Source organism: Bos grunniens, chromosome 1 (assembly GCF_055505025.1).
Source record: "Bos grunniens cultivar Pamir isolate PY7600 chromosome 1, Bosgru_T2T1.0, whole genome shotgun sequence".
NCBI lineage: Eukaryota > Metazoa > Chordata > Mammalia > Artiodactyla > Bovidae > Bos > Bos grunniens.
Genome location: NC_141165.1, coordinates 41,260,548 through 41,332,636, shown reverse-complemented (window position 1 = coordinate 41,332,636; position 72,089 = coordinate 41,260,548). Strand labels below are relative to the sequence as shown.

The following is a 72,089-nucleotide window of genomic DNA, read 5'->3' as shown; positions in this document are numbered from 1 at the left end:
CTAGAATCCAGGTCAACCTCAAATGCTGCCCTGTAACAGCAGATCATATAAGATTTCTGGAGATTTTGTCACATGTCTCTTCCTCAAAAGAGCCCCCTCAATTGCTTTCTGATCTCACTCCCTTGTGCTTTTAATTTTCAGCTCATTCCCTTCTGTGTTGTTTTTTGTGATCCCTAACACATGGAGTTGATCAATTTCCCTTTCTTTACACCATCCAATCCCAAAGAAAGGCAGTGCCAAAGAATGCTTAAGGTACCGCACAATTGCACTTATCTCACACGCTAGTAAAGTAATGCTCAAAATTCTCCAGGCCAGGCTTCAGCAATACGTGAACTGTGAACTTCCTGATGTTCAAGCTGGTTTTAGAAAAGGCAGAGGAACCAAAGATCAAATTGCCAACATCTGCTGGATGATTGAAAAAGCAAGAGAGTTCCAGAAAAACATCTATTTCTGTTTTATTGACTATGCCAAAGCCTTTGACTGTGTGTATCACAATAAACTGTGGAAAATTCTGAAAGAGATGGGAATACCAGATCACCTGACCTTCCTCTTGAGAAACCTATATGCAGTCAGGAAGCAACAGTTAGAACTGGACATGGAACAACAGACTGGTTCCAAATAGGAGAAGGAGTACGTCACAGCTGTATATTGTCACCCTGCTTATTTAACTTCTATGCAGAGTACATCATGAGAAACCCTGGGCTGGAAGAAGCACAAGCTGGAATCAAGATTGCTGGAAGAAATATCAATAACCTCAGATATGCAGATGACACCACCCTTATGGTAGAAAGTGAAGAGGAACTCAAAAGCCTCTTGATGAAAGTGAAAGAGGAGAGTGAAAAAGTTGTCTTAAAGCTCAACATTCAGAAAATGAAGACCATGGCATCTGGTTCCATCACTTCATGAGAAATAGATGGGGAAACAGTGGAAACAGTGTTAGACTTTATTTTTTGGGGCTTCCAAATCACTGCAGATGGTGATTGCAGCCATGAAATTAAAAGACGCTTACTCCTTGGAAGGAAAGTTATGTCCAACCTAGATAGCATATTGAAAAGCAGAGACATTACTTTGTCCACAAAGGTGCATCTAGTCAAGGCTATGGTTTTTCCTGTGGTCATGTATGGATGTGAGAGTTGAACTGTGAAGAAAGCTGAGCACTGAAGAATTGATGCTTTTGAACTGTGGTGTTGGAGAAGACTCTTGAGAGTCTCTTGGACTGCAAGGAGATCCAACCATTCCATTCTAAAGGAGATCAGTCCTGGGTGTTCATTGGAAGGACTGATGCTAAGGCTGAAACTCCAATACTTTGGCCACTTCACATGAAGAGTTGACTCATTGGAAAAGACTCTGATGCTGGGAGGGATTGGGGGCAGGAGAAGAAGAGGATGACAGAGGATGAGATGGCTGGATGGCATCACCGACTCAATGGACATGAGTTTGTGTGAACTCCAGGAGATGGTGATGGACAGGGAGGCCTGGCGTGCTGCGATTCATTGGGTCGCAAAGAGTCAGACACGACTGAGCAACTGAATTGAACTGAACTGAACTGAAAGAAGTATAAACTTTTGCCTTCTTCCCAATAACACCAAATAGAATTTACATAGTGAGCATGTATCTCAACCTCTTACTAATATGCACAAACAAATATTTCTACAAACACTGCTACCCACTGAATTTTTGTGTTCCCCCAAAATACATATGTTGAGCACCTAATGACCAAGGTATTTCTGTTAGAAAGATGGTTAGGTCATGAGGGCAGAGCTCTCATCAATGGAATAGTACCCTTATCAAACAGACCTCAGACAACTCCTTCCCTTCTGCCTTGAAGGGACACATCAGGAAGATGACTGACTGTCTATAAACCAAGAAACAGTCCTTCTCCAGACAGAAAATCTGTTTATGCCTTGATCTTCCCTGCCTCCACATATGTGAGAAATAAGTATTTGTTGTTTAAGCTACTTGGTTTATTGTATTCTGTTACAGCAACCACGATGGATTAAGACAAACCCAAAATGACATTAAAGCATTATGCAAATTAAACATTATAGATAAAACATAACTATTGTTTACATGCACAATAAAAATTGCATTTTATAATATTGCTTATATACAATATAAATATATTTTTACAAATATATTTATATTTAAAATATAAATATATTTGTATTTATATACAATATAAATATATTTTCTCTGTCTATATATCTGTGCATTCACCTGAGACTGACTTCTGCCTAGAGAACATTTCCTTTAATATCTTTTTTTTTTGTCTATATAACATTTTTTTTTAAACTTTACAATATTGTATTGGTTTTGCCAAATATTGAATGAATCCACCACAGGTATACATGTGTTCCCCATCCTGAACCCTCCTCCATCCTCCCTCCCCATTCCATCCCTCTGGGTCGTCCCAGTGCACCAGCCCCAAGCATCCAGTATCGTGCATTGAACCTGGACTGGTGACTCGATTCATACATGATATTATACATGTTTCAATGTCGTTCTCCCAGATCTTCCCATCCTCTCCCTCTCCCACAGAGTCCATAAGACTGTTCTATACATCAGTGTCTCTTTTGCTGTCTCGTATACAGGGTTAACGTTACCATCTTTCTAAATTCCATATATATGCCTTAGTATACTCTATTGGTGTTTTTCTTTCCGGCTTACTTCACTCTGTATAGTAGGCTCCAGTTTCATCCACCTTATTAGAACTGATTCAAATGTATTCTTTTTAATGGCTGAGTAATACTCCATTGTGTATATGTACCACTGCTTTCTTATCCATTCATCTGCTGATGGACATCTAGGTTGCTTCCATGTCCTGGCTATTATAAACAGTGCTGTGATGAACATTGGGGTACACGAGTCTCTTTCCCTTCTGGTTTCCTCAGTGTGTATGCCCAGCAGTGGGATTGCTGGATCATAAGGCAGTTCTATTTCCAGTTTTTTAAGGAATCTCCACACTGTTCTCCATAGTGGCTGTACTAGTTTGCATTCCCACCAACAGTGTAAGAGGGTTCCCTTTTCTCCACACCCTGTCCAGCATTTATTGCTTGTAGACTTTTGGATCGCAGCCATTCTGACTGGTGTGAAATGATACCTCATTGTGGTTTTGATTTGCATTTCTTTGATAATGAGTGATGTTGAGCATCTTTTCATGTGTTTGTTAGCCATCTGTATGTCTTCTTTGAAGAAATGTCTATTTAGTTCTTTGGCCCATTTTTTGATTGGGTCATTTATTTTTCTGGAATTGAGCTGTAGGAGTTGCTTGTATATTTTTGAGATTAGTTGTTTGTCAGTTGCTTCATTTGCTACTATTTTCTCCCATTCTGAAGGCTGTCTTTTCACCTTGCTTATAGTTTCCTTTGTTGTGCAGAAGCTTTTAAGTTTAATTAGGTCCCATTTGTTTATTTTTGCTTTTATTTCCAATATTCTGGGAGGTGGGTCATAGAGGATCCTGCTGTGATGTATGTCGGAGAGTGTTTTGCCTATGTTTTCCTCTAGGAGTTTTATAGTTTCTGGTCTTATGTTTAGATCTTTGATCCATTTTGAGTTTATTTTTGTGTATGGTGTTAGAAAGTGTTCCAGTTTCATTCTTTTACAAGTGGTTGACCAGTTTTCCCAGAACCACTTGTTAAAGAGATTATCTTTTCTCCATTGTATATTCTTGCCTCCTTTGTCAAAGATAAGGTGTCCATATGTGTGTGGATTTATCTCTGGGCTTTCTATTTTGTTCCATTGATCTCTATTTCTGTCTTTGTGCCAATACCATACTGTCTTGATGACTGTGGCTTTGTAGTAGAGCCTGAAGTCAGGTAGGTTGATTCCTCCAGTTCTATTCTTCTTTCTCAAGATAGCTTTGGCTATTCGAGGTTTTTTGTATTTCCATACAAATTGTGAAATTATTTGTTCTAGCTCTGTGAAGAATACCGTTGGTAGCTTGATAGAGATTGCATTGAATCTATAAATTGCTTTGGGTAGTATACTCATTTTCACTATATTGATTCTTCCAATCCATGAACATGGTATATTTCTCCATCTATTAGTGTCCTCTTTGATTTCTTTCACCAGTGTTTTATAGTTTTCTATATATAGGTCTTTAGTTTCTTTAGGTAGATATATTCCTAAGTATTTTATTCTTTCCGTTGCAATGGTGAATGGAATTGTTTCCTTAATTTCTCTTTCTGTTTTCTCATTATTAGTGTATAGGAATGCAAGGGATTTCTGTGTATTGATTTTATATCCTGCAACTTTACTATAATCATTGATTAGTTCTAGTAATTTTCTGGTGGAGTCTCTAGGGTTTTCTATGTAGAGGATCATGTCATCTGCAAACCGTGAGAGTTTTACTTCTTCTTTTCCAATTTGGATTCCTTTTATTTCTTTTTCTGCTCTGATTGCTGTGGCCAGAACTTCCAAAACTATGTTGAATAGTAATGGTGAAAGTGGGCACCCTTGTCTTGTTCCTGGTTTTAGAGGAAATGCTTTCAATTTTTCACCATTGAGGATAATGTTTGCTGTGGGTTTGTCATATATAGCTTTTATTATGTTGAGGTATGTTTCTTCTATTCCTGCTTTCTGGAGAGTTTTTATCATAAATGGATGCTGAATTTTGTAAAAGGCTTTCTCTGCATCTACTGAGATAATCATATGGTTTTTATTTTTCAATTTGTTAATGTGGTGTATTACATTGATTGATTTGTGGATATTGAAGAATCCTTGCATCCCTGGGATAAAGCCCACTTGGTCATGGTGTATGATCTTTTTAATGTGTTCTTGAATTCTGATTGCTAGAACTTTGTTAAGGATTTTTGCATCTATGTTCATCAGTGATATTGGCCTGTAGTCTTCTTTTTTTGTGGCATCTTTGTCAGGTTTTGGTATTAGGGTGATGGTAGCCTCATAGAATGAGTTTGGAAGTTTACCTTCCTCTGCAATTTTCTGGAAGAGTTTGAGTAGGATAGGTGTTAGCTCTTCTCTAAATGTTTAATAGAATTTGCCTGTGAAGCCATCTAGTCCTGGACATTTATTTGTTGGATGATTTTTAATCACGGTTTCAATTTCATTACTTGTGATTGCTCTATTCATATTTTTTATTTCTTCCTATTTCAGTCTTGAAAGGTTGTACCTTTCTAAGAATTTTTCTGTTTCTTCCAGGCTGTCCATTGTTTTGGTATTGTAGTAGTCCTTTATGATCATTTGTATTTCTGTGATGTCTATTGTAACTCCTCCTTTTTTATTTCTAATTTTTTTTATCTGAGTCCTCTCTTCTTTTCTTGATGGGCCTGGCTAAAGATTTATCAATTTTATTTATCTTCTCAAAGAACCAGCTTTCCATTTCATTGATTTTTGCTATTATTTTCTCTGTCTCCATTTCATTTGTTTCTGCTCTGATCTTTGTGATTTATTTCTTTCCACTAACTTTGGGTTTTGTTTGTTTCTCTCTAATTGCTTTAGGTGTAAGATTATGTTGTTTATTTGGGATTTTTTGCTTCTTGAGGTAAGATTGATCGCTATAAACTTCCTTATTAGAACTGCTTTTACTGCATCACATAGATGTTGGATCATCATGCTTTTGTTGGCATTTATCTCTAGATATGTTTTTAATGTCCTCTTAGACTTGTTCAGTGATTCATTGGTTACTTATAAACATATTGTTTAGCATCCACGTGTTTGTGTTTTTTATAGTTTTTTTCCCTGTAATTGATTTCTAATCTCCTAGGAATGCAGTCAGAAATGATGCTTGAAATGATTTCAGCTTTCTTAAATTTACTAAGGCTTTATTTTTGGCCCAAGATGTGATCTATCCTACAGAATGTTCTGCCCGCACTTGAGAAGAAAGTGTATTCTGCTGCTTTTGAATGGAATGGTCTACAAATATGAATTAAGTATATGGTCAATGTGTCATTTAAGTTTTGTGGTTTCCTTATTTTCTGTTTGGATGACATGTTCATTTATATAAGTGAGGTGTTCAAGTCTCCAATATTATTATGTTATTGTACATTTTTCTTTAATGACTGTTAGCATTTTCCCTACATATTGAGATGTTCCCATGTTAGACGTATGTATATTTACAATTGTTACGTCTTCTGCTTGGATTGATCTCTTGATCATTATGTAGTATACTTCCTTGTCTCTTGTAATAGTCTTTATCTAAAAGTCTATTTTGTCTGAAATGAGTATTGCTACTCCAGCTTTCTTTTGATTTCCAAAGGCATGAAATATGTTTTACCATGTCTCCTCACTTTTAGTCTATATGTGTCCCTAGGTGTGAAGTGGGTCGCCTATATGTATAAATATCTTGTTTTTATATCCATTCAGGCAGTCTATCCATTTTCTTGGAGCATTTAATCCTCTTACATTTGACATAATTATTGATATGTATGTTCCTCTGTTCAATTCAGTTCAGTCGCTCAGTTATATCTGACTCTTTGTGACCCCAGGGACTGCAGCATGCCAGGCCTCCATATCCATCAACAACTCCCGGAGTTTACTCAAACTCATGTCCATTGAGTCAATGATGCCATCCAACCATCTCATCCTCTGTCGTCCCCTTCTCCTCCTACCTTCAATCTTTCCCAGCATCAGGGTCTTTTCAAATGAGTCAGCTGTTCGCATCAGGTGGCCAGAGTATTGGAGTTTCAGCTTCAGCATCAGTCCTTCCAAAGAACAACCAGGACTGATCTCCTTTAGGATGGACTGGTTTTATCTCCTTGCAGTCAAGAGTCTTCTCCAACATCAGAGCTCAAAAACATCAATTCTTTGGCACTCAGCTTTCTTTACAGTGCAAATCTCGCATCCATACATGACTACTGGGAAAATCATAGCTTTGAATACATGGACCTTTCTTGGTAAAGTAATGTTTCTGCTTTTCAATATGCTGTCTAGGTTGGTCATAACTTTCCTTCCAAGGAGTAAGTGTCTTTTAATTTGATGGCTGCAGACACAATCTACAGTGATTTTGGAGCCCCCAAAATTAGTCTGTCATTCTTCCCTTTGTTTCCCCATCTATTTGCCATAAAGTGATGGGACCGGATGCCATGATCTTAGTTTTCTGAATGTTGAGCTTTAAGCCAACTTTTTCACTCTCCTCTTTTACTTTCATCAAGAGGCTCTTTAGTTCTTCTTCACTTTCTGCCATAAGAATGGTGTCATCTGCATATCTGGGAGAAGGCAATGGCACCCCACTCCAGTACTCTTGCCTGGAAAATCCCATGGACAGAGGAGCCTGGTAGGATGCAGTCCATGGGGTTGCTAGGAGTCGGACATGACAGAACAACTTCACTTTCACTTTCAGGCATTGGAGAAGGAAATGGCAACACGCTCCAGTGTTCTTGCCTGGAGAATCCCAGGGACAGGGGAGCCTGGTGGGCTGCCTTCTATGGGGTTGCACAGAGTTGGACACAACTGAAGCAACTTAGCAGCAGCATCTCCATATCTGAGGTTATCTATAGTTCTCCCAGCAATCTTGATTCCAGCTTGTGCTTCTTCCAGCCCAGGATTTCTCATGATGTAATCTGCATATAAATTAAATTAACAGGGTGACAATATACAGCCTTGACGTACTCCTTTTCCTATTTGGAACCAGTCTGTTTTCCATGTCCAGTTCTAACTATTGCTTCCTGACCTGCATATAGATTTCTCCAGAGGCAGGTCAGGTGGTCTGGTATTCCCATCTCTTGCAGAATTTTCTACAGTTTATTGTGATCCACACAGTCAAAGGCTTTGGCATAGTCAATAAAGCAGAAATATATGTTTTTCTGGAACTCTTGTTTTTTTGATGATCCAGCGGATATTGGCAAATTGATCTCTGGTTCCTCTGCCTTTTGTAAAACAAGCTTGAACACCTGGAAGTTCACGGTTCACATATTGTTGAAGCCTGGTTTGGAGAATTTTGAGCATTACTTTACTAGAATCTGAGTTAAGTGCAATTGTGTGGTAATCTGAACATTCTTTGGCATTGCCTGTCTTAGGGATTGGAATGAAAACTGACCTTTTCCAGTCCTATGACCACTGATGAGTTTTCCAAATTTGCTGGCATATTGAGTGGAGCACTTTCACAGCATCATCTTTCAGGATTTGAAATAGCTCAACTGTAATCCGTCACCTCCACTAGCCTTATTTGTAGTGATGCTTCCTAAGGCCCACTTGATTTCACATTCAAAAATGTCTGGCTCCTGGTGAGTGATCACACCATCATGATTATCTTGTTTGTGAAGATGTTTTTTGTGTAGTTTTCCTGTATATTCTTGCCACCTCTTCTTAATATCATCTGCTTCTGTTGGGTCCATACCATTTCTGTCCTTTATTGAGCCCATCTTGGCTGAAATATTCCCTTGGTATCTCTAATGCTCTTGAAGAGATCTCTAGTCTTTCCCATTCTGTTGTTTTCCTCTATTTCTTTGCACTGATCACTGAGGAAGGCTTTCTTATCTCTCCTTGCTATTCTTTGAAACTCTGCATTCAGATGCTTATTTCGTTCCTTTTCTCCTTTGCTTTTCACTTCTCTTCTTCTCACAGCTATTTGTAAGGCCTCTTCAGATAGCCATTTTACTTTTCTGCATTTCTTTTTCTTGGGGATGGTCTTGATCACTGTCTCCTGTACAATGTCATCAACCTCTGTCCTAGTTCATCAGGTGGTCTATCAGATTTAGGCCCTTAAATCTATTTCTCACTTCCACTGTATCATCGTAAAGGGTTTGATTTAGGTCATACCTGAATGGTCTAGTGGTTTTCCCTACTTTCTTCAATTTAAGTCTGAATTTGACAATAAAGAGTTCATGATCTGAGCCACAGTCAATTCCCGGTCTTGTTTTTGCTGACTGTATAGAGCTTCTCCGTCTTCGGCTGCAAAGAGTATAATCAATCTGATTTTGGTGTTGGCCATTTGTTGATGTCCATGTGTAGAGTCTTCTCTTGTGTTGCTGGAAGAGGGTGTTTGCTATGACCAGTGCATTCTTTTGCAAAACTCTATCAGTCTTTGCCCTGCTTCATTCCGTATTCCAAGGCCAAATTTGCCTGTTACTCCAGGTGTTTCTTGACTTCCTACTTTTGTGTTCCAGTCGCCTATAATGAAAAGGACATCTTTTTGGGGTGTTAATTCTAGAAGGTCTTGTAGGTCTTCATAGAACCGTTCAGCTTCTTCAGCATTACTGGTCAGGGCATAGACTTGGGTTACTGTGATATTGAATGGTTTATCTTGGAAATGAACAGAGATCATTCTGTCATTTTTGAGATTGTATTCAAGTACTGAATTTTGGACTCTTTTGTTAACTATGATGGCTACTCCATTTCTTCTAAAGGATTCTTGCTCACAGTAGTAGATATAATAAATACCTACTATTATAGTAGATATAATATATTTAATCTGTGTTAAATTTACCCATTCCAGTCCATTTTAGTTCACTTATTCCTAAAATGTTGATGTTCACTCTTGCCTTGTCCTGTTTGATCACTTCTAATTTGCCTTGTTTCGTGGATCTAACATTCCAGGTTCCTATGCAATATTCCTCTTATAGCATTGGACCTTGCTTCTATCACCAGTCATACCCAGAACTGGGTGTTGTTTTTGCTTTGGCTCCATCTCTTCATTCTTTCTGGCATTATTTCTCCACTGATCTCCAGTAGCATATTGGGCACCAAAGACCTGGGGAGTTCATCTTTCCATGTCCTATCTTTTTGTCTTTTCATACTGTTCATGGGGTTCTCAAGGCAACAATACTGAAGTGATCAGTATTGCCATTCCCTTCTCCAGTGGACCACATTTTGTCAGTACTGTCCACCACGACCCATCCATCTTGGGTGGCCCTACATGTCATGGCTTAGTTTCATTGAGTTAGACAAGGCTTGTACATGGAATATCTCTTCATGGCTGCTCCAGCAAAGCGCAGCTGCTACTCCTTACCTTGGACATGTGGTAACTCCTCATGGCCTCCACTACTGATCTTGGACTGGGGCATCTCCTCTCGACCACTTCCCACCCCAGTGCTATGTAGCCATGTATGTTCCTATTGTCACTTTATTAATTGTTTTGAGTTTGTTTTTTAGGTCTTTTTTATTCCCTTCCTCTTTTGTTCTCTAGTATTTTCTGCCTACAGAAGTTCATTTAGCAATTGTTGTAGAGCTGACTTGGTGATATTGGATTCTCTTAGCTCTTGCTTGTCTGTAAAGCATTTGATTTCTACATGGAATCTGAATGAGACACTTGCTGGGTAGAGTATTCTCAGTTGTAGGTTTTTCCCTCTCATCACTTTAAATGTATCATGCCTCTCTCTTCTGCCCTGAAGAGTCTCTGCTAAAAAAATCAGCTGATAACCTTATGGGAGAGTTCTGACAAAACATGATCTACTAGAAGAGGGAATGTCAAATCACCCCAGAATACTTGCCTTGAGAACCTCATGAACTGTATAAAAAGACAAAAAGATATGACACTGAAAGATGGGTCCCCCAGGGCTGAAGGTATCCAATATGCTACTGGGGAAGAGTAGAAGAGAACTACTAGTAGCCACAGAAAATTAAAGCAACTGGGCCAAGGCGGAAACAATATTCAGTTGTAGATGTGTCTGGTGATGAAAGAAAAACCCAATGCTTCAAAAAACAGTATTACATAGGAACCTGGAATTTTAGGTCCATGAATCAAGGTAACTCTGGCGTGGTTCAAGCAGGAGATGATAAGAATAAACATCAAGATTTTAGAAATCAGTGAACTAAAATGGACAGGAACGGACAAATTTAATTAAGATGACCATTATAACTACTATGGGCAAGAATCCCATTGAAGAAATGTAGTAGCCCTCATAATCAACAAAAGAGTCCAAAAGGTAGTACCTGGGTGCAACCTCAAAAATGACAAAATGATCCCACTTTGTTTCCAAGGCAAGCCATTCAACATTACAGTAATTCAAGTCTATTCCCCTACCACCAATGCTGAAGAAGCTGAAGTTGATCCATTCTATGAAGACTTAGAAGACCTCCTAGAACTAACACCAAAAACAAAGATGTTCTATTCATCACTGGGGATTGGAATGCAGAAGTAGGAAGTCAAGAGGTACCTGGAGTAACAGGCAAGTTTGACCTTGGAGAACAAAATGAAGCAGGGCAAAGGCTAACTGAATTCTGCCAAGAGAATGCACTGGTCATAGCAAATACCTTTTTCAACAACATGAGATGACTTTACACATAGACATCACCTATAATTTGGGTCAATACCTAAATCAAATTGATTGCGTTCTTTGTAGCCAAAGATGGAGAAGCTGTATACAGTCAGAAAAAATATGACCTGGAGCTGACTGTGGCTCAATCAGCTCCTCATAGGAAAATTCAGGCTTAAACTAAAGAAAGTGGGGGAAACCACTAGGCCAACCAAATACAACTTAAATATAATCTCCTATGAACATGCAGTGGAAGTAATGAATACATTCAAGGGATTAGATCTGAATAACTATGGATGGAGGTCTGTAATATTGTACAGTAAGCAGCAAACAAAACCATCCCAAAGAAAAATAAAAGCAAGAAGGTAAAGTGGTTATCTGAGGCAGCTTTGTGAATAGCTGGATAAAGAAGAGAAATGAAAAGCAATGGAGAAAGGGAAAAGTACATCCAACTAAACAAAGAGTTCCAAAGAATAGCACAGAGAGACAAGAAGGCCTTCTTCAATGAACAGTGCATAAAACTAAAAGAAAACAACAGAAGGGGAAAGACTAGAGATCTCTTTTGGAAAATTGGACATATCAAGGGAACATTTCACCCAAAGATGGGCAAAATAAAGGACAGAAACAGTAGAGAGAACTCGTTGACACTGAAGAGATGAAGAAGAGATAGAAAGAATACATGGAAGAACTGTACAAAAAAGATCTAAATGAACTGGATGGTGTGGTCCGTTACCCAGAGCCAGACGTTCTGGAGTGCAAAGTCAAGCAGGCCTTAGGGAGCACTGCTGTTAATAAAACTAACGGATGCGATGGAATTCCAATAAAACTATTTAAAACCCTAAAGGATGATGCCATCAAGGTGTTGCATTCAACATGTCAGCAAATCTGGAAGACCAAGCCACAGGACTGGAAAAGGTCAATCCTCATCCCAATTCCCAAGAAGGGTAGTACTAAAGAATGTGTTAACCATCAGACAATTGCACTCATATCCAGTACTAGTAAGATCATGCTTAAAATCTTGTATGCTAGGCTTCAGTTTAGTTCACTTCAGTTCAGTGGCTCAGTTGTGTCTGACTCTTTGTGATCCCATGAATCGCAGCACGCCAGGCCTCCTTGTCCATCGACAACTCCTAGAGTTCACCCAAACCCATGTCCATCGAGTCAGTGATGCCATCCAGCCATCTCATCCTCTATTGCCCCCTTCTCTTCCTGCCTCCAATCCCTCTCAGCATCAGAATCTTTTCCAATGAGTCAACTCTTCACATGAGGTGGCCAAAGTATTGGAGTTTCAGCTTCAGCATCAGTCCTTCCAATGAACACCCAGGACTGATCACCTTTAGGATGGGCTGGTTGGATCTCCTTGCAGTCCAAGGGACTCTCAAGAGTCTTCTCCAACACCACAGTTCAAAAACATCGATTCTTCAGTGCTCAGCTTTCTTCACAGTCCAACTCTCACATCCATACATGACCACTGGAAAAACAATAGCCTTGACTAGACTGACCTTTGTTGGCAAAGTAATGTCTCTGCTTTTCAATATGCTGTCTAGGTTGGTCCTAACTCCTTCCAATGAATAAATGTCTTTTAATTTCATAACTTCAATCATCATCTGAAGTAATTTTGGAGCCCCCCAAAAATAAAGTCTGACACTGTTTCCACTTTTTCCCCCTTCTATTTCCCATGAAGTGATGGGACCAGATGCCATGATATTAGTTTTCTGAATGTTGAGCTTTAAGCCAACGTTTTCACTCTCCTCTTTCACTTTCATCAAGAGGCTTTTTAGTTCCTCTTCACTTTCTTCCATAAGGGTGGTATCATCTGCATATCTGAGGTTATTGATATTTCTTCCAGCAATCATGATTCCAGCTTGTGCTTCCTCCAGCCAGCATTTCTTATGAGGTACTTTGCATATAAGTTAAACAAGCAGGGTGACAATATACAGCCTTGATGTACTCCTTTTCCTATTTGGAACCAGTCTGTTGTTCCATGTCCAGTTCTAACTGTTGCTTCCTGACCTGCATTTGGTTTCTCAAAAGGCAGGTCAGGTGGTCTGGTATTCCCATCTCTTTCAGAATTTTCCACAAGGTTTTAGCATTATGCAAACCAAAAACTTCCAGAAGTTCAAGCTGGGTTTGGAAAAGGAAGAGCAACCAGATATCACATTGCCAACATTCTCTGGATCATAGAGAAAGCAAGGGAATTCCAGAAAAACATCTACCTCTGTTTCATTGACTACACTAAAGCCTTTGACTGTGTGGATCATAACAAACTGTGGAAAGTTCTTAAAGAGGTGGGCATACCAAATCATCCAAACTGTCTCCTGAGAAAACTGTATGCAGGTCAAGAAGCAATATTTTGAGCCCTGTATGGAACAATTTTTTGGCTCAAGATTGAGAAAGGAGTATAACAGCTGTCTGATGTCACCCTGTTTGTTTAAACTATATGCTGAGCACATCATGAGAAATGCTGGGCTGGATGAGTTATGAGCTGGAATCAAGATAGGTGGGAGAAACATCAACAACCTCAGATATGCAGATAACACCCACCCTAATGGCAGAAAGTGAAGAAGAACTAAAGACCCTGGTGATGAGGGTGAAGGAGGAGAGGGAAAGAGTTGGCTTAAAGCTAAATATTTTTGTTTTTAAACTAAGATCATGGCATCTGGCCCCATTATTTTATGGCAAATAGAGGGAGAAAATGTGGAAGTAGTGACAGATTTCCATTTCTTGAGTTCTAAGATCACTGTGGATGGTGACTGCAGCCATGAAACCAGAAAACAATTGTTTCTTGGCAGGAAGCTATGACAAGCCTAGATAGTGTGTTGAAAAGCGGAGACATTACTAGGCCAACAAAGGTCCATATAGTCGAGGCTATAGTCTTCCCAGTGGTCACGTATGGTTGTGAGAGCTGGACTGTAAAGAAGCCAGAACTCTAAAGAATTGATGCCATCAAACTCTGATGCTGGAGAAGACTCCTGGAAGTCCCTTGTACAGCAAGGAGATCAAACTAGTCAATCTTTAGGGAAATTAACACTGAATAGTCATTGGAAGGACTAATGCTGAAGCTGAAACTCCAGTATTTTGGTCATCTGATGCCAACCGCCAACTCATTGGGAAAGCCCTAATGCTGGGAAAGATTGAGGGCAGAAGAAGGGGGCATCAGAGGATGAGATGGATGGATGGCATCACCAGTGCAATGGACATGAACTTGGGCAAACTTCAGGAGATGGTTAGGGACAGGGAAGCCTGGCGTGCTGCAGCCCACGGGTTTGCAAAGAGTCAGACACGACTGGGCAACTGAAAAATAATAACCTTATGGGGGTTCCCTTGTATATTTTTTGCTGCTTTTATCTTGTTGCTTTTAATATTTTTTCCTTCTTATTTAATTTTTGATAGTTTGGTTAATATGTGTTTGTGTTTTCATCCTTGGCTTTATCCTGTATGAGACGCTGTGTACTTCCTGGATTTGGATGACTATTTCTTTTCCTATGTTAGGGAAGTTTTTTATTATAGTCTCTTCAAATTTTTTCTCAGGACCTTTCTCTCTTTCTTCTTCTGAGGAAAAAAAAAAAATGTGTGTTTAATGTTGTCCTAGAGATCTCCTGAGACTGTCCTCATTTCTTTTCATCCTTTTTTATTTATTCTGTTCCTTAGCAGAGATTTCCACCATCCTGTCTTCCAGGTCATTTATCCATTCTTCCATCTCAGTTATTCTGCTACTGATTCCTTCTAGAGTATTTTTCATTTCAGTTATTGTATTGTTCATCTCTGTTTGTTTGTTCTTTAGTTCTTCTAAGTCTTTGCTAAACTTTTCTTGTATCTTCTTGACCTGTGCCTCCATTCTTTTGCTGAGATCTTGGATCATATTTACTCTTGAGTCTTTCTCAGGTAGATTGCCTATCTCCTCTTCATTTAGTTGTTTTTGTCAGTTTTTATTTTGCTCCTTTGTCTGAAACGTATTTCTTTGTCACCTCATTTTGTTAAACTTACTGAATTTGTGGTCTCCTTTCTGCAGGCTGCACTATTGTAGTTCCTCTTGCTTCTGGTGTCTGATCCCTGGTGTGTGAGGTTGATCCAGACATTTGTGGCACTATCCTCTTAATAGGGGGTTTGATTGGTGTTGTAGTGATGAGGGCCTGCCCTGGATATTGAGCATGGCCTCCCATTTGCTTTTTGCTTGTCACTGCCCTATCAGGAGTGAGGTCTGCTCCCTAGTTGTTGTAGCAGAGGCCCCCTGATCTGTTTCTTAGCTGTCATTTTAATCTGTGGCACAAGGTATGTTGTATTACAGCACTTCCACTGGGAGAAAAGCCACTGAATATTCCTCCTCTGGAGCCATTCATTTGTGAATATACTCTGCAGTGTTCCCTTTTCGTCTTGTGTAAGCTCACAAAGTATACTGTTGTTGGCATTGCTCTCAGTCTCATCTTACCTGTGGGTATGCCTGAATTTGGCCCCGGTGACTCTCAGGTGTTGTTTTCACCAGGACACTGGCACAGATCCACTGAGATAAGGACCCAGGACTTCAGTAGTCATGAACCTGGACCAGCTATGGAAGCAGCTCAGGTTCTGGCCTGACCTAATCTCTATGTGTACATGCCCACAAAGTCCACAGCTGGTAAAGTCAGACCTATTCCAGCTTCTAGGATATTTATTCTTTCAGATATTTTGTAACCACTGAATTTAGGAAGCCATCAAAGGAGTTTTATGGAGCTACAAGGAGAGATTTCAACTCTTCTTCCTTAGTCACAGAGCCAGTGGGGCTCAGCTATGGTTTCAGTGCCTCCTAGTTGGAGGAGCTATCCATGCCTTCCTGGGACAGCAGGGTGCATCCCAGTATCCACTGACAGATTTCCTAATAGTGAGAGCTTTCCTCATAAACCTGGGGAAATGGGGCAGGTCCCAGCTCTCACTGATGGACTTAGTAGGGGAAATATCCCAGGACTGGAGGGCAAGTCCCAGCACCCACGGGTAGTCAGAAGTTTCCTTGCCATTTGAGGACAGTGTAGGCAAATCCTGGGACCCACTGGTGGAATTCCTAGAGGTCAGAGCTGTCAGCTCCTTTCTGGGTCAGTGTAGGCAGGTCCTGTGACCTGTTGGTGGAATTGCTAGTTTGGGAAGCTCTCTGTGCCCGTTTGGGTCAGTGGAGGAGGTGGTCCTAGGGCTCAGTGGCAAAATTTGAAATTTGTAGTGGTGGGAACTGCCCATACCCTTCTGGGTCCACAGATGTGGAGCCTGGCATCTGCTTCTGTTCTGGAGGAGGTGGCCAGTGTCCATCTTTGGAGCCCAAGGTGGCAGTGGCGACTTGTGCCCATCCCCAAAGCTCCTGTAGGAGGTGTTCTGCACCTGAGAGCTCTCACAGGGAAAGACGCTTTTACAATGGTCCCACCCCTCTCCTTGTGCACCTCCAAATAATGGTGCCTCACCTCTCTGGCAGGCCCAGGCTTCTTCCTAGTACACCCTCAGTTGCTACAGCCTGAACTCTTCAGCTGTTTCCACATACAACCCTGGTCCTTTCCCTGGGACTGAGCTCTTGAATCTGAGCATCAGCATGTGCTTCTCACCCTTACCAACACAGGACTGTCTAGGTTGTGGGGAGCCGGGTGGTGGTGTTGACCCTCTGGGCAAGTTACTCACTGTTACGCCTTCCACAGATTGATTGTTGCTCTCTCCTTTAAGGCTCTGAAATTCCCCATCTGTCCAGGCTGATCTCCTTGCTGATAAGAAGACTTCCAGAGCAGTGGGAACCTTTCCTCCTTCACAGCTGCCTCCCTGGGGCACAGTACTGATTACTTCTTTTCTTTCTTCCTTTGGTTCTTTCCTGATTACATGGAAGTTTTCCTGTCTTTTCAGAGATCTGAGGTCTTCTGTCAATGTTCAGTAGCTGTTCTGTGTGAATCTTTCCATTTGTATTTTCAATGTTTCTGTGGAAGGAGGTGATTTTACTTTCTACTCCTCTGCCATCTTGATTCTCCCCCTCTCCTCAGTTCAGTTCAGTTCAGTTGCTCATACTGTCCGACTCTTTGCGACCCCATGAATTGCAGCACGCCAGGCCTCCCTGTCCATCACCAACTCCCGGAGTTCACTCAAACTCATGTCCATCGATTCGGTGATGCCATCCAGCCATCTCATCCTCTGTCATCCTCTTCTTCTCCTGCCCCCAATCCCTCCCAGCATCAGAGTCTTTTCCAATGAGTCAACTCTTTGCATGAGGTGGCCAAAGTATTGGAGTTTCATCTTTAGCATCATTCCTTCCAAAGAACACCCAGGACTGATCTCCTTTAGAATGAACTGGTTGGATCTCCTTGCAGTCCAAGGGACTCTCAAGAGTCTTCTCCAACACCACACTTCAAAAGAATCAATTCTTCGGTGCTCAGCTTTCTTCACAGTCCAACTCTCACATCCATACATGACTACTGGAGAAACCATAGTCTTGACTAGATGGACCTTTGTTAGCAAAGTAATGTCTCTGCTTTTGAATATGTTTTCTGCTGCTGCTGCTGCTGCTGCTAAGTTGCTTCAGTCCTGTCTGACTCTGTGCAACCCCAGAGATGGCAGCCCACCAGGCTCTCCCGTCCCTGGGATTCTCCAGGCAAGAACAATGGAGTGGGTTGGTCATAACTTTCCTTCCAAGGAGTAAGCATCTCTTAATTTTGTGGCTTCAGTCACCATCTGCAGTGATTTTGGAGCCCAAAAAATGTCTAACCCCCTCTCCTAAAGCTCTTTAATTGGCTCATTGATATAGCTCTATAACTACAGATATAATTCACATAGCAAATTGTTCTGATGCTTTAAAGTGTTGAGAAATTTACTCTCATCTTGTCCTTCTTTCCACTAAAGAAAAAATAAATGTACTTCAATAAAAAACTGATCTTCTGTGTTGCCTAGAAGAAAGAGATCTTCTTTCTTCTGTGTCATCTTTGTGTTTCTGTACGTTATCTGGGTCTAGTATATTATGGTCTTTGAAATACTTTACAACTATGCATTGTCTACGTTAAGCACACCCTCTATTGCTCATTGTCTTTGACGTCTTTTTGTTATATCGGTCCTCTGAATTATCTTTTGTATGAGTTATAACAGTGGCTTGGTTTGCTTACTGATTGAATTGAATTAAAATATAGTCTTTAACATATCTGGATTTTTATATCTGCATGGGTCATAAATTTTTCTTAGTTTAAAAATTGTCTTCAATTCCACAGACCTTCCTTTCCTCAATAATCACATGTTAGTCACTGTAGTATTTACATATTAACTTAATGGTTTGTAATACTGACAGCTATAAGCTTTATGTTAAGTTTTATAATTAATGTAAATAATGATGTTTACAAAATAAATCTTGAACCACAAAGATTCACATGATTCCAATGATTAATTCAGGCAAGCAATTTTTTTTTTCATCTGAGAAGGAAAGTTATGACCAACGTAGATAGCATATTCAAAAGCAGAGACATTACTTTGCCAACAAAGGTTCATCTAGTCAAGGCTATGGTTTTTCCTGTGGTCATGTATGGATGTGAGAGTTGGACTGTGAAGAAGGCTGAGCGCTGAAGAATTGATGCTTTTGAACTGTGGTGTTGGAGAAGACTCTTGAGAGTCCCTTGGACTGCAAGGAGATCCAACCAGTCCATCCTAAAGGAGACCAGTCCTGGGTGTTCATTGGAGGGACTGATGCTGTGCTGAAACTCCAATACTTTGGCCACCTCATGCAAAGACTCTGATGCTGGGAGGGATTGGGGGCAAGACGAGAAGGGGACGACAGAGGATGAGATGGCTGGATGGCATCACCGACTCGATGGACGTGAGTTTGGGTGAACTCCAGGAGTTGGTGATGGACAGGGAGGCCTGGCGTGCTGCGATTCATGGTCTCGCAAAGAGTCAGACAGGACTGAGTGACTGATCTGATCTGATCTGAAGACAGTATCTTCGAACAGTGTCTCTTTTATAAAAAACACAACTAGATGATTGTTGAGTAAGATGTTATTTCATGCATGTGATGAGACAACAAATACCAATGAAAACATAATAGTCTATACTCATGGGTCCTGATGTAATAGTTTAGTGTTTGGATTTCAGGGAAGAGCTTAATATGGTGGAATATGTTAGGAGATTGGAGAACAGATTAGGTGCTGAGATGACCAAAAAGCAAATAATGCAGCTGTAGACTCAAGCAATGTGTTTGGGGATTAGATTCTCAAACAAATGAACAAACACAATTACACTTATACAGCACCAAATTTACTCAGTTTAATAAAAAGACACAGAACTAACAATAGCATGCAAAGAGTAGCATCACAGGGACTTCAGAAAAGGAGACACTGTTTATGAAGTGTCCTAATGGGAATTATGGAGAAGGCAATGGCATCCCACTCCAGTACTCTTGCCTGGAAAATCCATGGACAATGGAGCCTGGTAGGCTGCAGTCCATGGGGTCGCTAAGAGTCAGACATGACTGAGCAACTTCACTTTCTCTTTTGACTTTCATGCATTGGAGAAGGAAATGGCAACCCACTCCAGTGTTCTTGCCTGGAGAATCCCAGGGATGGGGGAGGCTGGTGGGCTTCCGTCTATGGGGTCGCACAGAGTCAGACACGACTGAAGCGACTTAGCAGCAACAGCAATGGGAATGAATTTTAGTCATGAGGTTCATCTAGATTAACATGAGTGTGGACCCCATTATCACTGGAGAGTCCATAGGTCCAGATATCATCAGTTAAATATTTTTGTAGTTATATAGCTTTCTGTGAAGATAAATGTATGACCCCAGAAGTTCAAAATAATAGAATACCCAATACTTACAGCAATGTACAATTGGTGAGGGAACATCTTGGATAATCAGTACATAGAAATCAGTGTAGTAACTCATCTATCTTCTGGGTTGATGTTTCTAAACATTTGAGTAAGGGCTAAAAATTTAGGCTTTTAAAGGATTTACAGTTTAGATGTTGGCCTTTTCCCTCTATCAGCAAAGAAGGCTAGCAATATGTCTGAAAGCAGATTTTGTGTGAGTAAAAGAAAACTAATGATTTACACAGAGAGGATAAAATTAATGTACAGACCACTAAATAATAAAAATAAAAAAGCTTGAAAGGTATTACTTCCCAACCCCATCTAAAAGCCATTGCAATTTTTCTTTCTTAAAATTACTTCTCACTCACCATTACCATTCCTGTCGGAAACTATGATGTGTATGTTGCTTATAATCATACTTATTTTTATACTTCATTATGAAATTGGTGAATATTTAACATGTATCACACTGAATAAATGACATTTATTAGGATAAATATGTCTTCCTTTTAGCAAGATCTAAGATTAGGGAAATTAATTTTTTTCAAAGATACACAATAATTATGCTTTGATTTAAACCTTGATTGATCAAAACTAACATCATATTGTCACTTAAATTCACAAATCTCAAAACATAGCCTTTGCACTATAACACTGATTAGCTAGTTAGTTATATGTACTACTTACAGATTTTCTTCTAGCCAATTAATATACTTATCTTTTATTCTAATGCCTAATTTTAAGTAAACTGGTGCAGCCATGAATGATAAAGCTCCATGGATTCCATCCTCCATATGGTCATGAGAAACTTTAACTCCAACATTTTGAAGTCGTAAGACATACATAAGTCCATCATCTCTTAGAATATCATGTTCACAGGTGAGGATGTAAGTTAAGGGCAGATTTCGCAACTGGGAATCATTGGCTGCCAAGGGTGATAACCTACTATCCAAAAGTATTGAATATGAAGGGTTAAGTTTTCCAATAATTGGTTCAGTATATACATGGTTTTTCTTGTACTTCTCAGGAAGGAAGGTGCTCCAGTTTACCAACTTGAACAGATGCATTGATCCATAAGGCATGTGTTGATTTTTCATCATTGCCTGGGGGAGTGCTTTATCCTGGGTTAAATATAGGCATGCAAGTTTGATTGCCAGTTTCCGTGACAGAAGTGGACCATGCTCATTTTCTCGGTGAGATGGCATAGAGACATCAACTAGCTGTAAGCCAGGGTAAATTAAAGCTTGTGCTTTCAGTTTATTTTTGAATTCTGGATCATTCTGTATCTGAAAAAAGACACAATAAAATGTGAATGAGTCCAAGCCTTCCAAGCTATAGGAGTAGGAAGCTTTCCTCCCATCATATCAGCTCTTATGTAAATAATTATAAGAATAATATAGTACCTCATAGTTAGAAATATTGGAGAAGGCAATGGCACCCCACTCCAGTACTTTTGCATGGAAAATCCCATGGATGGAGAAGTCTGGAGGGCTGCAGTCCATGGGGTTGCTAAGAGTCGGACATGACTAAGCGACTTCCCTTTCACTTTTCACTTTCATGCATTGGAGAAGGAAATGGCAACCCACTCCAGTGTTCTTGCCTGGAGAATCCCAGGGACGGCAGAGCCTGGTGGTCTGCTGTCTCTGGGTTCACACAGAGTCAGACACGACTGAAGCGACTTCGCAGCAGTTAGAAATATCAATAACCTCAGATATGCAGATGACACCACCCTTATGGCAGAAAGTGAAGAGGAACTGAAGAGCCTCTTGATGAAAGTGAAAGAGGAGAGTGAAAATGTTGGCTTAAAGCTCAACTTTCAGAAAACTAAGATCATGGCATCCGGTCCCATCACTTCATGGGAAATAGATGGGGAAACAGTGGAAACAGTGTCAGACTTTATATTTTTGGGCTCCAAAGTCACTGCAGATGGTGACTGCAGCCATGAAATTAAAAGATGCTTACTCCTTGAAAGAAAAGTTATGACCAACCTAGATAGCATATTGAAGAGCACAGACATTACTTTTCCAACAAAGTTCTGTCTAGTCAAGGCTGTGGTTTTTCCAGTGGTCATGTACGGATGTGAGAGTTTGACTGTGAAGAAAGCTGAGCACCAAAGAATTGATGCTTTTGAACTGTGGTGTTGGAGAAGACTCTTGAGAGTCCCTTGAACTGCAAGGAGATCCAACCAGCCCATTCTGAAGGAGATCAGCCCTGGGATTTCTTTGGAAGGAATGATGCTAAAGCTGAAACTCCAGTACTTCGGCCACCTCATGCAAAGAGTTGACTCATTGGAAAAGACTGTGATGCTGGGAGGGATTGGGGGCAAGACGAGAAGGGGACGACAGAGGATGAGATGGCTGGATGGCATCACTGACTCGATGGACGTGAGTCTGAGTGAACTCCAGGAGTTGGTGATGGACAGGGAGGCCTGGCGTGCTGCGATTCATAGGGTTGCAAAGAGTCGGACACGACTGAGCAACTGAACTGAAGTAAGTTATACTTTGAGTGCTTTAAAAAGTGTCATGCCACTTTCATCAATAATGATTCACACACAAGTTTACTCACATATGACAACCAAATAAAAAAATAATTATGTAATTCCTATGGACAAGTAGTCTATACTGAAAAATCTGACCCTCAGTAACCTGAGAAGAAATAATGAATGTAATAATAGAATATCATTGCCCAAACTCACATATTAACTAAATTCAAATGGAGTTCGATCAAGTTAAAAAAAATATTCCTAACATACAACTTGTCTTTTGGAAAAAACAGGACAGTGGCACTAGTGATAAAGAATTTGCCTTCATTGCAGGAGACACAAGAGACATGGGTTTGATCTCTGGGTCAGGAAGATCCCCTGGAGTAGGAAATGGCAACCCACCTCAGTATTCTTGCAGGAAACTTCCATGGACAGTGGAACCTAGTGTGTTAGAGCCCATAGGGCCACAAAGAATCATATATGACTGAAGTGACTAAGCACACACATGCACAATAAACAGCTTATCTTTTGGAGAAAACAGTGTAGTGTGGTAGGAAATAAGCATAGTGCTATGTGTGCTAAGTTGCTTCAGTTGTGTCCGACTCTTTGCAACCCCAGAGATGGCAGCCCACCAGGCTCCCCCGTCCCTGGGATTCTCCAGGCAAGAACACTGGAGGGGGTTGCCATTTCCTTCTCCAATGCATGAAAGTGAAAGTGAAGTTGCTCAGTCGCGACCCCATGGACTGCAGCCCACCAGGCTCCTCTGTCCATGGGGTTTTCCAGGCAAGAGTACTGGAGTGGGGTGCCTTTGCTTTCTCCAATAAGCATAGTAATTAATGAAAATTTGAAGGGCAAAAAAAGACATAGAGCATTGTATTTGAAGTTTTTCTTTCTTACAGAAATAAGAAGCATCCTAATATCTCAATCATGGGGTGAGATGAGCCACTGTATATTTTCCTTTCTTTTGATTTTACTCCTACACTCTAAAGAAGAAAACTTACAAGTAATGTGAGGTGCCTAACCCCAGACCAACAGCCTCAATAGTGACATCTGTAGAAATGAATATACCAGTTGCCACTCCACATGAAAGGCTCAGTTTCTGGAGGGTGTTTCTTAATCTTAACCCCTCCCAGAAGTAACTGACATACAAAATAAGAATTAATTGAAATTAACCCCAGTAGAACCTCAGAAGGGAACGTGATATCCAACCAACTGCAAACTATACACTCAAGGTATAATGGGGGCATGGTTTCAAAAAGACAATGAAGAAAAACAAATTTGTCTAACAATCTCTCTTATGCCCTTGATCCCTTCCCAGTGTCCTCCATACTGATTATTTTCTAAATCAACCGGCTTATGTCATAAGCAGAGTGGAAGAAACAACAGCAACCCAAAAACAAAAATGACAGAAGCTCAACCAATACTTTCTCAGGCTAGTAGCAAAGTCATACAAGAGGAGTTAGAAGAGCCTGCTGGTTTTACTGGTAGGTATCCTTCTTCTTATGTTAGTTTTGCTCCATAAAATTTACTTTTGGGGTTAAAAATTATCTATTGTACTGAATTCATTTTTCAACTGTAATAGTTATTGGGGACAACTATTATTTAACTGCACACAGCAATGGTTTTAACATAGACCATTTTCTTTATTACAGTAGTGATTCTTCCAAGCAAGCATGTCTTGTGGCCCAAATGTTGTCTGCTAGCATTCCACTGAAATACATGAACTACAATACCTAAGGAGAACAAAAAATCCCTTGTCATATTAAACAGTAGTTCCTAGACATTGTTCTGTTTCCTTCAAAATTTCCTTCAAAATTAAAAGCCTTATTTAGTATTATATGTCACTTTTCCTCAATGCTGCTAAAGCCACATTGTCTAATGGTAAAACTATGTAAAAGGACAGGAGGGTTTTTTTCTGTTTATTCCACTTAACAGCTTGAAATATAAAACCATTAAAAATATCCTACCAAAGAAAGTGATTTTGTGTTAGAGTTATAGCATGTGTGTATGTGTTATAAATATGTATAACATATAACACATACAGCTTACCAGTTGAGCCACTCCTGCTGCAAGTGTACCCCCAGAACTATCACCTGAAATACAAATTCGATTGGGGTCCACTCCATATTTTGCAAGGATTTTATCATGTAGAAAGTATTTGACCACAGAAACAACATCCTCATAGGGAACTGGAAATGGATATTCAGGAGCTAGTCTAGGGCTTCAGAAAAAAAAGAAAAGAAACAAAGCATATAGGATTAAACTTCAGTTGCATATATCCACGTATCTCTCAATTTAATCAGCAGGTCCAGAGAACAAAATTGGCCCTACTTTGAATCTTTAGTTTCACCAGTCATACCTGGACTTCCTACTAACTTCTGTTTTTAAAATAAAATGTAGATTCTTGTAGAACGTTTTTAAAATATTGGGTTCTATGGGAGATGAAAGAGATCAGGATTCAGTCTTTATACTCATAAAATTGTATGTAAATTTTTCAGCAAAAGTGCAATCAAAGAGACATGCTCTGTAAGATTTATCAGATTCTCTATGGAGTTGGTGACTAACATTTTTACAATCATTCTTGGGAGTGCACACTAGATTTTAAAAGCACCAAATCTGAGAGAAAATGATTTATAGGTGTCATATTAGAAATTTATCTAGGTAAAAATTCTACAGAATAGAATTCTGTTATCAGAATTTGTATCATAAGCTGAGTACATGAGTATGAGCTTGCATATGACCTGAAAACACAATTCAAAATAAATATTTAAGTATAGTAAGTGATCTTGCGTGACAGCTGTAAATGTCATTCTAAGGCAAATTATTAGAGCATCTGTTAATGCACCCAACTGTACACTGTATATATATATATATATATATATGTATATATATATATATATATAATTTTTTCTTCTAATAGTGAAGTAAACTCTATTCGGTAATCTTACTTACTTACTTAGTAAGATTGGGTAATCTTACTCTGCACTAGTAATCTTACTTTGCAAAAGAATTGGTGAATTAATAATGTCAATGCTGCTGCTAAGTCGTTTCAGTCGTGTCTGACTCTGTGAGACCCCAGAGACAGCAGCCCACCAGGCTCCCCCGTCCCTGGGATTCTCCAGGCAAGAACACTGGAGTGGGTTGCCATTGCCTTCTCCAACGTATGAAAGTGAAAAGTGAAAGTGAAGTCACCCAGTCTTGTCCAACTCTTAGCGACCCCATGGACTGCAGCCTACCAGGCTCCTCCATCCATGGGATTTTCCAGGCAAGAGTACTGGAGTGGGGTGCCATTGCCTTGCTGCTGCTGCTGCTGCCAAGTCGCTTCAGTCGTGTCCGACTCTGTGCGACCCCATAGACAGCAGCCCACCAGGTTCCTCTGTTCATGGGATTCTCCAGGCAAGAACACTGGAGTGGGTTGCCATTTCCTCCTCCAACGCATGAAAGTGAAAAATCAAAGTGAAGTCGCTCAGTCGTGTCCTACTCCTAGGGACCCCATGGACTGCAGCCCACCAGGCTCCTCTGTCCATGGGATTCTCCGGGCAAGAACACTGGAGTGGGTTGCCATATGCTGACTGGATAACCCCTGCAATCTTGTCATATTGTAACTATATCTAAAATATCTGAAATGTAGTATAAATTAAGGAAAATAACATATCAAAAATGTATTGTTACTTTAAATGTTCTTCAGGGTACAAAAAAAAGAACAAATATCAGAAGTAACTGATTGAATTCTTAAACTCAGTACAATACACATCACAATTTTAAAAGTATCTTAAAATAATAAAGTGGTATATTAGGTTCAATTATAGAGAGAAAGGGAGAGCATCCTAATTATTATAAATTAGACATATCTCTGAAAACATCCAGTTCTTCTGGTTGCCCTATGGCAGCATTAATGAGTAGAACAGCAGTGGTTCCACTTGTATTTTCTATTTAATACCCTTAAGTTTTCAATTAACAAAAATACTACTATGTTCTCTGTTCGCCATTGGGCTAGGAGTCTCTAAGTATGTTTCTGCACTACTTAACTGATTGGAAAATGGGGGGAAAAAACTTCATTATGAAGATGAAATACAGAGAACCCCTGAATAGATCATATAGTACTGGACATTTGCTAGTCTTTCTTGTGTATTGTTGGAAATTTGGGCAAAAATCATTAGCACTTAAGTTCTCTCATTTTGGAATGATTTTAAATTTTCAGATGGTCCCAACATTTTCATCTGATGTTTCTCCAATTAAGAGTATCTATGCCGCCAATATCTTCTAATAAATTATAATGAAAATGAATCTAAAAAAGAATATATATGAGTGTAGCTATATCACTTTGCTGTATACTTGAAACTAACACAATATGATAAATCAATGGCACTTCAGTGAAAAAAAGAATGTCCATAAAATTAATCTTTTGTCACCAACTCAAAAAAAAAAAAAAAAAAAAAACTTCACAAAACTCAACATCCCAAATGTGTAACGGGTAGCTAACCACTTAGACATTTCTAGAAGTACCACAGTTGGGTTGCCAAAGATGTTCAGCCTGTGGTGCCTCTCAGAAGTCTGTCCAGTGACAGAGGTTGAAGGGAAACTGGGTACCTTTCAGGAAGATAAGATAAGGTAACATTAGTAAAAGTTACTAACATAAATATAAGATCCCTAGGTTCCAAGTCCTTTGGGAGGCTTGGGTGCCTTCTTTGGAAATCAAAACTATGTCACAAGGGCAAGAATTATAATACTAAAAAAAAATCACTGTCTTACTCCACTCCAACAACAACAGCATCAACTTTGTTTGCCGTCCATCTATTCAGGAGGTCCAAAGGTGTATGCTCTGAAATGAAGAAATTAATATGAAAGTCTACCCTGTAAATAAATGGCAATGGAAAACCAACAACACTGTGAAACATGACAGAAATATGATTAATTGGTGGAATCCTCATATTTTCACTTTTCCTGCTGCCACATGTTAGGATCCAGAGATGAAAGATTTGATGGCTGCCATCAAATGGGGAAGGTCATTGCAGAAGAAAATACATTCAAAGAATCATGAGAATACATTTAAAGCTCAGGGAATTAACTGTTAAGTACAATTGAAACAAGTATTGAGAGAGAAGTAGGCTATAAAGTGAAACCACTTTGGAAAATAAGAATACCTGTACCAGTACTTGGATGCTACACTAAAGATTTCTTTGTCAACAAGGTGATAGATATTACCAAAGAATTTAGTTATAAAATTTATGACCAGATTTGCATATAACAGAAGCAAATTAGAAAAAGGGTGACATAAACAAGGAAATGGTGGTGAGCAAAAAAAAAAAAAAGGAGAAGCAACAGAAGGAAATAAAAATGATAATTTTTTTAAGCATGGAGAGAGAAAAAGCTATTTAGGAAGATAGGTGGACAGAATTGGTTATTAAATGTAGATGCTAAGGAACAATAAATAATTGATTGTAATTCTCACATTGATAAAATGACAGCTGAGGAGGAGTTCCTCTGCTTGTTTTCTTGAAGTTGTTTTTACTTTTGTTGTTTATTTGGGTTTATTTTTTTCCTAGACTATGGGGGTGGGGACTAGATATGATTCAGGTTGTTTAATCATGCTAACCTTATATTATCTGCTGCTGCTGCTGCTAAGTCACTTCAGTCGTGTCCGACTCTGTGTGACCCCATAGATGGAAGCCCACCAGGCTCCCCCATCCCTGGGATTCTCCAGGCAAGAACACTGGAGTGGGTTGCCATTTCCTTCTCCAATGCAGGAAAGTGAAAAGTGAAAGGGAAATCACTCAGTCGTGTCTGACTCTTCGTGACCCCATGGACTGCAGCCTACCAGGCTCCTCCATCCATGGGATTTTCCAGGCAAGAGGACTGGAGTGGGGTGCCATCGCCTGTGGTTCCTCCAAATATACTGGCAAGCTCTGAAATTCTATATATATTGATCTTAAACTTAAGACCGTGGTTACAGCTGGAGGTACAGCTTTGGAAATCAACAGCATAGGTGTGAGGGGTAGTGCTGAAAAGTGGAAAGGTCTAAATAAAAGAGCATGAGGAGTCAAAAACTAATGAAAGGACTACTGGAGAACACAAATACTTATAAAACGTAAAAACAGGCCCATTTTGTGCATTTGTTTATGTTTGCTTTATTTTAAAGAAGGAGAAGCATGTGAAGTTAAGGTGGAGAGGCAAAAGTCAAAAGAAATTGGTTTCATAGAAACCAAGGGAGCAAAGAATTTCAGTGAAGCAAAGATGAGGGATCATTGTCAAATTACACAATTTAAGAAGTCTTAAAGGAGAAATTGGATTCCACAGTGTATAAAAATGAGCCTGAGAAAGATAAGAGTGATAAGTGACTACCTAGAGAGAGATATTTGGAAACAAAGAAGATCAAGGCAGAAGATGTTGTAACATGTTTAAGTGCCAATAGAGAGGACACATTTATAGATAGAAGAAAAATACTGATTAAAATTTTAACAATAGTAGGAAATATGACCACAGACAAAAAAGAGATTAAATCTTAGCAAAGATAAAAATGCATTTTTCTACAGTATAAGTAGAAAGAAGTAAAGTTAAGAATTAATACAGTCCATAATTTTTGAGGACACATATGGTTGGCAAGGAGTAAAGAATAGATGGGTGCTGAATTTGCACAGACATCCTTGATAGATGAGGGAGGATAAGCTGAGAGACTTGAAAGAGCATGAGGTTTTGAAAGTGGCATTGATATGAAGGACAGTAACTAAATACACACAAGAGACAACATCTTGAAACCACCTTGAGGGTTTGTAGGATGAAACTGCTCACCAGTGGTATGAGGGTTAAACCTGTTGATCCTGCTGACAGGCCTTGGTTTGGGTTTTGGTTCCTCCACTTGCTAATAGGACTTGGAACAAATTACTGAACCATTCTGTAGCTACCTTACCTCTAAAAGCATGATAATAATACCTATCTTAATATTGTGCTGCTGCTGCTGTCACTTCAGTCGTGTCCGACTCTGTGCGACCCCATAGATGGCAGCTCCCCCGTCCCTGGGATTCTCCAGGCAAGAACACTGGAGTGGGTTGCCATTTCCTTCTCCAAAGCATGAAAGTGAAAAGTGAAATTGAAGTTGTTCAGTCATGTCCGACTCTTCATGACCCCATGAACTGCAGTCTACCAGGCTCCTCCATCCATGGGAATTTCCAGGCAAGAGTACTGGAGTGGGGTGCCATCGCCTTCTCTGATCTTAATATTGTGAGTATCTATCAAATAAGAGTGGACCACTCACCAAACTACCATAGCATTTGTGATTATTTTGAAATGTTAACAGATCACAAAGTCAAAATTCTGGGTATAATCACTCAGGCTGTGTCTCTTTGGTGAAAGGAGTCTTTTCATTTGTTTCTTACATTTTGAAATTCCTTCAATACAATATCAATTATATTCTGTGCTGTATGGTGAATCAATAATATCAATAGTCTAAAAGCAACTGTGTACATATGTGTGTTTGTGAGTGTGTGTGTATATGTTTGAGCATGTTTGAGTTTGTGTCTGTTTGGGAATGTGTATGAGTGTGTAACTGTCTTAGATATTCCATCATACCTCTTGGAATCATCTCCAAATATTAGACAGGAATATACTTGAGGAGAGGAACTTGATTACTCAGGTGTATTTTATTTTTCAAGTTCAAAAATATGCATTGGAGTCTAAGCCTCAAAGTGATAAGTATTGATGCATCACTGTCTACAATATGAATATGTATTTGCTACTTGGAAGTTGCAGATATTATCACTTCTGAACAAACATTTAAATCATCTTATTCACTTCTGTTTTTCTGAACCTAAAATCAGGCCATTAGGTAATTTCAAACCCAAGCTTTAAGTTTACCACTTGAATCTCCCATTATACATTGTCAGTGTAACTTTATTTGATAATAACTTTTTTAAAGCAAAAATCTCACCTGATATTTTTATGATTTATTTACAAAAAAGTATATGAAGATATATATATGAACCTTGACTGACACAGTTTATCTCTCTGCTAAGTACACTTACTTACAAACATAAATTATATCAGCAAAAGTTCTGCCAAATATAATATACAAAGATTATTTTAATATAAATACTTATAATGTGCAACACATACAAACACATATACTCACACACATTTGCTTATATAAAAAGTACTTACTGTAACTTCCTAAGACAAAGGCACCACCATGAATAAAAATTACAGCTGGTCTCTGGCTTTCTCTCTTCCTCTTTGGCAAGTACAAACGTACTGGAATATCACTAAATGTTGTATCCATCACTGTAACATTTTCGTCTGAAATTGATTGTGTATAGTCCAGTTTTACTAGTATGGCCAAAAAATCTTCAAGTCTTTTAAGGCCTATTTTTTCCAATATCGTAGCCTGTCAAAACAAACAAAAAATTTAGAACTTTAACTATTTCAGTTTTTAGTAATATGTAATCAAAGAGGAAAAATAAAAAATGAATACTGTAAAACTACTAGAATTCATCAATGAATTTGGTAAAGTTTCAGGTTGCAAAATTAATACACAGAAATCTCTTTCATTTCTATACACTAACAACAAAAGATCAGAAAGAGAAATTTAAGAAGCAATTCCATTTACTGTTGCATCAAAAAGAATAAAATACCTAAGTATAAGCCTACCTAAGAGACAAAAGACGTGTACTCTGAAAGGTATAAGATGCTGATGAAAGAAATCAAGGAAGAAACAAACAGATGGAAAGATATGCCATGTTTATGGATTGAAAAAAAATCAATATTGTCAAAATGACTATACTACTAAAGACAAACTACAGATTCAATGCAATCCCTATCAAATTAACATTGGCATTTTTCAGAGAACTAGAACAAAACAAACAAAAAAAATCTCAGAATTTGTAAGGAGACACAAAAGACCCTGAATAGCCAAAGCAATCATGAAAAAGAAAAACAGAGCTGGAGGAATCAGGCTCCCTAACTAATACTACAGAGCAACAGTCACCAAAGAGTATGGTATTGGCACAAAAATAGAAATATAGATCAATGGAACAGGATAGAAAACCCAGAAATAAACTCATGAACCTATAGTCAATTAATCTATGACAAAGGAGGCAAGACTACACAATGTAGGAAAGACAGTCTCTCAACAAATGGTGCTGGGAAAACTGGACAGCCACATGTAAAGAAATGAAATTAGATCATTCTTTAACTTCAGACTGGAGAAGGGAATGGCAATCTACTCCAGTATTCTTGCCTGGAGAATCCCATGGACAGAGGAGGAGCCTGGCGGACCACAGTCCATGGGGTCGCAAAGAGTCGGACATGACTGAGTGACTAACACACTAACTCCATACACAAAAAATAAGCTCAAAATGGATTAAAGACCTAAATATTAGACCAGACACTATAAAACTCTTAGAGGAAAACATAGGCAGAACACTCTCTGACATAAATCACAGCAATATCTTTTCAATCCATCTCCCAGAATAATAAAAATGAAACCAAAAATAAACAAATGGTACCTACTCAAAAGCTTTTGCACAGCAAAGGAAACAATAAACAAAAAGACAACCCACAGATTGGGAGAAAATATTTGCAAATGATGTGACTGATAAGGGGTTAGTCTCCAGAATTTACCAACAGCTTATGACACTTAATAGCATCAAAACAACCCATTCAAAAAATGGTCATAAGACTTGAATAGACATTTCTCTAAAGAGGACACACAGATAGCCATCAGGCACATGAAAAGATATTCAACACCACTAGCTATTAGAGAAATGCAAATCAAAACTACAATGAGATATCACCTCACATCAGTCAAAATGACTCTCATCAAAAAATCCACAAACAACAAATGCTGGAGAGGATGTGAAGAGAAGGGTACCCTCCTGCACTGTCGGTGGGAATGTAAATAGGTACAGCCACTATTGGAACAATATGGTAGTTCCTTAAAAAACTAAAAGTAGAGCTACCATATGACCCTGCAATCCCACTCCTGGGCATATATCCAGGAAAGAATATGGCCTGAAAAGATACATGCACCTCAATGTTAATTGCAGCACTGTTTACAATAGCCAAGACATGAAAACGACCGAAATGTCCATTGACAGGGGAATGGATAAAGAAGATGTGGTACATATATACAATAGAATATAACTCAGTCGTTAAAAAGAATGAAATAAGGCTATTTGAAGCAACATGAATGGACCTAGAGAGTGTCATACTGAGTGAAGTAAGTCAGAGAGAGAAAGAGAAATATTATATGACACCCCTTATATGTGGAATCTAAAAAGAAACGATACACATGAACTTACTTACAAAGTAGAAAGAGATTCACAGACAAAAAACTAACTCACATCTGCCCAAGGGAAGGGATAGTCAAGGATTTGGGGAAGATCATGCCAAACTGCTATATTTAAAATGGATAACCAACAAAAACCTATTTTATATCGCATGAAACTCTGTTCAATATTATGTGCCAGGCTGGATGGGAGGGGTGTCTGGGGGAGAATGGATACATGTATATGTATGACTGAGTCCCTTCATTGTTCACCTGGAACTATCACAGGATTGTTAATTGGCTATACCCCAAACAAAATGTTTTTAATATTAAAAAATTGAATAAATATAATAATACTGTAGAGGTCTCAATGTACATCCTAACACATACGCTATCAGTCAGCTCAGTTGCTCAGTTGTGTCCAACTCTTTGTGACCCCATGAATTGCAGCACACCAGGCCTCCCTGTCCATCACCAACCCCTGGAGTTCACTCAGACTCACGTCCATCGAGTCAGTGATGCCATCCAGCCATCTCATCCTCTGTCGTTCCCTTCTCCTCCTGCCCCCAATCCCTCCCAGCATCAGAGTCTTTTCCAATGAGTCAACTCTTCTCATGAGGTGGCCAAAGTACTGGAGTTTCAGCTTTAGCATCATTCCTTCCAAAGAAATCCCAGGGCTGATCTCCTTCAGAATGGACTGGTTGGATCTCCTTGCAGTCCAAGGGACTCTCAAGAGTCTTCCACAACACCACACTTCAAAAGCATCAATTCTTCGGCGCTCAGCTTTCTTCACAGTCCACCTCTCACATCCATACATGACCACTGGAAAGACCATAGCCTTGACTAGACGGACCTTTGTTGGCAAAGTAATGTCTCTGCTTTTGAATATGCTACCTAGGTTGGTCATAACATTTCTTCCAAGGATTAAGCATATTTTAATTTCATGGCTGCAGTCACCATCTGCAGTGATTTTGGAGCCCCAAAAAATAAAGTCCGACACTGTTTCCACTGTTTCCCCATCTATTTCCCATGAAGTGATGGGACCAGATGCCATGATCTTCATTTTCTGAATGTTGAGTATTAAGCCAACGTTTTCACTCTCCTCTTTCACCTTCATCAAGAGGCTTTTTAGTTCCTCTTCACTTTGCCATAAGGGTGGTGTCATCTGCATATCTGAGGTTATTGATGTTTCTACCAGCAATCTTGATTCCAGCTTGTGCTTCTTCCAGCCCAGCGTTTCTCATGATGTACTCTGCATAGAAGTTAAATAAGCTGGGTGACAGTATACAGCCTTGATGTACTCCTTTTCCTATTTGGAACTGGTCTGCTTTTCCATGTCCAGTTTTAACTGTTGTTTCCTGACCAGCCTACAAATTTCTCAAGGGGCAGGTCAGGTGGTATTCCCATCTCTTTCAGAATTTTCAACAGTTTATTGTGATCCACACAGTCAAAGGCTTTGGCATAGTCAATAAAGAAGAAATAGATGTTTTTCTGGAACTCTCTCACTTTTTCCATATAGTTTCTTCTCAATAAATCCACATATATAGTGTTTTTTAAATGAGTAATCTGATCAATTTACTTGCAGCTTATCTTATATTGGTCTACTTATTTCTTAATTATAAATTTTATCTGAAAAATTATCTGGGAAAAGATTTGCAACTTCTTTGTATGGGTATTCAAAATATTTTCATTTAATTCATTGTAATTTAATTTATATAAAATTTCAGAAAGTGTATACTTAACACTTTATTAATAAAGCTATGCCCATTGTTTGAACTGCAAACACATTCCTGTTTTTAATAAAGACTTGGAGAAAAAAAAAAAACATTATTTGTAAATTCTATGCCATTGGAATAAAGATCTCTTTACTGTTTTTGGTAGGCTTCTAATATCTTTGTAGTATCTTCCACTGAATAGTCACAAAAAAAGAATTGTGAAATACTGTGGGGGAAAAGAACATTACACAGCATTTATTATTATAGCTACCTGAGGTTGTTATAATTTTATGAGGTTTTAAAAAAATCATATAAGCTGTCTGCTTTAATGATGAGGATACTGAGACCTAGAAAGTCCCAGATTCTGACCCAAGTTAGATGCCTAGTAATTGACAAGATGTAAATACATTTTTCTAGACCACTGTGATATATACTACTGGTACTCCTCTTTCAGTTCAGTTCAGTCGCTGAGTCGTGTCTGAATCTTTGTGACCCCATGAACCGGAGAACACCAGGCCTCCTTGTCCATTACGAACTCCCGGAGTTCACCCAAACTCATGTCCATTGAGTCGGTGATGCCATCCAACCATCTCATCCTCTGTCGTCCCATTCTCCTCCTGCCCTCAATCTTTCCCAGCATCAGGGTCTTTTCAAATAAGTCAGTTCTTTGCATCAGGTCGCCAAAGTATTGGAGTTTCAGATTCAGCATCAGTCCTTCCAATGTATATTCAGGACTGATTTCCTTTAGGATGGACTGGTTGGATCTCCTTGCAGTCCAAGGAACTCTCGAGTCTTCTCCAACAACAGAGTTCAGAAGCATCAATTCTGTGCTCAATATTCGTTATAGTCCAACTCTCACATCCATACATGACCACTGAAAAACCATAGACTTGACTAGATGGACCTTTGTTGACAAAATAATGTCTCTGCTTTTCAATATGCTATCTAGGTTGGTCATAACTTTTCTTCCAAGGAGCAAGAGTCTTTTAATTTCATGGCTGCAATCACCATCTGCAGTGATTTGGAAACATAGAAAAATAAAATCTGACACTGTTTCCACTGTTTCCCCATCTATTTCCCATGAAGTGATGGGACCAGATGCCATGATATTAGTTTTTTGAATGTTGAGCTTTAAGCCAACTTTTTCACTCTCCTCTTTCACTTTCATCAAGAGGCTTTTTAGTTCTTCTTCACTTTCTGCCATAAAGGTGGTGTCACCTGCATATCTGAGGTTATTGATGTTTATCTGGGCAATCTTGATTCCAGCTTGTGCTTCCTCCAGCCCAGTGTTTCTCATGATGTACTCTGCATAGAAGTTAAATAAGCAGGGTGAAAATATACAGCCTTGACATACTCATCTTTCCTATTTGGAACTAGTCTGTTGTTCCATGTCCAGTTCTAACTGTTGCTTCATGACCTCCATATAGGTTTCTCAAGAGGCAGGTCAGGTGGTCTGGTGTTCCCATGTCTTTCAGAATTTTCCACAGTTTATTGTGATCCACACAGTCAAAGGCTTTGGCATAGTCAATAAAGCAGAAATAGATGTTTTTCTGGAACTCTCTTGCTTTTTCCATGATCCAGCGGATGTGGGCAATTTGATCTCTGGTTCCTCTGCCTTTTCTAAAACCAGCTTGAACATCTGGAAATACACAGTTCCCGTATTGCTGAAGCCTGGCTTGGAGAATGTTGAGCATTACTTTACTAGCATGTGAGATGAGTGCAATTGTGCAGTAGTTTGAGCATTCTTTTGCATTGCCTTTCTTTGGGATTGGAATGAAAACTGACCTTTTCCAGTCCTGTGGCCACTGCTGAGTTTTCCAAATTTCTGGTATATTTAGTGCAGCACCTTCACAGCATCATCTTTCAGGATTTGAAATAGCTGCACTGGAATTCCATCACTTCCACTAGCTTTGTTCATAATGATGTTTCCTAAGGCCCACTTGACTTCCCATTCCAGGATGTCTGGCTCTAGGTGAGTGATCACACCATTGTGATTATCTTGGTCTTGAAGTTCTTTTTTGTACAGTTCTTCTGTGTATTCTTGCCACCTCTTCTTAATATCTTCTGCTTCTGTAAGGTCCATACCAATTCTTTCCTTCATTGTGCCCATCTTTGCATGAAATGTTCCCTTGGTATCTCTAATTTTCTTGAAGAGATCTCTAGTCTTTCTCAATCTGTTGTTTTCCTCTATTTCTTTGCATTGATAGCTGAAGAAGGCTTTCTCTCTCCTTGCTATTCTTTGGAATTCTGCATTCAGATGCTTATATTTTTCCTTTTCTCTCTGCTTTTTGCTTCTCTTCTTTTCAAAGCTATTTGTAAGGCCTCCCCAGGCACCCATTTTGCTTTTTTGCATGTCTTTTCCATGGGGATGGTCTTGATCCCTGTCTCCTGTACAATGTCATGAACGTCCATCCATAGTTCATCAGGTACTCTGTCTATCAGATCTAGTCCCTTAAATCTATTTCTCACTTCCACTGTACTCCTTTACATATAATTAATTGCTAAATTATGTTTTACAAAAGAGCCTATAAGAAATGGATGGGAGAAAAACAAAGAGATTGAACAATCAGACAAGAAAAAGAAAGAAAAGGAATCCAGATTGGAAAAGAAGAAGTAAAACTCTGTTTGCAGATGACATGATCCTCTACATAGAAAACCCTGAAGATACCACCAGAAAATTATTAGAGCTAATCAATGAGTATAGTAAAGTTACAGGATATAAAATTAAAACACAGAAATCCTTTGCATTACTATAAACTAACAATGAGAAAACAGAGAAATTAAGGGAACAATCCCATTCACCATTTCAATGAGAAGAATAAAATACTTAGGAATAAATTTACCTAAGAAACAAAAGACCTATATATATAGAAAACTATAAAACACTGATGAAAGAAATCAAAGATGATATATACAGATGGATAAATATACCATGTTTGTGGATTGTAAGAATCAATATCATGAAAATGAGTATACTACCCAAAGCAATCTAAAGATTCAGTGCAATCCCTAACAAGCTACCAATGGTATTTTTCACAGAACTAGAAAAAATAATTTCACAATCTGTATGGAAACAAAAACCTGGAATAGCCAAAGCAATCCTAAAAAAGAAGAATGGACTGGAGGAATCAATCTGCCTGACTTCAGACTATTCTGCAAAGCTACAATCATCAAGACAGTATGGTACTGTCACAAAGACAGAAATATAGATAAATGGAACAAAACAAAAAGCCCAGAGATAAATCCATGCACCTATGGACACCTAATCTTTGACAAAGGAGGCAAAAATATACAATGGAGAAAAGACAATCTCTTTAACAAGTGGTGCTGGGAAAACTGGTCAACCACCTGTAAAAAATGAAACTAGAACACTTGCTAACACTATACACAAAAATAAACTCAAAACGGATTAAAGATCTAAATGTAAGACCAGAATCTATAAAACTCCTACAGGAAAACATAGGTAGAACACTCTGACATAAATCACAGCATGATCCTCTATGATCCACCTCCCACAATAATGGAAATAAAAGCAAAAATAAACAAATGTGACCTAATTAAACTTAAAAGCTTTTGCACATTGAAGAAAACAGGGTGAAAATGCAGCCTTCAGAGTGGGAGAAAATAATAGCAAATGAAACAATTGACAAAGAATTAATTTCAAAAATATACAAGCAGCTTATGCAGCTCAATACCAGAAAAATAAACAACCCAATCAAAAAGTGGGCCAAAGAACTAAACAGACATGTCTCCAAAGAAGATATAGAGATGGCTAACAAACATATGAAAAGATGCTCAACATCACTCATTATCAGATAAACGCAAATCAAAACCAAAATGAGGTACTATCTCATGCCAGTCAGAAAGACTGCCATCAAAAAGTCTCCAAATAACAAATGCTGTAGAGGGTGTGGAGAAAAGGGAACCCTCTTACACTGTTGGTGGGAATGCAAACTAGTATAGCCACTATGGAGAAGAATGGAAATTCCTTAAAAAACTGGATATAGAACTGCCACATGATCCAGCAATCCCACTGCTGGGCATACACACCAAGGAAACCAGAATTGAAAGAGACATCTGTATCCCAATGTTCACTGCAACACTGTTCACAATAGCTAGGACATGGAAGCAACCTAGTTGTCCATTGACTAATGGATAAGGAAGTTGTGGTACATATACACAATCGAATATTATTCAGCTATTAAACACACACACACACCCACCTTTGAGTCAGTTCTAATGAGGTGGATGAAACTGGAGCCTATTATAGAGTGAAGTAAGTCAGAAAGAAAAACACCATGCAGTATATTAACACATATATATAGAATTTAGAAAGATGGTAATGACAACTCTATATGCAAGACAGCAAAAGAGACACAGATGTAAAGAACAGACTTTTGGACTATGTGGAAGAAGGAGATGGTGAGATGATTTCAAAGAATAGCACTGAAACATGTACATTACCATATGTAAAACAGATGACCAATGCAAGTTCAATGCATGAAGCAGGGCACTCCAAGCTGGTGCCCTGGGACAACCCAGAGGGTTGTGGTGGGGAGGGAGGTGAGAAGGGGTTTCAGGATGGGGGGACACTTGCACACCTGTGGCTGATTCATGTTGATATATGTCAAAAACCACCACAATATTTTAAAATTATCAGCCTCTAATTAAAATTAATTTAAAAAACAAAATTAAATTGAAAAAAAGAAAGGAAAGGTTCTCTGATAGAAGTAACTTGACCAAACTTAAAAAATAATATTTACTTAAGGAATAATGAATCATAAATACTCTGCTTGTCTGCATAGTACAGGCTTGAAGTAGAAATTTCAGCATATTAACATTTCTAAATAGCTCTAAAATACTACTGATTTCAAATAAAAACGCACATGCACACTTCCCAGATGGCTCAGTTTAGAATCCGCCTGCCAAGCAGAAGAGGCTGATTTGATTCCTGGGTCAGAAGATTTCCTGGAGAAGGAACTGTCAACCCACTCCAGTATCTTGTCTGGAAAATTCCATGAACAGAAGAGCCTGGCAGGCTGCAGTCCTTGTGGTTGCAAAGACTCAGACTGAGGAGTTGAGCCTGTACACACATAGAAGCAAAAATCCTTAACAAAATATTAAATAACATTCCCTGATATTGAAAAATGACAATCCATTATTATCAATTGAGTTCTGCCCCAGAAATGCAAGATTAGTACACTATTTGTAAATCAATGTAATTCATGATACTAATACAGAAAGAAAAATTATATATGCTCATCCTAATATACAATTATAATAACAGATGCAGAAAAACAATTTGGCTTAACTCATCACCTATTCTTGATAAAAAAAAAATCTCTGCAAACTTATAATAAAAAGAAACTTCTTTAATCTGATAAAGGATATCTACAAAAAAAAAATCATATTTAATAGTGAAAGACTGAATGCTTCGTCCTAAGGCAAGGATATCTGCTCTATACTCAACAGAATTCTGGGAAGTCCCAGTCAGGGCACTAAGGCAGAGAAAGAAAATGTCACACAGGCTGGAAAGAAAAGGATAACAGTTTCTCTGTCTCTATTTCCAGTCAACACAATTATCTAAGCAAATATTATGGGATTTACCAAAAACCTTAAAAAACAAATAAGCATGTTCAGTCTGAACAAAATATACAAGTGAATATACATAAGAAACATCATTTCAAATGTAGCAATAAACAAAAGGAAATCAAAATTTTAAAAAGTATCAATTTTAACAGCACCAAAATTAAATTTTTAGTTATATAACAATATACATATAGAGTCTTTATCTGCTGAATACTGATGGGAAAACACTGATGGGAGAAATTAAAGACCTAATTAAATTGAGAAATATTCATAAACTGATCAGAGACAATATTGTTGAACTGACAGCTCTTTCTGAATTGGTTTACAGAGTCAACAAATTTCAGACAAAAAGCTCATCAGAATTTTTAGTCACTACTAAAAATTATGATTAATGGTGATTAATTATAATGATCAAAGCAATTTTGGTAATTAAGAAAGGTTGGTGGACTCCTACAACCTGGTTCCAAGACTACTGAGAAGCTAAAGTAATCAAAACCGTGTAGCATTGCTGAAAAGCTGGACTCACAGATCAAGGGAAGAAAAAGGAGTCGGTTCAAAAATAAACCAACACAGGGACGTCCCTGGTGGTCCACTGGAATCTGCCTTCCAGTGCAGGGGACACAGGTTCTATCCCTGGTCTGGGAACTAAGATCCCACATGCCTCGGAGCAACTAACCCTGTGTGCCACAAGTAGAGTCTGTGCACCACAAGAAAAGATCGTACATGACATGACGAAAATTCTGCATGCCACAACTAAGACTGACAGGGTAAAATAAATAAATATTTTTAATAAAAAGGAAAAAAATAATACAACTATGTCCAATTTATTTTTGACACAGATACAAGGCAATTCGATGAAGAAAGGTAGTAAGTGTTTCAACAAATGATTATGGAACAACTGGACATCCATATGCAAAAAGAATGTACTTTGACCAATTCCTGACACATTATATAGAGATTAACTCATAATGGATCCACTGAGCAGTGTGTGCTCAGTGTCCAACTCTTTACAACCCCATGGACTGTAGCCTGCCAGCCACTGTTATCCATGAAAATTTCCAGACAAGAATGGGTTGCCATTTCCTACTTCAGGGGATCTTCCTGACCCAGGGATTGAATCTGTGTCTCTGGCGTCTCCTGCATTGGCAGACAGATTCTTTACCACTGAGCCACCTGGAAAGCCCAATGAATCCAGTACCTAAATGTAAAATGAAAAACTGCAAACCTCTCAGAAGACATGATAGGAGAAAATCAGTGATCTTAGATTAGGTAAAAAGTTCTTAGATACAATGTTAAAGAAGGAAAGCTTTACTTTTTGGAAAGCTAAATTGGACTTCAATGACATGTAAAAGTTTTTGCTGTGTAACTTAAGACAACAAGAAGAAAAGTCCCAGACTGGGAGAAAATATTTACAAACTAAGTATCTGCTAAAAGAATACACAGGAAAACTATACAAAAAAGGTCTTAATGACCCAGATCACCATGATAGTATGGTCACTCACCTAGACCCTGACATCCTGGAGTCTGAAGTCAAGTGGGCCTTAGGAAGCATTACTACAATCAAGGCTTGTGGAGTTATGGAATTCCAGCTGAGCTATTTAAAATCCTAGAAGATGATGCTGTGAAAGTGCTGAACTCAATATGCCAGCAAATTTGGAAAACTCAGCAGTGGCCACTGGACTCGAAAATATCAGTTTTAATTCCAATCCCAAAGAAGGGCAGTGCCAAAGAATGCACAAATTACCATACAATTGCTCTCATTTCACATGCTAGCAAAGTAATGCTCAAAATCCTTCAAGCTAGGCTTCACCAGTATGTGAATCTAGAACTTCTAGATGAACAAGTTGGATATAGATAAGCAGAGGAACCAGAGGTCAAACTGCCAACATTCACTGGACCACAGAGAAAGCAAGAGAATTCCAGAAAAATATCTGCTTCTACTTCATTGATTACTCAAAAGCCTTTGACTGTGTAGATCACAACAAACAAAAATTCTTAAAGAGATGGGAATCCCAGACCACTTTACCTGTCTCCTGAGAAATAGGTATTTGAATCAAGAAACAACAGTTAGAACCTTACACTGAACAAGTGACAGGTTCAAAATTGAGAAAAGTGTATGATAAGGCTGTATGTTGTCACCCTGTTTATTTAACTTATATGCAGAGTACATCATGTGAAATGCTGGGCTGAATGAATTACAATCTGGTATCAAGATTGCCAAGAAATGTCAGCAACCTCAGATATGCAGATGATATCACTCTTATGGAAGAAAGTGAAGAGGAACTAAAGAGCCTCTTGATAAGGGTGAAAAAGAAGAGTGAAAAATTGACTTAAAGTTCAGCATTCAAAAACTAAGATCATGTCATCATGTCCCATTCTTCATGGCAAATGGATGGGGGAAAAGTAGAAGCAGTGACAGAGTTTATATTTTTGGCCTCCAAAATCATTGCACAGGTGACTGCAGCCATAAAAATTGCTTGCTCCTTGGAAGGAAAGCTATGACAAACCTAGACAGCATATTAAAAAACAAAGATATCACTTTGCAAACAAAGTGACACAGCTATAGTCAAAGTTATGGTTCCTCCATTTGTAATGTATAAATGTGAGAGTTGGACCATAGAGAAGGCTGAGCACCAAAGAAGTGATGTCTTCAAACTGTGGTGCTGGAGAAGACTCTTTAGAGTTCCATGGACTGCAAGGAGATCAAACCAGTCAATCCTAAAGGAAATCAAAATCATTGGAAGGACTGATGCTGAAGCTGAAGCTCTAATACATTGGCCACCTGATGCAAAGAACCGACTCATTGGAAAAGATCATGGCTCTGGGAAAGACTGAAAGCAAAAGGAGAAGAGGGGCACAGAGCATAAGATGGTTGAAGTGAAATGAAGTGAAGTCACTCAGTCATGTCCGACTCTTTGCAACCCCATGGACTGTAGCCTACCAGGGTCCTCCCATGGGATAGCATCACTAACTCAACGGACAAGAATCTGAGCAAACTGGAAGAGAGTGAAGAAAGCCTGGTGTGCTGTAGTCGATGGGTTTGCAAAAAGTCTGACACAACTTAGCACTGAACAACAACAACAAATGACTTGTATCCCCAATAGGAAGAACTCTGTATAGTTAAAAATAGCAAAACAAAGAACCAATCTTTCAAAATGGAGGAAAAATTAAACATGCATGTCACCACAAAAACATGGAATAAGATATAAATATATGAAACAATACTCAATACTTGTAATCACAAAGGAAATGCAAATGTGTACCACAATCAAATATTTTGAAACAATAATAAAATTGCTCTTAAAAAATTGAAAATATTAAGTGTAGAAAAGACACAGAACAACTAAAACTTTCACGTTTTGCTGGTCTGAATGCCAAATTGTACTGGCTCTTTAAGACCCAGAGGGATGGTACGGGGAGGGAGGAGGGAGGAGGGTTAGGGATGGGGAGCGCGTGTATACCTGTGGCAGATTCATGTTGATATATGGCAAAACCAATGCAATATTGTAAAGTTAAAAAATAAAATAAAATGTGAAAAAAAAGTGACAGACCCAAAACAAACAAACAAACAAATAGGCAATTTGCTATATGTTAAATACACATTTATAATATTACTCAAAACATCTAATTCTAGGTATTTACCTGGTAGAAATTAAAATTTTTGCTCTTTCAAAATCCTGTATATGAGTGCTTTACCAGCTTTATTCATATCCACTCCAGTGGGAACAACCCAAATATCTTTCAACTGTTTATTTGGGATAAACCATGATACATCCAGCTTCCCTTGTGGCTCAACTGGTAAAGAATCTGCCTGCAATGCAGGAGACCTGGGTTCAATCCCTGGTTTGGGAAGACCCTGGAGAAGGGAAAAGCTACCCACTCCAATATTCTGGCCTGGAGAATTCCATGGATTGTATAGTCCATGGGGTGGCAAAGAGTCGGACATGACTGTCTTTCACTTTCACTTTCATGATACAACCACATAAGGGAATACTACACAGCTTTAGAAAGGATTGAACTTGTGATACTCTCAATGCATAGATTACTTTAGAATATATCTTTCTTTTTATTTATTTTATTTTTGGCTGTGCTGGGTTTCTGTTGCTGTGTAGGCTTTCTTTAGTTGCAGTGAGTATGGGCTACTATAGTTGCAGTGTAAGGGCTTGTGGTGGCTTCTCTTGTTGAAGAGAATGGCCTATGAAGTGCATGTGGAATCTTCTCGGACCAGGGATCAAACCCGTGTCTCCTGCATTGGCAGGTGAATTTTTAACCACTGAACCACATGGAAGTCTCTCAAATGTATTATGTTTAGTGAAATCCATTAAGCTGGACTCACAATTCCCATGCAGTATAAACCCATCTGGGCTTCCGAGGTGGCTCATGGGTAAAGAACTCACCTGCAATGTAGGAGACACAGGAGACACAGAGAGGATCCCTGGGAGGAGAAAATCCCATGGAGGGGGGCATGGCAACCCACTCCAGTGTTCTTGTCTGGAGAATCCCATGGACAGAGGAGACTAGCAGGCTACAGTCCATAGGGTCTCAAAGAGTCAGAAACGGCTGAAGTGACTGAATGCACACACACACACGCACACACACACACAGATACACAAACATGAACCCATTTATGGTATTTCAAAAACACAAAGTGTACAGGCATACAATGATCAGCAGTTACCAGATGTTTAGGGTGTGGAAGTGTTTACTAAAAAGGGAAGCATGAGGTGATTTGGGGGGTTATGTTTTCATGTTTGATTTTGGTGCTGGTTACATGAATCTCTACCTATATTAAATGACATAGGACTGTATAACCAATAGGCTGACTTTTAATTTGGCGTAATGTTGAAGGAAAGTAGAGTCTGAATATAGACTGTTTGGTTTGAATCTCAATTCTAAAAATTATTACCTATGTGTCTTTGGTTTTCTTATTCCCTGTGCCTCATTTTCCTCATTTATAAAAAGAATAACTATAGTGACATCTTCAAAGTGCAGTTGTAAGTGTTAAATAACAGTTTTAAGGAAATTAAAGCATGAAAGGATACATCATAAGTGCCCAATAAATTTTAGTTTTTTTTTTCATTATCAATATATGTGAAAAACACTCTTAAATATTTTCATTGCTGGTTGAAGATAATCATAGTGAAGATAATTTCCATTTAGCAGATAATTATCACTTTAAAATGAACTCTACTTAATGCACTGTGGTGACCTGAATGGGAAGGAAGTCCAAAAAGGAGGGGATATATATATATGTAAATGGATTAATTTTTCTGTACAGTAGAAACTAACACAATATTGTAAAGCAATGATACTCTAATAAAAATTAATTTAAAAAATTAACTTTTTTAGGGTGTGGCCCCTCATTTCTGATTGTTCTGATGATGGGAGTAGATGCTTACTAGATTTCTACTGAACAAACACCAGCTACCATTTTAGACATCACTACATGCTGTCTTGGAAAACATGCCCTCTTACTCTCATAGTAATGCTGCAATTTGTTTATAGATTTCTCACTTTGCAGTTGAAGAACTTGAGCCACAGAAAAATGAAGCAGACTCTTTTAAGATCTGGACTTCAAGTTCATGCTCTGTCTTCTACTTTCAGTCAGTTCAGTACAGTTGAGTCACTCAGTCATGTCCGACTCTTCATGACCCCATGAATTGCAGCACGCCAGGCCTCCCTGTCCATCACCAACTCCCAGAGTTCACTCAAACTCACGTCCATTGAGTCGGTGATACCATCCAGCCATCTGATCCCCTGTCGTCCCCTTCTCCTCCTGCCCCCAATCCCTCCCAGCATCAGAGTCTTTTCCAATGAGTCAACTCTTCGCATGAGGTGGCCAAAGTACAAGAGTTTCAGCTTTAGCATCATTTCTTCCAAAGAACACCCAGGGCTGATCTCCTTTAGAATGGACTGGTTGGATCTCCTTGCAGTCCAAGGGACTCTCAAGAGTCTTCTCCAACACCATAGTTCAAAAGCATCAATTCTTAGGCGCTCAGCTTTCTTCACAGTCCAACTCTCACATCCATACATGACCACTGGAAAAACAATAGCCTTGACTAGACAGACATTTGTTGGCAAAGTAATGTCTCTGCTTTTGAAATGCTATCTAGGTTGGTCATAACTTTCCTTCCAAGGAGTAAGCGTCTTTTAATTTCATGGCTGCAGTCACCATCTGCAGTGATTTGGGAGCCCCCAAAAATAAAGTCTGACACTGTTTCCACTGTTTCCCCATCTATTTCCCATGAAGTGATGGGACCAGATGCCATGATCTTCGTTTTCTGAATGTTGAGCTTTAAGCCAACTTTTTCACTCTCCTCTTTCACTTTCATCAAGAGGCTTTTTAGTTCCTCTTCACTTTCTGCCATAAGGGTGGTGTCATCTGCGTATCTGAGGTTATTGATATTTCTTCCGGCAATCTTGATTCCAGCTTGTGCTTCTTCCAGCCCAGTGTTTCTCATGATATGCAGCCAATAATATGAATGTCTAACTCTGTAGTCTTGTTTTTCCACATTATTTTATCAAGAATTGTTGCACATTATAAAATTTACTTATGACAATAACAAAGTGATTATCACTTGAGCAATTAGAAGCTGATTGCTAAAATAATTGCATGTATATATAAGCAAATACAAAAGCCATTTCTATTTTACATATGCAATATTTTAATTCTGTTTTGCATTTGATAAACTAGAAGTTGAATTCTACAGTTGCATGGTTTCAGAATGTACTAACATTGATGAGGCAGGGCAGTAAATTAGCATTCGTTACTCTGAAGTTTAAAGCTATAGAAGCTCTTCAGACAATAACATGGCAGTTTCTCTGTAGGGCTGGCACTTGCTCATTTTTCTCTCTAATTCAGTGAATGAAAAGGTGGAGCATTCACAATAAAAGGGAACACTGAGGGCAACAGATCATTCGGCACACTTTTAACTTTAGACAGGAAATACCTTGGGATCTAGTTTGACAGATCTGTCACCTCCTCTAGGTAGCACACTAGACAAGCACTTCCCTGGTACCATGCACCGCTCTCCCTTCTCTGATCATTTATTGTCTGTTGATGCATTGTCCCTCAAACTTCCTATTGTTCACATATTTATAAGGCCTCCAGTTAGCAGCATGCTTTGATAGAGAGCCTGATACTTTCAGTGAGGTAGATCTTAGTTCAAATTCTAGTATTGTCACAATAAAATCTAAAATGTAGCAATATAGTATTGAAGATAGACAAAAGCAGTGGTTTTCAAGGTATGGTCTTAGAATTCTTGTGGGTCTCTGAGAGATATTCAGGAAATGATACTTCCTGCCTTTTTTAAAAGTCCAATTTCCTCATGAGCATGTAGTGGAATTTTCTAGAAGCTACATGACATGTAATATTGCAACAGGTTAAATGCAAAAGTAGATGGTGACTCCAGCTCTCTTCCATAAAGTGAGACATAAATGAGATTTACAAAAATGGAAAACAATATCACTATTATTTATTTTAACTTCTAATAGGCTTGTTATATTAACATCATTATCATTATTAAGTTCGTTGATTTCTTTCTCTCTCTCTTTTTTTTTCCACACTGTGGGGCATGCAGGACCTAAGTTCTGCTACCAGGAATTGTACATAGGCCCCCTGCAATAGAAGTGTGGAACCTTAACCACTAGACTACCAGGGAATTGTTATCTAATGAGGTCAGTTTCTAATGCAAATACTAATAACTATAACCCACATTAAAAAAGTTCATTTAGTCTCAATATTTAAAAGGTATAGAGTTCTGAAACTAAGAACTTTAAAAATGACTGATAGAGACACTAAACCAATACAGGTACTAAATGTACATCTAAATATAAAAACATAATCAGTATACATAAGTAAGTTTAAGAAAATACATGGTTAGTTTTTCTCAGGAATATAAAATATAAATTGCTTTAAAATCCCTTCAATTTTCCACTTAAATAATATTATTTCTTTTATTCTTGGCACAGTATATTTTGCATTTATTTTACCAGCAAAATTTTATCTCCCATGTTTTATACAGATTCAATAGAGTTTATAATGATTTATCAAATTAAACAGATTAATAATATTTGAATGATCTATCTTAAAAAAGTCATTTTCAAAATACTAATTACAAGAAACTTTACATGTGCTTGTAACAAGGAATCCCAATTCCCTGGAAAAAAAAAAAATTACCACAAGTGAAGTAGTTTTTATAGCAGCATCCATGATCCTTACTTTCCATGGTTCTTCAATGTTTTCTGGGATTGGTGTAAAAATATAAAAAGCACAAAGAATACAAGTCAGTCCAAAGCACAGAGCTTTGTACCCCATGATATTCTTTTCACAACCTCTGGATAGTGATGATACAATGTCCCCGTATATATACTAAAATGCTAAGTAGTAGGACAAAGGTACATGACAGAGTCTCTCAAGTAATCTGACTGTGTTAACCATGCTGACCTAAAATTCAGTTCCAAGATTAACAATGACCAGTTGTAACTGGTTCAACAGTTACACACACACTGTATCTGAAACACAGTTCACAATATGTCTCATCAAACATGCAGACAGAATAGTGAAGAATTTAGAACATTGGCAGAAGCTCTTTCATCCTGTGACACTATCATTGATTCAGCACAATAAATTTTACTATGAGTCTAAACAGAGCACAAGATAAACCATAGAGTCTGGTGTTTCTCCTATTATTATTTTACAAAGATTAATGTGAAGAGCTTGACTCTCTTTGCAAAACAGAAATAGAGACACAGACATAGAGAACAAACATTTACACACCAAGAAGGGGAGGAAGGAGTGGGATAAACTGGGAGATTTGGATTGACATGTATACTTTATACTATGTATAAAAAAGATAACTAAAAAAAAAAAAACTACTGAATAGTGTAAAGAAAAAAAAAGATTAAAAACACACACATGCACACATACACACACACACAGAAAAAAAACCAAAACCTTTCAGGTAATATTTAGTCACACTCAAGGCTAATATCTTTGTCATACATTATTACAAAATTAAAATCCACTTTGATCATCTGAGCTTTAGACAAGAAGAGTGGAACCTAGTATTCTTGGCAGAATTAATTCATCCAGTCCAGAAACACTTATAAAGTATTTATTTACATTGAAAGTGAACATTTTCAATCTATTTAGTTGGATGATCATGCAAAAAGTATGTATTGATTAAACAAATATTTATCACATATCTTATATATGCTAAGTACTGGACAAAATGGTAAGAAAACTGAGCAAAATCTGGCATTTATCCATTCCTTGGTGGATCTTTTTTTGAACTACCTTTCTGACTTCCATTTTCCTTAAGACCATTTTTGGGGAGTTTTTTCATAAAATAGCTAATTTGGGGCCTCTCCCGTTTCTCCATTCATTTTGCAACAGAAGTTTTTATTCTTACTGTAATTGTTGTTTTATCCCCATGCTGTCATTTCTCGCTACAACCCTGCTTTATTATCTATCTAAGCATCAGACTTAAAGGGATAAAGATAATTATTCTAAAACAGTTGCAGAATAAGAACCACATGGGTGGAAGAGGATAAGAAGGCTGAAAAAAGGCTAATGGAAAAGTCAACATTTTGAAATATCAGTCTAATTTTGCACACTCATCCTTTCCCAACTTCTTTGGAACCTCATTGGCCCTGCTCTTCTCCCCATTGGCTAGCTTTTTCTCTTGATTTCTAAATGACAGAATATGCTATCAGAAAATAGAAAAAAAGTATAACTTCTTCCTGCATTCTGAAATTTAATCTCTTACATTAATAAAAAGGATTCTTGATAAAGACATGAATTCATATGCTTTATTGCAATATGGAAGAGTTTCAAATGCAGAAATAGTTTTCCTTGATTGCTGATTTTTCCCTCATGGATGTGGTGGTGAGGGAGGCTGGTAAGCAGGTTGAAAGCAGAGAAATATTTCCCCATGTTTCTAATGGTTGTATGAGACATTTCTGCTGGAAAGAGGTATCTGCCAAGCACATGAGATAGAGCTAAAAATCAAAACTGTAGAAAACAGATGTGAGTTGAAACTGATTAATGATACTATGTAGTCACAACTCAGGTCAATTCCTGATTGGTTTAAAGTAATTAACCCTCACACTTGCTACAAAATATAGATATAGGTATGTTCATTCTTTGTAATAAAAATAAGATACAACACTCTGTAAAGCAATTATCCTTCAATTAAAATAAATAAATAAATAAAAATTACTTCATTTTCAAAGGTTCTTTTAAACACAATGTCTGGTACACACACATACACAAAAATTCAATGAATAAATCAGACTCATAGACAGCTCTGATGTTGGAATTCACAACAACAGAGAAAGATGTTATAATAACTATTTTAAATATGTTAAAGAAATTAGTTAAAATGGAGAAACATATAAAAGTGTTGAATTCATCATAGGTAAATCAAAAGATTATAAACAGTTATTCTAGAATTAAAAATAAAATGTCTGATACAAAGGATTAATTGAGTAACTAAGAAAAAGACATGAACATAAAGATATGGCAATATAAATTAAGCATGTGTGCAACATCAAATGGTCTAAAATATGTTTGAAGCTTCCCAAGAGGACAGGAAATAATAAATGGGGAAGAAACATACTGGAATAGATGTTGGATGAGAAATTTCTAAAATTCATGAAAGACATGAGCTCACAAGTCAAACAGCTCAGTGAACTGATGACAGTATAAATACAAAGGAAAACATAGAATCACATCATAGTTGTAACTGTTGAAAATCAAAGATGAAGACAAAAATCTTGAAATTGGAATTCTAAGATGACTATCTGGGGTTTTTGGTTACTGGTGTAAAAACAACTTATCCTAGTTATTCAGTCAAGCACCATTGCCAACATTAATAAGAAAGAATTTGGCCGATGTTATTAAGGCTACAAATCAGTTGACCTCAAACTTTCAATTACTGACATGAATACGCAGAGGTCCAATGTCAACCAATGTGGGCAGATACTAAATGTTCAGTGGCTCCCAGTCAACAGCTTGCAAGAAAATAGGTAAGTCCTACAACCATAAATAACTCAACTCAGGCAACAACCTAAAAGAAGTTGAAAGACTCTAAGCTCAGAAAAGCTCAATTCTAACCAAGACCTTGATTTAAGCAATATAAAACTCAAATGCATGAACCCACCCATACCATACAAGATCCACAAAGTTTTGAAATCTTTGAATTGACTTAACCTATTGAATTAAATTTGTGGTAACTTATTACACAGGAATAAAAACTAACACAAACATTAAAGAAAACTAATGAAGGCAACATCATATTATTGAAGGAAACAGCAGGAAGAAATATGGGTGGTATTACATACCAAGCAAAAGACACTGAAGAAAATAAAACAAAGTCTGAAAAGTATTGAAGATAAAAAAAGAGCTACCAATATAAAATGCTATACATGAAAAAAATAGATATATCCTTAAGGGGGTAAATAAAGACAAAGATAACACAATTTGTCACCAGCAGATTCACATTACAAGAAATACTAAGCCTTCTTCAGAAAAGCCAAAATAATCCCAGAGAGAAATACCAGCAGGCAAGAAGAAACCAGAAAGGATGTGAAACAAGGATATCCATTCCCACCACTTTTTTTACAGAGGGATTTATCCAGTGAAAAAAGTCCAACAATTTGAGGCATGATGAAATACAATTTGTATTTAAAGGCAGGAGAAGAGAAAAATTAAACATTTTCTGTGTCCATCCAGGCCTCCTCTTTCTCACCCTCATGTGCAGTGTGCATCTGCTTTCCACATTAACCAAACCTCTCAAAGATGGAAGTACCTGCTTACCATCAAGATCATTTTTTCCCCTTTCTGCAGACCTATGTAAATTCATAAAAAACCAGCATTCTTTCCCAACTCTGCAGGAGATCATGGTGACTTGCTACTCACTTTGTACCAGCTAACCTATACTATGTATCCTCAGTGAACTTTATGTAAAATATCAGTATGTCATGTTGATGCACAATCCTTTGTCTCAAAATCGTGTATGACTATGCCTTAAACTTCTAACTGGCAGAACAGTGCTCAGAGGTTTCTGAGAGTCTCTCTCCTGGGTTATATTCTTCACTTTAGCCCAAATAAAATTTCCTTTTCCTTATTGACTGCTCACTGAACATTGTTGACAGGCATCAAGGTTGAAAATAAGAAAGAAAATATTTTTTTAAGTGATTCATTAATAGTCACAGAGAATCCAAAAGAATACATCTTCTGGAAATGAAAATTTAGCAAGCTTATGGGAATAAAGTGTAAAATTATAAATATTGCAAATCAATGTTTACCAAAAAATTGGAAATGTATTTTAAAAACATTTAGAATTCTATTCTTTTTCTGGCCAAAGTAGATGAATACAACAAATCTACTCTCCCCCCACCCAGTTTGGAAATATATGAAACAATACTTTGGAAAACACTGAAGATCAGGAAAAAAGAGTAATTCCTAACAGATGAGAAATGTGATTGCCCTAGCTTTCTGCCTTGGGAGAGTTTTCTGTGACATAGAGGAGGGAAAGAAGTCTGGTGGTTCCCTAAGATGAACACACAGAGGAAGGAGTCTTTAGACACTAAGGTGCCTACAATTCACAGGACAGAAAATCGTAGTTGGGAACATTGCTCAGAAAAAGAACTTCATGAATCTGTAGCTGGCTTCCTTGAATACTGACTGGCACATTGTATGTGGGGATCATACATGGGGCACAGAAAAAGACCACCAGAAATGATTAAAGAGTGACCCAGTGCTCACAGAGGGTTAGGAATCTTGTCTGTTCTAAGAACTACACTGGAAAAATTCAAGATTCACGGGCTTATTAAATAGAGGACACAGAAGGTCTTCCCTTAGGACTGGGGAATAATTAGCCCCAGGCTGAAGACTACTCTGGTTTTATTTAACAAATCTTAAAAAGCAAGATCTAAAGAATCAGTCTTTTTAAAACAAAAATATCCAGTATACAGAAAGGTAAGATTTACAATTTTGGATACCCAATACAAAATAACCCAGCATGTAAATATGTGGACATTAGAAACCCCATAATGAATAAATAAATCAATGAATCAAAACCGAACAACCTAGCACAGATGTCAGTAATAGCAGAAAAAGACATTAAAAGCGTATGCATAACTGTATACCAAAATGTTCTACATTGTTTGGTTGTTTAGTGACTAAGTCCCATCTATGACTCTTTTTGACGCCATGTACTGTAGCCTGCCAGGTTCCTCTGTCCTTGGAATTTCCAAGGCAAGAATACAGGAGTGGGTTGCCATTTCCTTCTCCAGGGCATCTTCTCAACCCAGGGATAGAATGTGCATCTTTTGCATTGAAAGGCAGATTCTTTTTCACTGAGCCACCAGGGATGCCCAAAATGTTCTATACATTACATAGAAACATGAAGATAAAAACATGAGCCACATTGATGTGATCATCTTCTTTTTCTTTTCTCTCTCTCTCTTTCTTTTTGGTATGAAATATTTTTGTGACTCAGAAAAACCTTCAAAAATTCGTTATTACAATTTTAGGGGAAATTGAGGTTCCTGGGTTGGTCCCCAGGGTCCCAGGCTGTGCTCTGTGAGAAGCATGGATTTCTCATGTATGAATTGGTTCTTCCATCTAGGTCCTAGAGCCTAGAGGCACCAGTTCACCCTCCAAGAGGAAACTCATTCAATTAATGGCCTACATTTTCCCCAATTCCAGTGCAAGAGCTGATCAAGAACCACATATTCAAAGGCTTCCACAGCAACCTGGAATATACACTCAAAACCATCAATTTATCAAGATGGAAATTTAACATAAATCTTTTAGAGTAAGCTTCAGCATGCAAAAACCTTGTAAGTCATCACATTATCTTCATAAAAAGATAAATTCCAAACAGCTGCAAAACTAAGAACCTTTTTACTTGCTCCATTAGAGAACTGTCACAGGGCAAAGAATCACCCCAATCTAGAGAGATAGGCAAATACAAAGAATCACAGGAAAGGTCAGATTACCTAAAGCAGAAGACACTGAAACTAGAAACTGATAAAATTATTTCAATGATAATTGCAATAAATGGCTGGATGCCTGATGTGGATAAGTTTGAGTCAAATTCTCCTGGGGACTCAGAGATAAGAGGTTCCCAACCCTTTCTTGGGTGTTACATCCAGAAACTCCACTAGGGAGTTGTCATAGAGAACAGTGGAAAAAATTCTTTCCTGTCTTTGGTAGGGAGAGAAAAAAAAAGAAAACATTTTAAGTTGTTCACAGTAATCTTCATAATGAAGGTTTCCTTTTCACAGAAAAAGCCTTCTCTCACCTGGAGAAAGAACAAATAGCCAACTCCAGCCCCTTCTGATCTTCCAGTCTCATGTGAAGTACAAAGGGAGAAAGCAGAGGAGGCTAAGAAATGCCTTAAAAAGGCACAGGTCAGAGACTCAAATCCACTAAAAGAAAAACTACAGTCTGAAGAGATAAAGCAAGCATCAGAACATGATTCAGATATACTTGCCGGGGTCCAGCCCCGGTGGATCCAGGGAATTTCGAAGGAGAGACGGCATCGGTGAATACACTGGCTTTAATTAAATATTAATTAGAGATGAAAAGAGTAATAGAATGAGGATAGCTCAGTGAGAAAATTCAGTGGAGAAAAGAGGCTGAATAACTTGGTTTACATGGAAAGCTAACAAAATTCCAAGGCAAGGAATTTATGTCACCTACATAGGCCGTAGGCGTCCTCTCATTCTCCTGAAGGAGAGGAGACACTGAGGCCTCCCCAGTCAGATCTTAGAAGCCCAGGCATAATAAGTAGGCTTGACGAGCCTCCGCGCCCCAGATGGAATTCAGCCAGAAGATGAGAGAAAGAACGGCATGGGGAGACCAGTCTTTCGAGGAACTGATCCCATTCTTTATTTTCCAGGGTCTGTTTTTATACACTGAGATGTTATACAAAAGTCACGCGGGGTCAGCAGTCCTGACTTTTATTAAAGTCAGGTGCTTTATACAAATGTATACGAAGGTCTTAGGGGTGTTACGTCATCTTCTGGCTAGGGGGCCTGTTAACAATTCATGACCCTCTCCTTGTGACAGCGGTCAGTCAACCAGAACTCTTATTTCTCCAGGGGTGATTATTCTTAAAACAGACGCCACCTTCCAAAGGTACCAGATAAAGTTACATTCCTATAGGGTGAGGGTGTAGTGGGTTTTAATTAAGGAAAGAATTTGCTTAGCCTGAGGTCTAATGTGATTAATATCAAAGGTTAATACTTATTTCTTCTATATATTCATTAATGTGTATAAGGGCAGGGGATGTGGAGACTTAGCAGCAAACACTGGCTCAACAAATGAAAAACCGTCACCAATACAATTTCTAATCAGCCTGCTATACTAATAATTTCCTAACTTCTTAAAATAATCTGTTTTTAGAAAGTTTAGAGCATCTTGTGCCTCTCACGGTTGGGAGGCTGTGAGCAATCACATGTGGCCGGACAAGCCTGTCAGGCAGGCTAGAGAACCTTCAGAGGAGTGTGTAGGTTGAAACACTCCAGTCACGCCCAGGAATTATTATTAACTGGAGCTCTAAGTTAACTCCTTCTCTGAAAGAGGTGGTGGGGGACAGCCCCCTGTAAAGTCAGAGGTGTAGGTGAGAGCACAAAGCAGTAAAGTAGGCAGGCTCTGGTTTTGGGGGTAGCTGCTCAAGAATTTCCAGGGGGACTCCTGAGGCTCGATCCCGCCTTTGCGTGTGCCAAGCCTCCTTCCTCATGACCTTTGCCACAGGTGGAGTTCTTCACGCTGGCTATCGGCAGATACTGATTTTAGAAATATCAATTAGGGAATTTGAAACAACTATGAGCAGGGGAGAAGGAGACAACAGAAGATAAGATGGTTGGACTGAATCACGGACTCTATGGACATGAGTTTGATCAAGCTCCGGGAGTTGGTGATGGACAGGGAATCCTGGCCTGCTGCAGTCCATGGGGTCACAAAGAGTCCGACATGACTGAGCGACTGAACTGAACTGATGAGCACATATTAGCCTCAAGTTAGAACATATGCCTAATGGGAATACAAAAACAATCAAATAGAAAAACGCCTTAAAGAAATATTTGAATATCTGATAATTTCCCAAAATTAATAGCCAAAAACACACATCCAGAAATATCAGTGAACATTAAGCAGGAAAAAAATCTATTTAAAAAATAAATATTGAAAGAGTTAGAAGGGAAAAGCACCTTGCTAAGGGGAACAAAGATTAAAATTACATCCAATTTCTCTTAAGAAGTGAATTGAGAGCTGAATAGCCCAATTTTCTTTTGTTTGTGTGAACGGAGGTAAGAGGTAGCACTCTTGGCAGAAAGACTGAGAGGTATGTGAAATTTTGGGTTTGGTTGCCTAATGATAGTCAGCAGCCAAAAACATAGACAGATAAGCCTGGAGACAAATACAGGCTCTGTAAGCCTCATGTAGGAGTCTGGGTTTTACTCTGAGGGATATGGGGACATGCTGCAAACTACACAGAGGTGTATGTGTGGGCATGTTCCTCTTCCCTGAGGCAGTCACAGATTATTCCTCTGCTTATTCACAGTGATCCAGGTGTGTACAGTACGTTATCTGGTCATCCATCTATAAACGTTTTTCGGGGTAACCAAATCTGACCTCTAGTACTTAGGTTGGCAAGGAAGACGCTTGGCCTATAGTTTTCTTTTTTTGTGGGATCTTTGTCTGGTTTTGGTATTAGGGTGATGGTAGTCTTATAGAGTCAGTTTGGGAGTTTATCTTCCTCTGAAATTTTCTGGAAGAGTTTGCGTAGGACAGGTGTTAGCTCTTCTCTAAATTTTTGATAGAATTCACCTCTGAAGCCATCTGGTCCTGTGCTTTAGCTTGTTGGAAGATTTTTTATTATAGTTTCAATTTCTGTGCTTGTGATGGGTCTGTTAAGATTTTTTATTTCCTCTTGGTTCACTTTTGGTAGGTTATACTCTTCTAACAATTTGTCCATTTCTTCCAAGTTGTCCAGTTTATTGGTATATTGTTACTCATAGTAGTCTCTTATGATCTTTTGTATTTCTGTGTTGTCTCTTGTGATTTCTCCATTTTCATTTCTAAATTTATTGATCTGATTCTTCTCCCTTTTTTTCTGATGAGTCTGGCTAATGGTTTGTCTATTTTATTTATCTTCTTAATGAACCAGCTTTTAGTTTTTTGATCTTTGATATATTCTCTTTAGTTTCTTTCTTCATTTATTTCTGCTCTGATTTTTAAGATGTGTTTCCATCTACTAACTTTGGGGTTCTTCTTTTTCTAGTTGCTTTGAGTATAAAGTTAGGTTGTTTATTTGATGTTTCTCTTGTTTCTTGAGGTAGGCTTGTATTGCTATGAATCTCCTTCTTAGATTTTACTGAATTTTATTGCTTTTACTGAATCCCATAGGTTTTGGGTTGTCATGTTTTCATTTTGATTTGTTTTTATGAACATTTTGATTTCCTTTTTGATTTCTTCCATGATCTGTCGTTTATTCAGAAGTGTGTTGCTTAGCCTCCATATGTTTGGGTATTTTATAATTATTTTTTCCTGTGGTTGATATCTAATCTTACCACATTGTGATCAGCAAAGGTTTGAAATTATTTCAATTTTTAAAAGTTTAGCAAACTTATTTTGTGGCTCAGGATGTAATCTATCCTGGAGAATGTTCTGTGTGCACTTGAGAAAAAGGTGAATTCCATTATTTTGGGGTGAAATATCCTGTAGATATCAATTAGGTCTAACTGGTCCCATTGTATCATTTAAAGCTTGTGTTTCCTTGCTAATTTTTTTATTGTTTGATCTATCCATAGGTGTGAGTGGAATACTAAAGTCCCCCCCTCCCCATTATTGTGTTACTGTTAATTTCCCCTTTCATACTTGTTAGTATTTGTCTTATGTATTGGAGTGTTCTTATGTTGTGTGCATATATATTTATAATTTTAAGTCTTCTTTGTTTGATCCCTTGATCATTGTGTAGTGTCCTTCTTTGTCTATTTTCACGGCCTTCATCTCAAAGTCTATTTTATCTGATATGAGTGTTGCTGCTCCCGCTTTCCTTTGGTCTCCATTTGCATGAAATATCATTTTCAGTCACTCACTTTCAGTCTGTACGTGTCCCTAGGTTTGAGGTGGGTACTTTATAGACAGCATATATGAAGAGTTTTGTTTTTTTATCCATTTGGACAGACTTTTTCTTTTTGTTGGAGTATTTAACCCTTTTACATTTAAGGTATTTATTGATAAGTATGATCCCATTACCGTTTACTTTGTTGTTTTGGGTTTGTTTTTATAAACCTTTTCTGTGTTTCCTGTCTAGAGAAGATCCTTCACCATTTGTTGAAGACTGATTTGGTGGTGCTGAATTCTCTCAGCTTTTGCTTGTCTGTAAAGCTTTTGATTTCTCCTTCATATCTGAATGAGATACTTGCTAGGTAGAGTAACCTTGGTTGTAGATTTTATCTTTCATCATTTTAAGTATGTCCTGTCATTCCCTTCAGACCTGAAAAATTTCTATTGAAAGATCAGCTGTTATCCTTATGGGGATCCTTTGTGTGTTTGCTCGATAAAGGACGGAAATGGTATGGACCTAACAGAAGCAGAAGATATTAAGAAGAGATGGCAGGAATACACAGAAGAATTGTACAAAAAAGATCTTCACGACCCAAATAATCACAATGGTGTGATCACTGACCTAGAGCCAGACACCCTGGAAGGTCAAGTCAAGTGGGCCTTAGAAAGCATCACTATGAACAAAGCTAGTGGAGGTGATGGAATTCCAGTTGAGGTATTCCAAATCCTGAAAGATGATGCTGTGAAACTGCGGCACTCAATATGCCAGCAAATTTGGAAAACTCAGCAGTGGCCACAGGACTGGAAAAGGTCAGTTTTCATTCCAATCCCAAAGAAAGGCAATGCCAAAGAATGCTCAAACTGGGAGAGGAGCCAAGATGGCGGAGGAGTAGGATGGGGAGAACACTTTCTCCCCCACAAATTCATCAAAAGAGCATTTAAACATCGAGTAAATTCCACAAAACAACTTCTGAATGCCGGCAGAGGACATCAGGCACCCAGAAAAGCAACCCAACTCTTCGAAAGGAGGTAGGAAAAAATATTAAAGACAAAAAAAAGAGACAAAAGAGGGAGGGACGGAGCTCCGTCCCGGGAAGGGAATCTTAAAAAGAGAGAAGTTTCCAAACACCAGGAAACCTTCTCACTGCCGAATCTGTGCCGAGCTTTGGAAACACAGAGGGCAACATAACAGGGAGAAAAAAGAAATAAACAATTAAAACTCGCAGATTGCGAGCCCTACGGTAACTCCCCCAGCGGAGAAGCAGCGCAGACGCCTGCACACGCCATTAGCAAGCGGGGGCTGGGCAGGGAGGCGCGGCGCGGGCTGCATCGCTGAGAGTAAGAATCTGGCCTGAATACCCTGAGCGCTATCTGAGAGAAATAATTTGGGCTAGCAAACCAGACTGTGGGATATCTACCACGTGAAAAGCCAGCCCCAACCTAAGACACCGCCAGGCCCGCGCACGGAACAAAGGACTGAACAGAGATAGCCGGCTGCAGACCTTCCCCCTCTGGTGACAGGCAGCCAGAGCCGGAAGGGGGCAATCGCAGCTCCAAAGAGACATTATCTATAAAACTGTAAGCAGGCTTCTTTGCTAACTAAAACTTCTTGAGGGTCTGGACGGTCAACATCTGCCTGAGAAGGTGCGCCGGTTTTACACCCAGATAACCAAGTGGCGGGGAGGCGTTAAGTCGCAGCATTGGCGCTCGCCAAACACCTCATCACCTGAGCTGCTCGGACCTGGGAAGAGCACAAAACGCAGGCCCAACTGAGTCTGCGCCTCTGAGGACTACCCGAGTGCCTGAACCTGAGCGGCTTGGACCTGGGAGGTGCATGCAACCCAGGGCCGGCCTCGGATTGTTCCCAGCGGAACAACCTAGAGCCCGAGCAGTGTGGGCAGGGTGGCTACATGCGCCGTGAGAGGGGGCAGACCCAGGGTGGCTGAGGCACTGCGAGCCCACGCCAGTGTTATTTGTTTGCAGCATTCCTCCCTCCCTCCCCACAGCGTGACTGAACAAGTAAGCCTAAGGAAAAAAAAAAAGTGTCCTCCACCGTCCCCTTTGTGTCAGGACGGAAACCAGATACTGAAGAGACTAGCAAACAGAAGGAGATATAACAGAGGGAAACGCCTTGGAAGCTACAGGCAATAGACCAAAACCCTGTGGTTACTACGGACTACATAGGAAGGGGCCTATAGATCTTGAGAAATATAAGTCTGACCAAGGAACTAGCCAAAAATGAACTGAACCCACAACAACACCAAGAAAGTCCTAGATATATTTTTATTATTTTTACGATCATTCTTTCTTTTTTTTTAATTAAAAAAAATTTTTAAGTCCTCTATTGTTCCTTTTTCAATTTTATAACCTATTACTTTGCAAAAAAAAAAAAAAGACCCTATTTTTTTCTTCTTCAGCAAACTTCATATATATATTTTATAATTTTTTGACCTTGTTTTTTTTTCTTCTTCTTCTTTTCTTTAACATTGTATTTTTGAAATTCCAAACTCTACTCTAGATTTTTAATTTTTGCTTTTTGGTATTTGTTATCAATTTTGTACCTATAGTTTTTTTATATATAATTTCTGTGACTTCTTTTTTTCTTCTTCTCTGTTTCTTTCTCTTCTTCTTCTGTATAACATTGTATATCTGAATAATATCAATTTTGTACCTGTATTTTCTTTATAATTTTTGTGACATTGTTTGTTTTTGTTTGTCTGTTTTCTCTCTTTATTTTTCTTCTTCTTCTTTTTTTTTTAACATTGTATTTTTGAAATTCCAAACTCTACTCTAGATTTTTAATTTTTGCTTTTTGGTATTAGTTATCAATTTTGTACCTGTACTTTCTTTACAATTTTCGCGACCTTGTTTGTTTTTGTTTGTTCGTTTTTTCTCTCTTTCTTTTCCTTCTTCTTTTCTTTAACATCGTATTTTTGAAATTCCAAACTCTACTCTAGATTTTTAATTTTTGCTTTTATGTATTTGTTACCAATTTTGTACCTTTAAGAACCCAATCTTCAGGACCCATTTTTCACTAGGGAGCAAGAATACTGGCTTGACTGCTCTCTCTCCCTTTAGACTCTCCTTTTTCTCTACCAGGTCGCCTGTGTCTCCTCCCTAACCCCTCTACTCTACCCAACTCTGTGAATTTCTGTGTGTTCCAGACGGTGGAGAACACTTAGGGAACTGATTACTGGCTGGATCTGTCTCCCTCCTTTTCATTCCCCCCTTTTATCCTTCTGGCCACCTCTGTCACCTTCGTCCTCCTTCTCTTCTCTGTATAACTCCGTGAACATCTCTGAGTGGTCCAGTTGTGGAGTGCACACAAGGAAGTGACTACTGGCTAGCCCACTCTCTCCATTATTGATTCACCTCATCTCATTTGGGTCACCTCTAACTCCCTCCTCCCTCTTCTCTTCTCCATGTAACCCTGTGAACCTCTCTGAGTGACCCTCATCGTAGAGAAACTTTTCATCTTTAATGTAGATGTTTTATCAATGGTGCTGTATAGAAGGAGAAGTTTTGAAACTACTGTAAAAATAAGACCGATAACCAGAAGCAGGAGACTTAAGTCCAAACCCTGACTCCAGGGAACTCCTGACTCCAAGGAACATTAATTGACAAGAGCTCATCAAATGCCTCCATACCGACACTGAAACCAAGCACCACACAAGGGCCAATAAGTTCCAGGGCAAGACATACCAAGCAAATTCCCCAGCAACAAAGGAACACAGCCCTGAGCTTCAAGATACAGGCTGCCCAAAGTCACCCCAAAACTATAGACATCTCATAACTCACTACTGGACATTTCATTGCACTCCAGAGAGAAGAAATACAGCTCCACCCACCAGAACACCGACACAAGCTTCCCTAACCAGGAAACCTTGACAAGCCACCTGTACAAACCCACACACAGTGAGGAAATGCCACAATAAAGAGAACTCCACAAACTGCCAGAATACATAAAGGACACCCCAAACTCAGCAATTTAAACAAGATGAAGAGACAGAGGAATACTCAGCAGATAAAGGAACAAGATAAATGCCCACCAAACCAAACAAAAGAGGAAGAGATAGGGAATCTACCTGATAAAGAATTCCAAATAATGATAGTGAAATTGATACAAAATCTTGAAACTAAAATGGAATCACAGATAAATAGCCTGGAGACAAGGATTGAGAAGATGCAAGAAAGGTTTAACAAGGACCTAGAAGAAATAAAAAAGAGTCAATATATAATGAATAATGCAATAAATGAAATTAAAAACACTCTGGAGGCAACAAATAGTAGAATAACAGAGGCAGAAGATAGGATTAGTGAATTAGAAGATAGAATGGTAGAAATAAATGAATCAGAGAGGATAAAAGAAAAACGAATTAAAAGAAATGAGGACAATCTCAGAGACCTCCAGGACAATATTAAACGCTACAACATTCGAATAATAGGGGTTCCAGAAGAAGAAGACAAAAAGAAAGACCATGAGAAAATACTTGAGGAGATAATAGTGGAAAACTTCCCTAAAATGGGGAAGGAAATAATCACCCAAGTCCAAGAAACCCAGAGAGCCCCAAACAGGATAAACCCAAGGAGGAACACCCCAAGACACATATTAATCAAATTAACAAAGATCAAACACAAAGAACAAATATTAAAAGCAGCAAGGGAAAAACAACAAATAACACACAAGGGAATTCCCATAAGGATAACAGCTGATCTTTCAATAGAAACTCTTCAAGCCAGGAGGGAATGGCAAGACATACTTAAAATGATGAAAGAAAATAACCTACAGCCCAGATTATTGTACCCAGCAAGGATCTCATTCAAGTATGAAGGAGAAATCAAAAGCTTTTCAGACAAGCAAAAGCTGAGAGAATTCAGCACCACCAAACCAGCTCTCCAACAAATACTAAAGGATATTCTCTAGACAGGAAACACAAAAACAGTGCATAAACTGGAACCCAAAACAATGAAGTAAATAGCAACGGGATCATACTTATCAGTAATTACCTTAAACGTAAATGGGTTGAATGCCCCAACCAAAAGACAAAGACTGGCTGAATGGATACAAAAACAAGACCCCTACATATGTTGTCTATAAGAGACCCACCTCAAAACAGGGGACACATACAGACTGAAAGTGAAGGGCTGGAAAAAGATTTTCCATGCAAATAGGGATCAAAAGAAAGCAGGAGTAGCAATACTCATATCAGATAAAATAGACTTTAAAACAAAGGCTGTGAAAAGAGACAAAGAAGGTCACTACATAATGATCAAAGGACCAATCCAAGAAGAAGATATAACAATTATAAATATATATGCACCCAACACGGGAGCACCGCAGTACGTAAGACAAATGCTAACAAGCATGAAAGGAGAAATTAACAATAACACAATAATAGTGGGAGACTTTAATACCCCACTTACACCTATGGATAGATCAACTAAACAGAAAGTTAACAAGGAAACACAAACTTTAAATGATACAATAGACCAGTTAGACCTAATTGATATCTATAGGACATTTCATCCCAAAACAATGAATTTCACCTTATTCTCAAGCGCACATGGAACCTTCTCCAGGATAGATCACATCCTGGGCCATAAAGCTAGCCTTGGTAAATTCAAAAAAATAGAAATCATCCCAAGCATTTTTTCTGACCACAATGCAGTAAGATTAGATCTCAATTACAGGAGAAAAACTATTAAAAATTCCAACATATGGAGGCTAAACAACACGCTGCTGAATAACCAACAAATCACAGAAGAAATCAAAAAAGAAATCAAAATTTGCATAGAAATGAATGAAAATGAAAACACAACAACCCAAAACCTGTGGGACACTGTAAAAGCAGTCCTAAGGGGAAAGTTCATAGCAATACAGGCACACCTCAAGAAACAAGAAAAAAGTCAAATAAATAACCTAACTCTACACCTAAAGCAACTAGAAAAGGAAGAAATGAAGAACCCCAGGGTTAGTAGAAGGAAAGAAATCTTAAAAATTAGAGCAGAAATAAATGCAAAAGAAACAAAAGAGACCATAGCAAAAATCAACAAAACCAAAAGCTGGTTCTTTGAAAGAATAAATAAAATTGACAAACCATTAGCCAGACTCATCAAGAAACAAAGGGAGAAAAATCAAATCAACAAAATTAGAAACGAAAATGGAGAGATCACAACAGACAACACAGAAATACAAAGGATCATAAGAGACTACTATCAACAATTATATGCCAATAAAATGGACAACGTGGAAGAAATGGACAAATTCTTAGAAAAGTACAACTTTCCAAAACTCGACCAGGAAGAAATAGAAAATCTTAACAGACCCATCACAAGCATGGAAATTGAAACTGTAATCAAAAATCTTCCAGCAAACAAAAGCCCCGGTCCAGACGGCTTCACAGCTGAATTCTACCAAAAATTTAGAGAAGAGCTGACACCTATCCTGCTCAAACTCTTCCAAAACATTGCAGAGGGAGGTAAACGTCCAAACTCATTCTATGAGGCCACCATCACCCTAATACCAAAACCTGACAAAGATACCACAAAAAAAGAAAACTACAGGCCAGTATCACTGATGAACATAGATGCAAAAATCCTTAACAAAATTCTAGCAATCAGAATCCAACAACACATTAAAAAGATCATACACCATGATCAAGTGGGCTTTATCCCAGGGATGCAAGGATTCTTCAATATCTGCAAATCAATCAATGTAATACACCACATTAACAAATTGAAAAATAAAAACCATATGATTATCTCAATAGATGCAGAGAAAGCCTTTGACAAAATTCAACATCCATTTATGATAAAAACTCTCCAGAAAGCAGGAATAGAAGGAACATACTTCAACATAATAAAAGCTATATATGAAAAACCCACAGCAAACATTATCCTCAATGGTGAAAAATTGAAAGTATTTCCTCTAAAGTCAGGAACAAGACAAGGGTGCCCACTTTCACCATTACTATTCAACATAGTTTTGGAAGTTTTGGCCACAGCAATCAGAGCAGAAAAAGAAATAAAAGGAATCCAAATTGGAAAAGAAGAAGTAAAACTCTCACTATTTGCAGATGACATGATGCTCTACATAGAAAACCCTAAAGACTCCACCAGAAAATTACTAGAAATAATCAATGACTATAGTAAAGTTGCAGGATATAAAATCAACACACAGAAATCCCTTGCATTCCTATACACTAATAATGAGAAAACAGAAAGAGAAATTAAGGAAACAATTCCATTCACCATTGCAACGGAAAGAATAAAATACTTAGGAATATATCTACCTAAAGAAACTAAAGACCTATATATAGAAAACTATAAAACACTGGTGAAAGAAATCAAAGAGGACACTAATAGATGGAGAAATATACCATGTTCATGGATTGGAAGAATCAATATAGTGAAAATGAGTATACTACCCAAAGCAATTTATAGATTCAACGCAATCCCTATCAAGCTACCAACAGTATTCTTCACAGAGCTAGAACAAATAATTTCACAATTTGTATGGAAAAACAAAAAACCTCGAATAGCCAAAGCTATCTTGAGAAAAAAGAATGGAACTGGAGGAATCAACCTACCTGACTTCAGGCTCTACTACAAAGCCACAGTTATCAAGACAGTATGGTACTGGCACAAAGACAGAAATATTGATCAATGGAATAAAATAGAAAGCCCAGAGATAAATCCACGCACATATGGACACCTTATCTTTGACAAAGGAGGCAAGAATATACAATGGATTAAAGACAATCTCTTTAACAAGTGGTGCTGGGAAATCTGGTCAACCACTTGTAAAAGAATGAAACTAGACCACTTTCTAACACCATACACAAAAATGAATTCAAAATGGATTAAAGATCTAAATGTAAGACCAGAAACTATAAAACTCCTAGAGGAGAACATAGGCAAAACACTCTCTGACATACATCACAGCAGGATCCTCTATGACGCACCTCCCAGAATATTGGAAATAAAAGCAAAAATAAACAAATGGGACCTAATTAACCTTAAAAGCTTCTGCACATCAAAGGAAACTATTAGCAAGGTGAAAAGACAGCCTTCAGAATGGGAGAAAATAATAGCAAATGAAGCAACTGACAAACAACTAATCTCAAAAATATACAAGCAACTCCTCCAGCTCAACTCCAGAAAAATAAATGACCCAATCAAAAAATGGGCCAAAGAACTAAATAGACATTTCTCCAAAGAAGACATACAGATGGCTAACAAACACATGAAAAGATGCTCAACATCACTCATTATCAGAGAAATGCAAATCAAAACCACTATGAGGTACCATTTCACACCAGTCAGAATGGCTGCGATCCAAAAGTCTACAAATAATAAATGCTGGAGAGGGTGTGGAGAAAAGGGAACCCTCTTGCACTGTTGGTGGGAATGCAAACTAGTACAGCCACTATGGAGAACAGTGTGGAGATTCCTTAAAAAACTGGAAATAGAACTGCCTTATGATCCAGCAATCCCACTGCTGGGCATACACACTGAGGAAACCAGAAGGGAAAGAGACACGTGTACCCCAATGTTCATCGCAGCACTGTTTATAATAGCCAGGACATGGAAGCAACCTAGATATCCATCAGCAGATGAATGGATAAGAAAGCAGTGGTACATATACACAATGGAGTATTACTCAGCCATTAAAAAGAATACATTTGAATCAGTTCTAATGAGGTGGATGAAACTGGAGCCTATTATACAGAGTGAAGTAAGCCAGAAGGAAAAACATAAATACAGTATACTAACGCATATATATGGAATTTAGAAAGATGGTAACAATAACCTGGTGTACGGGACAGCAAAAGAGACACTGATGTATAAAACAGTCTTATGGACTCTGTGGGAGATGGAGAGGGTGGGAAGATTTGGGAGAGTGACATTGAAACATGTAGAATATCATGTAAGAAACGAGTTGCCAGTCCAGGTTCGATGCACGATACTGGATGCTTGGGGCTGGTGCACTGGGACGACCCAGAGGGATGGTGTGGGGAGGGAGGAGGGAGGAGGGTTCAGGATGGGGAACACATGTATGCCTGTGGTGGATTCATTTTGATATTTGGCAAAACTAATACAATTATGTAAAGTTTAAAAATAAAATAAAATTAAAAAAAAAAAAAAAGAATGCTCAAACTACTGCACAATTGCACTCATCTCACATGCTAGTAAAGTAATGCTCAAAATTCTCCAAGCCAGGCTTCAGCAATATGTGAACCGTGAACTTCCTGATGTTCAAGCTGGTTTTAGAAACGGCAGAGGAACCAGAGACAAATTGCCAACATCCGTTGGATCATGGGAAAAGCATAAGAGTTCCAGAAAAACATCTATTTCTGCTTTATTGACTATGCCAAAGCCGTTGACTGTGTGGATCACAATAAACTGTGGAAAATTCTGAAAGAGATGGGAATACCAGACCACCTGATCTGCCTCTTGAGAAATTTGTATGCAGGTCAGGAAGCAACACTTAGAACTGGACATGGAACAACAGACTGGTTCCAAATAGGAAAAGGAGTACGTCAAGGCTGTATATTGTCACCCTGTTTATTTAACTTATATGTAGAGTACATCATGAGAAACGCTGGACTGCAAGAAACACAAGCTGGAATCAAGATTGCAGGGAGAAATATCAATAACCTCAGATATGCAGATGATACCACCCTTACAGCAGAAAGTGAAGAGGAACTAAAAAGCCTCTTGATGAAAGTGAAAGAGGAGAGTGAAAAAGCTGGCTAAAACTCAACATTCAGAAAACGAAGATCATGGCATCCGGTCCCATCACTTCATGGGAAATAGATGGGGAAACAGTGGAAACCTTGTCAGACTTTATTTTTCTGGGCTCCAAAATCACTACAGATGGTAACTGTAATTACCATGAAATTAAAAGACGCTTACTCCTTGGAAGGAAAGTTATGACCAACCTAGATAGCATATTCAAAAGCAGAGACATTACTTTGCCAACAAAGGTTCATCTAGTCAAGGCTATGGTTTTTCCTGTGGTCACGTATGGATGTGAGAGTTGGACTGTGAAGAAAGCTGAACGCCGAAGGATGGATGCTTTTGAAGTGTGGTGTTGGAGAAGACTCTTGAGAGTCCCTTGGACTTCAAGGAGATCCAACCAGTCCATTCTGAAGGAGATCAGCCCTGGGATTTCTTTGGAAGGAATGATGCTAAAGCTGAAACTCCAGTACTTTGGCCACCTCATGTGAAGAGTTGACTCACTGGAAAAGATTCTGATTATGGGAGGGATTGGGGCAGGAGGAGAAGGGGATGACAGAGGATGAGATGGCTGGATGGCATCACTGACTTGATGGACGTGAGTCTGAGTGAACTCCGGGAGTTGGTGATGGACAGGGAGGTCTGACGTGCTGCGATACATGGGGTCGCAAAGAGTCAGACACGACTGAGCGACTGATCTGATCTGATCTGATCTTGTGTGTTATTTGTTGCTTTTCCCTTGCTGCTTTTAATATTTGTCTTTGTGTTTAATTTTTGTTAGTTTGATTAATATTTTTCTTGGGGTGTTTCATCTTGGGTTTATCCTGCTTGGAACTCTCTGGGTTTCTTGGACTTGGGTGGCTATTTCCTTCCCCATTTTAGGGAAGTTTTCATCTGTATTCTCCTCAAATATTTTCTCATGCCCTTTCTTTTAGTTTTCTTCTGGGACACCTATGATTTGAATTAATTTAACATTGTCCCAGAGTTCTCTGCATTTGTCTTCATTTCTTTTTATTCTTTTTTTCTTTTTTCATCTCTGCTTCATTTATTTCCACCATTCTATCCTCTACTATATTTATGCTCTCCTCTGCCTCAGTTATCCTTCTGTTGGTTCCTTCCAGAGTGTTTTTAATCTCAGTTATTGCATTGTGCGTTATTGATCAACTCTTCTTTATTTCTTATAAGTCAGTTGTTAAATGTTTTTAGCATTTTCTCAATCCTTGTCAAAGAAGGTCTATTTATCTGTAATTCCATTTTATTTTCAAGATTTTGGATCATCTTTACTGTCATAGTTCTGAATTATTTTTCACGTGGACTCCCTACTTCCTCCTCCTTTGTTTGGTTTGGTGGATTTTTATCATATTCCTTCACCTGCTGAATATTTCTCTGCCTTTCATTTTGTTTATATTGCTGTGTTTGGGGTGCCTTTTCTGCAGGCTGAAAGGTCGTGTTTCCTCTTAATTGTGGAGTTTGCTCCCTGTGGATAGGGTTGGAGCAGTGGCTTGTCAACGTTTCCTGGTTGGGGGAACTTGTGTCTGTGTTCTGGTGGATGGAGCTGGATCTCTTCTCTGGAGTGCAGTGAAGTGTCCAGTAGTGAATTTTGGGGTGTCTATAAGTTTGGTAAGGCTTTGGACAGGCCATCCTTTAATATTCAGGGTTGTGGTCCTGTTTTGCCAGAGTATTAACGTGGTGTATCTTGCACTGGAACTTGTTGGCTCTCAGGTGGAGCTTGGTTTCAGTGTAGGTAAAGAGAATTTTGGTTGGGCTCTTAATGCTCATTAACATCTATTAATGCTCATTAACAGTCAAGGAGCCACGGCTGTGCAGGGGCAGGAGGGCCTAGAGGAGCTATCCCACGTTGAAGGTCAGGAAGGGTGGCAGTGAGGAGATACCCGTCGTCCAAGGTAAGGAGCAGTGGCTGCACTTTTCTGGAGCAGCCATGAATAGATGCCCCACGCCCAAGGTAAGAGAAACCCAAGTAAGACAGTTGGTATTGCAAGAGGGCATTAGAGGGCAGACACACTGAAACCATACTCACAGAAAACTAGTCAATCTAATCACACTAGGACCATAGCCAAGTCTAACTCAATGAAACTAAGCCATGCCCATGGGGCAACCCAAGACGGGTGGGTCATGGTGGAGAGGTCTGACAGAATGTGGTCCACTGGAGAAGGGAATGGCAAACAACTTCAGTAGTCTTGCCTTGAGAACCCCATGAACAGTATGAAAAGGCAAAATGATAGGATACTGAAAGAGGAACTCTCCAGGTCGGTAGGTGCCCAATATGCTACTGGAGATCAGTGGAGAAATAACTCCAGAAAGAATGAAGGGATGGAGCCAAAGCAAAAACAATACCCAGCTGTGGATGTGACTGGTGATAGAAGCAAGGTCCGATGCTGTAAAGAGCAATATTGCATAGGAACCTGGGATGTCAGATCCATGAATCAAGGCAAACTAGAAGTGGTCAAACAAGAGATGGCAAGAGTGAATGTCAATATTCTAGGAATCAGAGAACTAAAATGGACTGGAATGGGTGAATTTAACTCAGATGACCATTATATCTACTACTGCAGGCAGGAATCCCTCAAAAGAAATGGAGTAGCCATCATAGTCAACAAAAGAGTCTGAAATGCAGTACTTGGATGCAATCTCAAAAACGACAGAATGATCTCTGTTCGTTTCCAAGGCAAACCATTCAATATCACAGTAATCCAAGTCTATGCCCCAACCAGTAACACTGAAGAAGCTGAAGTTGAACGGTTCTATGAAGACCTACAAGACCTTTTAGAACTAACACCCAAAAAAGATGACCTTTTCATTATAGGGGACTGGAATGCAAAAGCAGGAAGTCAAGAAACACCTGGAGTAACAGGCAAATTTGGCCTTGGAATACAGAATGAAGCAGGGCAAAGACTAATAGTTTTGCCAAGAAAATGCATTGGTCATAACAAACACCCTCTTCCAACAACACAAGAAAAGACTCTATACATGGACATCACCAGAAATCAGATTGATTATACTCTTTGCAGCCAAAGATGGAGAAGCTCTTATACAGTCAGCAAAAACAAGGCCAGGAGCTGACTGTGGCTCAGACCATGAACTCATTATTGCCAAATTCAGACTGAAATTGAAGAAAGTAGGAAAAACCACTAGACCATTAGGTATGACCTAAATCAAATCCCTTATGATTATACAGTGGAAGTGAGAAATAGATTTAAGGACCTAGATCTGATAGACAGAGTGCCTGGTGAACTATGGAATGAGGTTCATGACATTGTACAGGAGACAGGGATTAAGATCATCCCCATGGAAAAGAAATGCAAAAAAGCAAAATGGCTGTCTGGGGAGGCCTTACAAATAGCTGTGAAAAGAAGAGAAGCAACAAGCAGGGAGAAAAGGAAAAATATAAGCATCTGAATGCAGAGTTCCAAAGAATAGCAAGAAGAGATAAGAAAGCCTTCAGCGATCAATGCAAAGAAATAGAGGAAAACAACAGAATGGGAAAGACCAGAGATCTCTTCAAGAAAATTAGAGATACCAAGGGAACATTTCATGCAAAGATGGGCTCATTAAAGGACAGAAATGGTATGGACCTAACAGAAGCAGAAGATATTAAGAAGAGATGGCAAGATACACAGAAGAACTGTACAAAAAAGATCTTCACGACCCAGATAATCACAATGGTGTGATCACTCACCTAGAGCCAGACATCCTGGAAGGTGAAGTCAAGTGGGCTTTAGAAAGCATCACTACAAACAAAGCTAGTGGAGGTGATGGAATTCCAGTTGAGTTATTCCAAATCCTGAAAGATGATGCTGTGAAACTGCAGCACTCAATATGCCAGCCAATTTGGAAAACTCAGCAGTGGCCACAGGACTGGAAAAGGTCAGTTTTCATTCCAATCCCAAAGAAAGGCAATGCCAAGGAATGCTCAAACTACCGCACAAGTGCACTCATCTCACACTCTAGTAAAGTAATGCTCAAAATTCTACAAGCCAGGCTTCGGCAATACGTGAACGGTGAACTTCCTGATGTTCAAGCTGGTTTTAGAAAAGGCAGAGGAACCAGAGATCAAATTGCCAAAATCTGCTGGATCATGGAAAAAGCAAAGGAGTTCCAGAAAAACATCTACTTCTGCTTTATTGACTATGCCAAAGCCGTTGACTGTGTGGATCACAATAAACTGTGGAAAATTATGAAAGAGATGGGAATACCAGACCACCTGATCTGCCTCTTGAGAAATTTGTATGCAGGTCAGGAAGCAACAGTTTTAGAACTGGAC

At 38.6% G+C, this 72,089-nt stretch overlaps 1 protein-coding gene across 1 annotated transcript; it reads right to left on the bottom strand.

Annotated features, from left to right (window-relative positions):
* Positions 1-19,369: 19,369 nt before the first annotated feature.
* LOC147379327 (arylacetamide deacetylase-like 2) lies at positions 19,370-48,295 on the bottom strand. The gene is made up of 5 exons (XM_086390796.1): positions 48,158-48,295; positions 30,571-30,793; positions 27,169-27,238; positions 24,466-24,637; positions 19,370-21,220 (listed from the first exon to the last, which is right to left on the bottom strand). The coding sequence occupies exons 1-5, from the start codon at positions 48,293-48,295 to the stop codon at positions 20,618-20,620; spliced, it is 1,206 nt and encodes a 401-aa protein (XP_086246922.1). The 3' UTR covers positions 19,370-20,617.
* Positions 48,296-72,089: the final 23,794 nt, after the last annotated feature.

Bases quoted from the DNA above. Each gene is read 5' to 3' on its own strand.
- LOC147379327 (XM_086390796.1), bottom strand. From the start codon at position 48,295: ATGGGGTACAAAGCTCTGTGCTTTGGACTGACTTGTATTCTTTGTGCT. The intron at 30,794-48,157 runs GTAATTTTTTTT...TTGTTTTGACAG, and splicing joins TAAAAACTACTTCACTTGTG to GCTACGATATTGGAAAAAAT. The intron at 21,221-24,465 runs GTAAGCTGTATG...GTCTTTTTTCAG, and splicing joins CAGCAGGAGTGGCTCAACTG to ATACAGAATGATCCAGAATT.